At 37.9% G+C, this 60,948-nt stretch overlaps 1 protein-coding gene across 3 annotated transcripts; it reads right to left on the bottom strand.

The window, feature by feature from the left end:
• Positions 1-4,281: 4,281 nt before the first annotated feature.
• Positions 4,282-28,854, bottom strand: LOC131701680 (Krueppel-like factor 5). 3 transcript variants are annotated; one of them, XM_059001059.1, is made up of 4 exons: positions 28,513-28,854; positions 18,465-19,305; positions 17,581-17,640; positions 4,282-6,807 (listed from the first exon to the last, which is right to left on the bottom strand). In XM_059001059.1, exons 1-4 carry the CDS (start codon positions 28,720-28,722, stop codon positions 6,629-6,631), a joined length of 1,290 nt encoding a protein of 429 aa, XP_058857042.1. In that variant the 5' UTR covers positions 28,723-28,854; the 3' UTR covers positions 4,282-6,628. The 3 variants fall into 3 exon arrangements, with proteins under 3 accessions (XP_058857042.1, XP_058857043.1, XP_058857044.1); XM_059001060.1 differs by having other exon boundaries at positions 28,552-28,854; XM_059001061.1 differs by having other exon boundaries at positions 28,588-28,853.
• Between the last annotated feature and the right edge of the window lie 32,094 nt (positions 28,855-60,948).

The raw sequence follows: 60,948 nt of genomic DNA, 5'->3' as shown, positions 1-60,948 counted from the left end.
TTCAAGACTCAACTTGACAAGGTTTAGGGATCAATCAGCTACAATACTAGGAACTGGGTGAGCACTGATGAAGTGAATGGCCTCTTCTTTTTCCTAATTGGTTCCCTTTCTTATGTTCCTAAAAAAACTGATAGTGACATTCTATGAAAACAAGAGCTTTTCTACCCTGAAGGCTTGAAACCCATGTGGTTGCCTATGGTTAGATCTCATCAGGTATTCCCCCTAGTATACCTCGTCTGTTGAAATTCTTTAAGGTCAACATAAACAACTGCTGCAAACAGATCCAATAATGAGACACATAGGACTGCAATCATGAAGTATTTACATGCTGGTAAATGTATACCGTCCAGTAATAGTTTATGAATGAGCCCCCAGTGTCTGGGATTGATTAAATGGTACAAAGGATGAGATCAAAACACCACTGACCCTGACAATTGGAAATGCAGACTCCCCTGCAGCACTTGGAAGTAACTTAAAAAATGTAACTGATCCTGGACTCAATCACATACTCTGGTTAAAGATGACCAAAGGGAATCTGCCTTTAGATAAATATGTTTTTGTGTGTATGTGTTTATTTACAGATATGAAACTACATTATTAAAAACAGTATTCTCAAGTCACTACGCCAACTGGGTTTAGACCTTGAAGAGAAGGTACCAAGGAAAAACATAAATACAAAGCACTGTATGTATCAGATTGCCATAGCTATTTCATGAAAAAATACGGCAGGTTTGTACAATTTTCATTGGTAGCGGATGTTAGTTTTTCCCCTTGCAGAAGACAGAGTTCTGTATTTATTTAAATGGTTTCTTATGAGGAAAACCTACTGAGAATAAACAAAGTTTTCAAGAGTGCTGACTGAAAAATGGCAGATATATTGTTTACAAGCAATGCAAGACGCATTAAACATTTAAAGGGGTACCAAACCAAAGTTTTAAAATTGAATTTCTTTCTTGCTCACTGGTCCCTTTTCTTATGTTTGAGATCTCTTGGTTCTTTGTTTGCATTTTATACTTCCATTTGGAATATGCAGATATTTAAAAGACAATAGAACCTGCGGCTGCTTCCTGGTACAAAATCACTTCCTGTGTTGTTGTCCAATTATACTCCAGAGGTCCAGCTGCAATCATACCACCCAGAAAGTGATCAGATACCAGGAAATGACAGTTAGATCTTTTTAAATCTACAGAACTGTATTGGAACAATCTGTATATACTGAATTCAAGTAGAAAAATCCAAATATCTTCAACCCACAAGGGAGACAGACCAGTGAAACTGCTGTTCATGCTAATAAGAGGTAAGAAAATTGATTTTAAAACCTTTGTTAGTCCCCCCTTAAAGAAGTGATAATGAAGGCAGGTATTGGAGAAATAAAAAATTGCCAAAAATATTCCATTCTGTATTATTACCCTTTTCAAAATGAAATGTGGTTTTAATACATTAATATTTCTATTTGCTAAACAACTTTAGTGTTTAACCAATTCCCTTTACCTTTTGATAACTGCCGCGGCATGGACTTGGCTGTTGACAGCATGTTGCTGTGTGGGATGGAGTCTAAGGGAATGGAGCTTACGATATGGAGTCTGTTGATGCAGAAAGGCTTGAGACTGATGTCTGCGGTGTATAGATAGTGCCCTCTATAAAATGCGTGTGAGCCATGTCTGTGTTATTACTGGCGTCGTTTTATTACTCATACTGTATTTACACACCACGAAGGCGACTGAAACATGTCTCAGTCTTTATTACTCAATATCAATAAGGATTGTAAAATGATAGTGACAGACATTTTGAAGCAATTCTTTTAAGAAACAGAAATGACCAGCAAACAGGAGGTGGGTAACCTTGTCCTTTTAGCTCTCTTTCTTTTATTTTGTCACACTAGCTCACCTTTCACTCAACATCACTACAAACAGTAGGATTCCCACATCTTTTAAAGTAAAACATGGAACATTGGGGAACAGTCATGGCTACCTTGACATATTACTGGGATCCATTTGGATTCAGTAATAATATATAATATCAGCATATGCAGGTTACCAACAATAGCAACATAATGGATACATGAGATATGTTAACATGAGATAAATGACACGTGCAATTGGTATGTTATTGTGGTGCCAATCTACCATATACCATTGTCACTGCCCTGCACGTTATATAACCATTGCCATTGTAGAGCTGGTGCATTTCCATTGAAGGTGGTTTAGTAAGGGATAGCAGTCTGGAGTCCCCTGCAGCCATTGCTATGGGAGTGAGAGTGGCTTTCAGAGCTGTGTGCTTAAACCCAATGTAAACATTATAAATAGTGTATTGCAATTCCTGGGGATAAACCTTTAACTTACATAATAGTAATGATGCAGAACTCTCCCTGAGTCTTAGAAAGTGGTTTTATTTTTCTAATAGGCTCTACTTCACCTCAGCTATTTTCTCATAAGATTCCCTGTGACCCCATCATTTCTTGCCTCTGTCAATCTGACAGGAGTTATTGTGTTTTCATAACTAATGGATTGTGGCTCACAAAGGTAGGTAGTTGCACAAGGAAGCCATTGAGCTGTGTGAACGGTCAAGTTAGCCCATCACAAAAGGGTGCGGCCTGGTTGAGTTGAGATAAACAGAGCCTGGATAAAAGAGGAAAGGCCTAAAGACGCTGTTGTGGCTCAGAGGCAGCCCCTTCTGTTGATTTAGCTCTTGTTTGTTGTTTCAATCATCCTGTTGGTGATGTTGTTAGACATGATTATTGGGTAAGTACATTAGGAAACAAGGCTTTAAGAAAAACAAACAGGATCAACTGCCAGTTCTACCAACGTCCGTGTCTGCCCAGCTGATACCTTTACACACTGCAGAAATACATTACCACCAATAACTATTCATACGGGTCAGAGCATTGAATACAATATGCCTGTTTTATCAAATCATACCCGTGAAAATAAAACTGGCAGAGCTACAGAACTAGTTTTCAAACTTTCATACAAATGTTGGAAATTCCACCCTGGAGTAAACAACTTCAGTAAAACTGTGTTCATTTTTTAAAAAAAAATTTTGTGCTTGTGAATTTAGTGCTCATGAAAGGGGTTGGACAATGGTACTCATATGTGTGAAGCCAGGTCTCCATAGAGGAAAGGCAAGGCAGGCTAACCCGCAGTGCCACCTCCTCCCAAATATGTTTCCAAGCTGAATACAGTTACCGGTACGCTTCTGAAATTATTAGGAATATCCGGGTTCTGCAAATTAACAAAAATGTACTTTCTAAATACATGTTTTCACTTGCAGTGTTGTTGAATTTGAAACAAGTATAAGATGTATTAACCTAATTATAGGTTTGTATATTCACAAAAATATTCAATTTATCACTTGTCAATATATATATATATATATATATATATATATATATATATATATATATATATATATATATATATATATTTACCTCACAGCATATCTTATAAGCACCCGTTATGGATGCTATAATTATATACAGAATATATATGAAAAAAGTAACTCCCTTATGTGGGTATAGGATCTGAAGGTTAAAGATATTTTTATATAGTGGTGCAGAAGGACAAAGTAAATAGTTTTTACAACGTTGTCCTGCAATTTGCCGTCACATTTTGCTTTTATTACCTTATAATCACATTTTATAACCTTTTTGTGCGTCAAAATATGGCAGGCCTTGTGTTTGGCGGCGGAAGTTGTATATACAGGGTCAAATGAAAATTAATTGGGAAAGAGGGATGTTTGAGCAACAAATTAATCAATACATACATACCGGTACATTTACCATTTATAATGTGTAATCTGTATATTGTCTCTATATATTTATGGCAGCTTCCAAGCAGATTTATTAAAACATTTAACTTGTAATGATGTAATACATGTTGACTTTGACAAATTAATATTCTGTTCAGAATCCTGATGTATTTTAAATGAAGAGGGCTAGCAGACTATAATGTTCCTGGCTCTTGCAAGCTCTGGCCCATTCTTAGTGCAGAATTTTACTTGTAAAACCTCTTTCAGGTATGAGTGAATGTCTGTACTTACGTACGTATGTATTTATTTAAATATTATCATTTTATTTTCCTTTCGTGAAATTGATTAAATGCTTTTTATTTAGCATTTTAAAAATGCAACAAATATTAATATAATTTTTTTTATTATTATTGTATGTGCTGCAGGTATGCCACTATATCCTTTGGTTAAGAACAAATGCATTGTCTTTGTAGTACCAATTTTGCATTTCAATTCATGATAATTAGCTTGCCCCCAAAAACCAAACCACACCGATTAAACTCTATAAACATTTTATTTTGTTCTTTCTTTTTCTTTGCAAGTTTCTATTTCACAAAAAATTAAAGCAGTGTCACCTTTTTATATACAGAATTGATTTTTCTTTTAATTATAAAAAAATACTACAATATATAAAATTAACAATGAAACATTCTGAAAAAAGCTCTACCACCATTTAAAATCCCCCTTTGTTCACAATATTAAACATTAGTTCATCATTGATATTTACAAAATGTCCTTAAAACCACAAAATTTACAAAGATGTACCCACCCTTAGAGTGGCACACTTGATTAGGTGCTGGCTGAACATATACAAATACCATGATATTATAGAGATACTGGGCACTTAAATGGTGATATTCAGTAAAACAAAAGACAAAACCTAAGGTCCTCCATTTTGTAGGATACCTAAAGTGTGATACAGTATTCATGATACTGTTCCAGACTGATGAGTCCATTTTGTGTAAAAGGTGTCACTAGCATAATAACTTTCTTATCAATTGTCTGCAGCCAGTTCAGTTATTTCAGCTTTATAGTCATGTAGACTCTGGTTGTACACCACACATTAGAGCCCACCTGAAGTCTCAGGGCTCAGATGAGATCCTAATGCTTGCTTTAGAGCACAGGGAATGAATATAAAGTGTGGTGGCTTAATAGACTTTACCAACTGAAAATTAAGTCCTAGAAACCAAACAGCAAAAGGAAAAGAGACATGTGAGAAAGTTATATGCTAAAGAAAGGCCTGATTATTTTAAAGCCATGTTTTATTTCCACCCTGAAGTGTCTCTAACACCTAAAACTATGTCTTACTGAATCATTATGGAATACATCATTATCTCAGAGCCCTGGATGATTGGTCTTGCAATACCAATGGAAATGGAATATTAAAATGAGCCTTCAGAACCACAGCATAGAGTATCCATCAACCCATTGGAAATTATCCTAACTGTTTGCTAATAGTATCAGTATAATCAGAGTATTGTAGTATTACCATTTTAAAGAGCACTGAAGTGCCTTTGTCACAAAATATTGCGTGTTGTATAATGATTTTTTATATATTCTTATCATGGATATTAATATTACTGCAATCTGTACAGAATTGTGCATGTGTAGTTCCTCTTGCAGTAAGTAACCAGCCAGTATAAAAACGTGCGGGCCAGAATTTCCTCCTATCTTACTTGATCTTTATGGCAGACATTGGCAGTTGAGTTTAACAGTCATTTTTCTTTTCCCATTTTGTCTATGGTCGTTTTTGGAGCGCAGTCCAACACTGCTATACAGTAACTGTATATTGACAGGGAGCCACTTCCCAAAGTAAATTAATACAGTTAACAATAAACCCTTAATCCAGACTAAATCTGTGCACACCTTTTTTTACTGGAAGACATTTCCACACAGGTTATGACTATGTATCTGGACTAAGCAATGTAAACTATCCCTGTCCTGTTCCAACCTGTCCTGTGAAAAAGCCCCCTTGAAAGATTTCTCCAGCAGAAACCACTCTTTACATTCAAGTCTCACTACTAAACCACAGGAGATAGGTCTTGAAGACATCACCACTTCACTGCATTAAAAGTAGTAGAACATACTTTGTAAACTGCTAGGGTAATACTTGCTCCTATGAGGAGTTATTGCTCATAGTTAAATATCTAACACAACCTATGGCAGATTCAATCAAAAATATATGTCAACCAACTGTTGGTAACCAAAAGAAGACTGATGGGTCTAATGGCCTGCTCTTGTTCATCATTTTTCATATTTTCTCTTGATCCTTGTCATGCTCTTTTCTCTTTCAGTAATTTGTACAAACCAGTAAAAACAGTTCAGACTGTAAAAAAAAAAAACAGTCCTTATTTGGAAGCGCTGGGATTTAAAAAAAGACCATTATCATAACCAGTAGATTAACTGTACAAGAGACATTTAGTCTTCCTAGTGCCATAATTAGAAGGATGATATCAGCCTAGGGAATCCCCAAGGTAACAGTATGAAAAAAACTTTATAATTATATTACAGTATTTCTGAAAGGCTTACATTTGTGATGGAGGTGAGGGTGGGACGAGAACTGAAGACCAAGCATAGGAATAAATACAAAAATAATTAAAAGCTCCGGTTAGGCATGAAAACCTATAACAGTCAAGTTTCTTTTTCTTCTTATACATAAAATCTTTAATCTTTTAACCTCTCTCTCTATTTCTCACACGCACACTCACACGTACACTCGCATGTCCTGTAAATATCTTTTTGGTACTGGGTTTATTTGTGTTTCATGGCAGCTTTTTGTATATACAATTTTTTCTTTTTTTTAAATGGAGAAGATGCATCAGGCAGGGTTGTGTGGAAGCCCTTAGTTCTGGTGCCTCTTCATGTGCAGTGCCAGGTGGTCGGAGCGAGAGAAGCAGCGCCCGCAGGCAATGCATTTGAAGGGCTTGGCGCCCGTGTGTTTGCGGAAGTGCCGGGTTAACTCATCGGAGCGAGCGAAGCGCCAGTCACAGCCTTCCCAGGTACATCTGTAAGGCTTTTCACCTGGAAAAAAAAGAAAAGAAAGCATTAAACTATATGTATGTATTCCTTTAGAATAGAGCTTGCACATTAACAAATACTTCATTAAACTAAACCCTACCGTTTACACTTATTGTGCCAAGTAGTGCAATCTGGTGACCAAACCACACGATGACAAGCCAACATTCAGAAAGTGTGCAATTAAACATTACTGAAACAATGCTCCCCATTTAGTTGGCAATGCAGAATGACTTTTTAGATTCTTACATTACCTGAGTGGAAGTAACAGGGCCAGAAAAAAGACACCTTATACTATAGAGAAAAAAGACCCTGCCAATCAGAAGAATAAATATTAAGCTAATCAAGCTGGGAATCTGGCATCATATAAGTTACACTATACATTGGCCAAGCAGACTTCTAGAAGACACATGTGTGTGAAGCAATTTAATACAAGCAAAAGTGCTTTTAGCTCCCGGATCCGAGGCATTTAAAAGTATCCTGCTTTTAACGGTACGTTTTAGAAAGCCTATTTACTGTAGATGGATTATTACGTTGCTAGAGATACCGGTTAAAGTACACGAAGTTTAACAGTAAGGGGAGAAAACATTAAGAGACCGCAAAGGACGATATCAGTAAAATGATGTTTGCCAGCAACACAGAAAATAAACAACAGCATGACTGTGGGTTGCGTGGCAATTAGCTTTGTTTCATTATGCAAACAACTTACTTATTAAGCTGCAGCAATTAGCAACATCTGTGCATGGAGAGTGCATGGATGGTGCATGGAGAGTGAGCAAGACTGCTTATGCAAGTGTTCTGTTGTGTACTACGGCAGAAGAAAGCAAAGTCTAGGAAGACATTGTGACAGAGTACTTCAATCCAGTCCTCGGGTGTTCTAATATAAAGCTGACGTTGGTAACCAGTCTTATAAATCTGCATGTGAATCTTTGACTAACTACTGCTGGTCATTTTGACGAGGAATTAACTTTGACTACATTGGCGGTTGAGCCAAATAAGAGGGAAATGATTATCTACCAATGTACCCTGTCAATATTATTATACAAAAAGTGTTGAGAGTTCCTAGCATCGTTTGGAATCTATCTTGAAATCATTCAAATCCAAACGACAGAATGACCGGGCAGATTGCACTGTTACATTGCTAAGCAGATACAGTTATTATTATTATTTGTTTATTAAGCAGACACCTTTATCCAAGGCAACTTACAGAGACTAGGGTGTGTGAACTATGCATCAGCTGCAGAGTCACTTACAATTACGTCTCACCCGAAAGACGGAGCACAAGGAGGTTAAGTGACTTGCTCAGGGTCACACAATGAGTCAGTGGCGAGGTGGGATTTGAACCGGGGACCTCCTGGTTACAAGCACTTTTTTTTTTTTTAACCACTGGACCACACAGCCTCCTATCTCAGGAAAGTGATTCTCATCATTCAGCTTTTTAATTTAAGTTTAAACAATTTATTTTCCATGCATTGAGCTTTTTAAACATATTGTATATTTTTATATAAACATGAACGTTAATGGAGTTTTGTGGTTAACCTTATAAAATGGGTCTTCTAAATACTCTATACTGATTGGTGGAAACAGGTCACATGGGGGTGTGAATATTACAGCATATTCCCATGGGTTGAAACTTTTTTCAAAAAGGGGCGAACCACTTGTAGATATCCATAAAACATGTTTTTTTTAGTTAGTTGACCCATTTTAGAAGCGCAGTAAGGCACTTCAGGGTGTGGAATATACCCAGACAAAATGACTTGCTATACGATGCTTGGTGGAAGAGACTTGAGGAACAAGACAAATGCTTAACAAAAGCTTGGGAATAGCATACACCTCTTAATTACTGGGCAAATAAAATGTGGTAAAACATTAGTAATTCTCCAATGTGTATGGGGTTAGTCCAAACTCCAGTTAATAATGAAACAGTCCCTTGTGACTGCGCCAATGTTTAAATTAACACAGTGGCTTATATACTATGAATGCACACCTGAAACAACTGCTGTGCTCACATGTCGCACCTTTATTTACACGTGTACAATGACTAGCTAAACCTGGCTAAGGGTTTCAGCAATTAATCCATTCTTACATGGCACCAGTTCATGTCCATGGCTACATCAGGAAAAATGCATAACGATTTCTCTCTATGAATAAATGACAGAAAGCAAACAATGTTAAAAAAATTATAACTGGGTAAACATCACCTCAAAGATCAAAAGTTAACACTGGCAGTGGGGACATTTTTACTGAGTACAATTTATACAGTAGTTCTGCAATATTACAATGTTAGTAACAAGCATTTCCTTATAAAAAGTATCAGCATTGTAAGAGCATTTAAAAGCGTATTAAAGTATAGTGGAAGTATGGTACATTGTAACCCAGATAAGTATGATAAAGCATATAAAATACAAATATAGCAATCCATGGTAAATTACGGTAACTGGAATATAACAGTGAAAAGCATGGGGAAACTTCAAACATCCTGTGCAGATATACTGCAGTAAATTTGTATAAGGGTTGCCCTTTGTAAAGTGCAGCACAATTTTGCAAAGTTCAACTACAAAACCGCTAACAATACTCCAAAAAAGGAAAATAACAACTCTTTTTATTTAGAAAACAGGTTCCCTCTTGTTAGATATCTTCAAGAATGTTAGGTTTAAAGTCAGGGCAATTCATTGTCTCATTGTACTAAAAACAGTATAGCTCTTACAAATGTTTTATTAATGTTGTTTTTACCTTTCAGCGTGACTATGGCAGCGAAGCAGAAAAAAAAAAACAAATACTCAAACAGAACACTGATGATGGCATTTCACTTTTGTCTACTTCACTTTGTCTTCTAGAAGTTTTACCTCACAATCTCAAACAGCCTTAATGCTCTTAACTCTAGGGTGTGGCCAACAAATATTAGCACTCACTTTCACATTGATTGATGAAGAAAACAGGCAGAGACTTTTTGACTCCAGATATTTACTTGTTTACTAGCTAACAGCACCTCGCTATGCCAGGGCCCAGTAGGGAATTCAAAACTGTATTTTTTGCAGTCTTTCATATAAAGGAAGTACAGTAGTGGTTTGTCTGCTGTACTTCACAATAGTTTCTTATACCTCAGTTTGTTTATGCAGAAAAGTTTGTTTTTAAGCCAAAGACAAGTCACACTGTAATGTTTGGATCCAGCTGGCTTGGCTGGCTAGATGTTTGTGGCAAGATTTTCTACCGACACAGTACTGATTTATTGAAAATTAAACTCTAAATGGAATAGTGTTCTATTGGATAGTACTGCCAAAACCAATAAAGTTCCTGTGAGATACATACCATAAAAGATCCCACAGATACATACATACCATCTTTGGCTCTCATTATATGTGTGTGTGTATCAATGTTGAGATGTTGAACTCACGTTCATAGGAAAACACTTCAGTTGTCTGCTTCACTGATTAAATTGTGTGTTCATGAAAAACTGGTAAAACAAGGGCCCTTCTATGAACATGTAAAGCATGATACACTGGATAAGTCATCAATATGAGATTACTGGTGGACTTCATGATGATCAAACTTTTTTTGTTGAAATAGACCCATCATAGCTATGAAAACAGGCTTGCCATTAGTCTGATACCTTCAGTGATAACTTACCAGTGTAACAAACGTATCTCAACTAGACAATCACTTCTATAATGTTTGCTTCTTGACTGCAGGATGTCATGTGACCCCTCTACCTATTTCCTCTGGTGTGCTGAGGTTTTCCTAGAATTTCCACCCCTACTTCCAAACAATATAAAAACAACAATACAAGAGAATTTTATGTCCATGACAAAGTGCTATCGCTATTGTGAGTAGTTCCTCAGTAACACACGTTGCGCAAGAGACCGGAAAGATTCTCCATATAAGGCAGTTGATATCTCCGCGGATTTGCTGTTCTCTCCTGTAGTAACTGGATCCCCAGGTGACAGGAATTTCCAGTCCGACCTGCTTCTCTTTCAACTTGCAGAGTCACGTTAGTGCCGGAGTAACTAGTCCTGGGCCTAGAAACTTCATAAAGCTTACAATGGTAAATACGTTTACCAAACTTGAAATTAACATCATTTTTACCAAGCTCTGTCATACTTTGCTTTAATCAATCATGGTAAACTACAGTAACGTTTTATAATAGGCCCTGCAGCAGCATGGGAAAGCATGTTATTATAAACCAGTCGCCTCTGTCCTAGCTCTAAGGGAGGGGTGTGGGGGGGCTATTATACTTACTTTTTTTTCAGATGTGTTTGACCTTAAAACAGTGTTTTAGACTTGTTTTCAGGTGTATCCTGTAAATAGAAGCGTTTGCACCAAGCCTGTACCAAGAAGACAGGTGTGCAGAGTCGCAGTTATGAACCATCTAGCAAACAAGAGCAAATATACACAGTAGAATAGCTCTTTATTACTATTGGGAATGCAACAGGCAGTTCACGTGCTAGTGGTGAAAATACTCAACATGAACATTCAGCAGAAGGTCCTGTTTTATCAATTTCTGAAGAACTATATGGTATACTGCAACAGAAAACAGATCCAGTGCCTAACTCCATCACAAGGATTTGAGTTGGTCCTGAGATCATACATGCTTTTGAGTGTGGCTCAAAAGTATTTTAGGTTTAAATGATTCAGTTTAATGCAGTTAGTTGCAAAAAGTGTGAACTCTGTATTCGAATGCCAGTACTCAACCCATGTCTATATCCTCAGCTGAACTAAGTACAGTATTTAGGAAACACTGCAAAATCAATTTCACAACACAAATATGACTGTGATCACTTTACTCCGAGACCTCTTTTAGCCACCTTGAATTCTTTAAACAACGTTCAGCATTTTCAAGCTTTACCAGAAAAGGTCAAGTTGACAAATATTGATGTTTGTCTATGTGAGGGTGCAACCCTCACTGTAACATTGAACTACATGCTGTTGTGATTATTATTGCAACTTGTTATTCTACTAGCGATACAGCCATGGTTTATTATGTATTGTGCATGCTGTTGATCAAGTGTGATATATGACGGTGTATTGCTGTAATTAGATTAGGGCACTTCCATTAATGAAGTTACCATAGCTATACATGTGGAACAAGTGTTTTGTTATTGCCATATGTTCGGTAATCTTCCACTAGAAGGGATAATGCTCATTTTCAGTCTTTACTGGTAATAGTTAAGGACAAAACATAATAATGACAATGATAATAAACAATATAATAGCTTAATGATCATGTTTGTAAAGACGGTGTTCATGCAGGTTAAACAAATACATATAAATGAGAAGAAACATGTGTAACGTAAAATATATTAATGTTTTATTGTAAAAGTATGAATGTTAAGTACTAGTTTTATTTTTGTATAAAATGATTCCAGGTGCAAATGTTTATTAAATAATGAATCCTGTTGGGAGTAGTCGGGGCTTGAGATTATATAATGCCGTGTCTTTTTTAGGAGAGGAGAGAGGATTATTATGTCAGTCCGTGTATTTACAACATGCTGGTCGGTGAGCATCAATTGTTGTTTGTAAAATGCGTTTTTGTAGTATCCAGTGCCAAAATAAACACTTATATCTGTGAACACTACCAGTGACTGTTCTCCTGCGTTTTAAATACCTCTGTGTTCCTTTGAAAGTAATGTGATTGAGGGTGGGGGTAGGCTCGGACTTTCACCCCGTTACAGTCTACTTGAAGTAGTTTATATCTTATTTTTTTTACACCTTGTCCACAACATGTTAGCGTGTGACCTGTGGCCATGTTTTTAGTGGTTGGCTAAATGACTCAAGAAGCTGAGCTTGTTAGCTTGACAGCAGGTGTATTTGATTTAGTGCTGGTGTAGTTGAAGAGGGCAGGGGAGGGGGTTTATTGCCTAACCCTTCACAGCTTATCAGGGCCAAAGCAAATAGCCCATAGATAACACAGCACTCAACGCCAGAAAAACAAACTTGTTTTTCACAACGTGATGCACTGACAAGGGATGAAATGTCCCTGTCGTCCCTCTGTGTATGACAATTTGATTACCCGAAGCATCACTGAATTGCACTTTGAAAACAGAACAGAGACAACACAGTGATAGGGGGGCTGCATTCAGGTTTAGTATTAGACCTCATGTTAGGGCAGAGAGCATAAGAAAACAGTGCAATACTGCAATACTGTGCAATCCTAATACATTGCACGAAATGGAATACCATACTAGGCAATACAATACATAACCAGACCTATATTTCATCAGGATTGTAGTGCAGTGCAACAGAGTGGCAAACTATGCCCCTATTTGGGATAATGGTAGCACAAGGGACGTTACAATGGTACAAGCCTTTTACAATGGTATGCGCCAGTGGCAGTATTTTCATATTTTAACAGACCGATGGCAAAACAATTATTTGAGCAAAGACACACTGATAATCCTTTGCAGTATTTAAACATGCAACATAAAAAGCAAGCAAAGTTACCATGGGTGTTCATGTGACCAGTCCCTCTATAATTCTGTACTTAACAGCCTTCAAATATGTTTATTGCTGGTTTAATTGAATGTATGCAAACAGTTTAAGAGGTATAAAAGCTAGATGCATGTGCTTTCAGAGTACTCATAAACTCCACAGGGCATTCACAATGTTTAAACATTTCTTTTTTTATATTTCTCTTTATTTGGAATGGGGGGGGGGGGGTCATAAGAGATACAAGTTTCGATGTGTCCATTTTCAAACCCTTGTTTAGGGTTGAGGCCCTAGGTGGGTAGAGGGACTGAACTGCCAACTCAACTAAGGGTGGATTGCGCACATCGAGATTCAGCCTGGATCAGACTCAATCCCGGGTTTAATCCTGGATTGTTGTCAAGTTATGGCTGCCGGTTATTTTGAACTTGTTGGACAAATTCGGGACTTTAATGATTTAAGTTTTCTACAGAGATTCTGTATGAGAAAATCAGTCTGGTAAGGATATTAGAACCACAAATCGTCAGATATAGAGACAAAAAAGAGTTTCTTCCGCCTCTCATTCAAGTGCTAATAACAACGAGGTTTTATGCCACAGAGTCATTAAAAAAAGTAATAGGTGACTTGTTTCGTGTCGATGCGTCAACTGTGTGCAAAGTAATTCACAGGATCACTGAAGCTATTGCAAATTTACGAGAGCAATACATAGCTTTTCCAACAGAACAAACTATCCATCGTATACAGCAATTGTTTTTTGCTAGAGCAGGGTTTACTGCTGTGGTAGGTGCTATAGACTGCACCCATGTGCCAATAATTTCACCAGGGGGGCGATAGGGCTGAAACTTTTCGGAATCAAAAAGGTTTTTTTTTCAATCAACGTACAAATGATCAGTGATTCATAGCTAAATATTACCAACGTAATTACTCGATGGCCTGGATCTACACATGATTCTCGAATATTTGAAAATAGTTTTGTCTGCGCCAAGTTTTAAAATAGTGAAATTGAAGGTATATTGTTAGGTGACAATGGCAACCCCTGTAGGCAGTATTTAATGACCCCAATTTTAAACCCTGGAAGACGTTTCAACAAGGCTCATGCACAGACTAGAAATGTGACTGAACGGACATTCGGAGGTTTCCGTGCTTAACATTTCTTCGTGTTAAATTGGAAAGGTTGCTTGTGATCATAGTGACATGTGCAGTTTTGTATAATTTCAGTAGATGAGCGGGGCTTCGTGATTTCAAAGCAGATTATTATATTGTAGCGTGCACGGGGGAAGGCAGCAGCAGGGCTGGTAGGTGATGTGATCACACATGAAGACATTAGCATCGCTTACTACCCTCCCTTTTCAAAGCAGCTAGTTGTAATCTCAGCTTCTCCTCTTTTAATGCATAGATTCTCATTTTAATGTCATGCTCCTTACGAGCCATCTCAAGCAGGGCTAGGCCAGGGTCAGCTGTTTCTGATCTCATTTTCTTTGCAGGTGAAGTAAAAGTGGGTGGTCCTTGCTCTATGGGAGGTGACGCTACAGCTACAGCATATTATTATTATTATTATTATTATTATTATTATAGCAAGTACAAGTATGACAAAATACGATTCAATAACAGAGCAGATAACAGCGTCAGTGATAGTTACATCAGGATATAATTAAATACAAAATACTACAGATTAAATAACACTTGACAGATTACAGTACCCTAAAGTACAGGATTAAAAGCATAGCTACAATGAGAGGCATCCGCATCAGACAGGTCTTCAAACAACTCATCAGCTACCTAGAATATAACAACCAAAGAAAATGAAATCTTTATCTAATCTGTGGAATAAATGTTTTAGTTGATTCGATTCTTGGTTGGTTAATTATATAATAAAGTGTGGTGAGACAATGGTTAGCCTTGGTAATTAATGGCTTAAACAGGACTGACTGTTAATAGTTCAAGGTGTAAACATGAAAAGAAATGTTGTAAAAAGGTTCTGATTTTGGGTCGATGCTGCAATACTGTTATAGTGGGCTGAGTTTGACTGGTTTGCTTCCCTGAAGGAAGGCGAGATCGATATGATTTTAATCATTTCAAGGACCTTGACTGCAGCCACGGAAGCCTTATCACGCTTTCAGCTCACAGTATCTCATCACTGACAGCTCAGATTTGTAAGGGCATTTCAAAATGCTTCAGGTCAGAGTAACATTTATCACACCATAACCAGCATTCAGAATTATTGCTGGGTTTTGAGGAAGAAGTTTTTTTTTTTTTTTTTTAATTATTATTAAAAAACTTAAAGTGCCAGGCGTTTTGTAGCCTACAGTGCCACTGCCCATATTTCTCTGGCACTGCAGCTGCATTTTAGATGTTTCTCTTCTGCTGATTCCATTTAACAATAAATGTTCTTTGAACTGATTTTTTTTTTTACGTGGGTAAATAAACCTTCAAAGCGTATTTTTGAAAACGCGGCTCTGTTTTTATCTTATTTCTCACATCGCTTTCCCCACTGTCGATATCAAAATCAAACTCTTGCCATCTGATTCAAAGTAAATAAAATACCGGTTTTGAAAATTTCTACATTTAAAAACAAAAAAAAACACTTTATTTTAGACAAATTTTCTTTCATGACCTGGAAAAGAACTCCGTACAACAAACCATGCTACTCCCTAGGCTGGCTCTTGGACCAGTATTTCCCCAAAAGGGTCAGGGCTGGGGTTAGACCATCCCCTGCTTAACATGGCATGCAGTTTAGAAGAATAGACAACTGAGGAGTGTAATGCAGTTGCTATGGAAACAAAGCATTGAGTGCCATTAATACAGGCTGCAGCTTGCTCTTGCTGGGCTCTGCTGCCAGAGAGCTCACTGCCTCTCTCTTCCTCTCTCTCTAGGCCCTAAAACATCAGATACATGTTTGTCATGCTTTCCAGGATTGCAGAAGGACCCCATGCTAACTTGTAGGGCTTCCACATTTATAAATATTTGTAAATGTGTAGACTAACTGCAGTTTTAATGTGTGTGTGTGTGTTGTGTGTGTATGTGTAAAACGTGTTTTAAACACACAGCTATAACAGTCCCCTGCCAGAGGGCTCCACACTATACCCACTCACATTAAGGTGTTTTCTTTCTTAACCTGAGATCATGTAAGAAAGCGAGACAATGCTGGGCTCAGCTCTCCCGAATTATCCTTTAAATATCTCAGGAATACTATTTGTGTCTAGAGTGAACTCTGGGGATTTGTCTTTAACTTCCTCAATTAGACAGCTGCAGCTGCTTCAGGGAGAGAGGTTGTAGTATAGGAAGCACACTCCTGTACATTTCATCACACAGCACACTGTCCTTATTAAATAGAAGTTTGAACAGGTACTATAATGGTGTCACATTGCTATATTGCTGTCTCTTGTAAAAGTCGTTGAGGGACAGCAATACCATTGAGATACCATACAATGGGGTATGTAAAGCTTGCAGTTATAGTTCAGTTTATGACCCATGGTGGTAATCGAAGACGACTGAACGTTTTTACCGGTTAACTAAGTTTAACTGCAGGTCCGTATCCTCCAGGTAAAACGTTGTATTTCTTTAAGGAATGCGAGGTACAGCAGGGTTCTCTTGGCTCAGGGGTTGTTCTGCACTCCAAGTTCTCTAAACTTTGATGTCGAGTCTTGCTATGAACTGACAAGTTTGTATCGGGTTTGTGTAGGCATGGAGACGCATTAAAAACAAGACTGCAAATGTTAAACAGCAAATCTATATTGTTTTGAGGTGTGCCGGTTAACTAAATATATTTTATTATTATTATTTATTTCTTAGCAGACGCCCTTATCCAGGGCGACTTACAATTTATTTTTTACATACAATTACCCATTTATACAGTTGGGTTTTTACTGGAGCAATCTAGGTAAAGTACCTTGCTCAAGGGTACAGCAGCAGTGTCCCCTACCAGGGATTGAACCCACGACCCTCCGGTCAGGAGTCCAGAGCCCTAACCACTACTCTACACTGCTGCCCTTAACAAGTGAACGTTAAAAGACAGTGCAGTAGTGTTGCTATTTAACGACTAAACAGTTCTGTATGATTCTATACTAGTGGCAAAGCTGTCCACAGCTGTAGTGGTATGATCCAATGGTAACATCATGTTCAACATATTAATGATATCACAATGGCATGAAACTACGAAAATTGCAGTACCGGTGTATTAATGAATTCTTAAAACTGTTTGGTTGGGGTCTATGAAATCTGTTATTTGAGCCCTGCAAGGCTCACTTGGAGCAGTAGGAAGCTTGGCAAACACAAGATGAAGACGCCCCCTTTGACGGAGGCCTGATCAGATAGCAAACAAGAGTAATGGGTCCCAGAGGAAACAGAAACCGTCCTCACCTGTGTGTGTTCTTTGATGTGCTTTCAAGTGAGAACTCTTGGTGTAAACTTTGCTGCATCCTGGAAAAAAACAAAAACAGAATCCTTTTCTCAGGTTTTTCACATTCGCAAACAATGAGCTCATGTTTGGCCCGGCGCTGCAGATCAGACCTGATCAGATGGCAGAATGCACATGGTGGGGGCTCTGTCTGAGGCTGGAGGAAAGGTGGGGGCCGTGTAGGGAAGTGGAAACTCACTGTGCCATTGTCCGCACGGATACTCTGTCTGTAGCAGCTTCACACTCCTAACACAGTGGCAGCATTAGTATTGCAGCACTTTTCATATGTTTTACCATCAGTATATGGTCAAACTGTTATTATTTGTACTTTTCTAAGAAGTACAAAATAAACAATAATGAGAAATCACTTTTTATTTGAGTTCAGCACATTTGTCTTGCAAAGGTAAAGCATGGTAAAGCACAGATCAGTATGGCACATCACAACCAGGTGTGGAAAAAGCATGGTGAACTGCGGAATTACAGTTCAGATTTAGCTAAAGTGTTATAAGGATTTGCCTTCGTCAGTGCCTAGGTATACTGGCATTGAGTAAATAAGGGTTTGAATGTGTTCTGTAAACAACTAGTTGAACATTACTCGGCAGCTACAATAGTAAAATGCATTGGTAAATGGCACATATTTTTCTGTACCAGTTGCATCACAAGCGTAACATACAATGTTAATGATGTGGAAGGCTTTAGGCTACATCAGAACACTTTGCTCCACAGAACAAGTTATCATGGTGTAATTATGTGTTTGAAGGATGTCTACTGCTCTCCATACTGTTGTGTTGCTTACTAGATTGCATTATAGAATCCCCATCCCCCATTGTCTTAGAGTGGTACCTACCCTGGAAGTCGCAGTGATGAATCCTCCTCTTCTCAAGCTCTGGGTTGTTCCGGCGGTTGTATCGTGGCCCAGTTAGGGTTCCCTGTGTCTGGGAGTAACTGGTGACCATGCTGTGGTGGGAGTGGAGCTGGGAGGGCTCCTGGACCAGTTTCAGGCCAAGCGTGGCCTTGTAGGGAGGGGGTGGGGACATGGTGTTGAGGAGCTCTGGCTGGTTTTCAGGGCTCCCCGGCTGGGAGTTAGGAGGGGAGGGGGGAAGACTGAGAGACTGGGCCTGGTAGAACTGCCCGGGTACTACAAAGCCACCATGGGTGCTGACAGGAGTGTGGAAGGATTTGACCCTGTTGCCGGTTGTCATGGTGACGCTACTTAACGTGTGCATGGTAGTGCTGCAGTTGGATTGGCTGGTAGTCAGGGGCATTGTGACCTCGTTACTGCTGATTGGCAGCTGGTAGACCTGAGGCTGTTGGGGGCCAATCTGGAGTTCATCTGAGGGAATCTCCTGCTTGATAAACATGCTGTTGACTGTTTGTGGCATGCTGAAGACTGATGTGAAGTCCGGGAGTGTCTGGATGGAAGAGGGTGGAGAGGAGGTAGGCTGGGGGTAAGTCCCAGGCTCTGTTTTGATCTGTGAGAAGGGCTTGGTCGGTCGGTAGAGGCCGGTGCGAAGGTGGGTGGTGTGTGGAAGTATTACATTGATGTTGACGCTGTAGGGTGACGGTTTTTCCGTGGAGAAGTATTCATCCACAACTGAGGCGCTCTCCCGTCGATACTTCTTATCTGGGATGACCGCAGGAACAGGAGGGGCGTTCTGTAGAAGGTATTTATCCATCTCTAATCGGGTCTGTGGAGAGAAGAGGACAAAATTAATTCATTATGGAATGAGATTCATTTTGGTGCCAACGTAGCAGCCCAGCTTGTCGAGTTTGATTGAAAGGAATCTATTTCTGCCAGTTCCCAGGGGGTCAGGTACTGTATCTACATCACAAACCCAACCTCTAATCTGGCACTACTGCCTGACCACAGAATAGTTTTGCTCACTATCTACTATAAATTGCTGCTCAGCATCTATTCTCAGAAACGGGGAGTTGCGCATACCAGAAGTTCCTCGTATTTTCCACCGAGGTGTACGCTTGGCTGCAGATGATTTGTGAAGGACGGGTGGGGGGTGGGGGGGGCTTAACTGTTTCCCAAAAGACATACCTTGGCCTTGATTCATTTTTATTATTATTCTACCAGCGGTTGAATTCCCAGCTCATTTATTTGAAAGGAGAGCGAGGGGGAGGCTGACTGGTGGTACTAGGAGTTCCTATCTGCCTTCTCATTCCGAGCATACCTCGGGACAGGAAGAGGCGTAGCAGAGTTCGGGAATATAAACCTCAATGTCCACTAATTCATTACCCTCCAGGATGATGGATTGTAAAATTCACAAACCATCAACCTGAGCTTAAATACTATACTTTAGTACCGGCAAAATATAAAAAAGGAAATGTTTTGAAAAATGTATATGAACCTTCACAATATCAACATTGCGTTTCCAGGGTGATTATAAACATATTGCTTTTGTTGATAAAGCACTCACTGCAGTACAAAGAAAGTTGGAAGGTGGAGACACCAAATGATGTGCAACCAGATTCTGGCACCTATGGTCATAAAGGGTCCTGCAGCTGACTCCTACACAGTGTTATACATTAACTGCCTAATAAACTATTTATCATAGCCGGTATATGAACATACATTCCCAGATATTGTTTGGAGCCTGGTTTGCAGCCCTGATTGCAGTGATACGAAGGCTTATTTATTGACCACCTGTGGAGCCGTCTATGGAAGCGATCTGCACAGCACCTGTCTCAGACACCTCGTAAACACATTGCGCAGTCACGGTGACTCTCCGCTCTGCATCTGCTCTAAATCCTCTATCAGAGGCTTTTATGGGGCTCTTCTGACGCAGGAAGTGCAATCTTCTCTCCTTGACTGATATAGTAAAAAGTAAAGGCTCCAGGACAGATCCAATGAGAAGAGCTCCTACCAAATCTAGCATATTTAACAAACAACCTTCAAAACTCGTTTATAACCCCTACTTTTATTTTTATAAATGTATTTAATCTTATTTTTGTTTTAAACTGTATTAAATAAAACTGATTTACACACACCAAACAAAATATCATTATCACCAAGCAACTTAACAGATGATCCGAGGTTATGAGATACAATGACTACTAGGGCTGCAACGAAGGGTACAGTTTGACCGTCGAAGGTTCGGAACACATTACCGAAGGAAGGTTCAAAGCAGGTTATCAGTCACAGTCACATTTTACTACTACTAAAAATATTAATAATAATAATAATAATAATAATAATTGTAAAGTGACCCCAGAGACTGGATGTGCCTCCATGATACATCAACAGTCGCTTGCACAGTTTGCATTCAACTTTTTTTTTTGGTTGTCTTGGCATTTAACAAAAAAAATCCCAAACAGCAGAGGGGTTTCGAGACATTCCTTCTTTCAATACAGCTTACGCTATACAGCGCTTTGCTGTCGAGATGATGAATGAAAAAATTTACCTGGTTTTCGAAATTAAAATTATTAGTGTTAGCATACACTTTGTATGTTTCAAACATATTCTACCATGGCACTTCTCTTACACTGTCGTGTACACTAGGTATTCATATTATACTGAAGCAATACAACCGCTATAGGTATCCCCCCAGTGCTTTGGATAATATACCCTGTTCCATACACGGCAGTGGCACCATAGAGTTGCTACGTATAACGATTTATAAGTATAAAACCTTGCAAATGAATATTAACAGGTAATATAATCAACACATCCCATGTTTGGTCAGTCCAGTTCCTCTGCTAAATTGGTTTCAAATAACCTTCTATCATAGAAAGCAAGTACTTTTGTTACACTGGAGTGTACAGTCAAATCTTGGAGGCTTTCAAGGGAAACTCTTTCCTAATAAATGTAACATCAATTCAGTCCTTGATTCCTGAATACTTGCTACCTTGCTACCTGCGTTCCATAATTAAGAACCACAGGGAACACTGCAATACAAACCCCCCCACAGACCATCGGATGCCTGTTCTTTGTAAAACAGACTATTTCAGATCTGTCAACCAAGCTATGTACTCCTAATCCCATTAGCGAACCACACCCTGGATTAGCACTGCTCTCAAACCACATTTAATAAAGCACTGCTCTGAAACAAGAAACACATGTAATAAAAAGGATCTGTGGCTAATTCAACACCATGACTCCAGCACCACGCCCAGCCATTGCACAACACCACAGAATCATTTGTTCAGAACGAACTCCACTTTCTAAAAATGACCAAACAAGATAAAAAGACCCATGTATATCATATTCACAACTGTTTGCACATCAACAAAAATGGGTCGACACAGTTTGTGATATCTCTACATTCTGTACTAAAGTGAGTCAAGCAGACAGAGCTGGCAAATGCCTGTCTTCATCAGCGTTAGCCTAAACATGCACCTACTTGCCTTTTGCTTTTTTACTGTTTTTATCATTTTACCTTAGAATTGAAGTGTTTGCAGTTATAGATTATGTCCAAAGAAATGGATACTAACAATATATCTCAGACACTTATACAAGTAAGAGTAAACCATTATTCTGCACATGAAAGTTTGGGTTGATGGCTGAAAACAGAAAATGTTGAACCAAAAGATCTCTCTACTATTAGTTTGACTAGATCATTAATAATTGAGTGTTTGGATGTATGGTTTAATCGATCTATACATTGCTAAATAAATCCAAAAGAACATGTATAGCTCTAAACTGTAATTATAAATCAGACGGAGTGCTCCTTTGTAACTTTCTGACTTTCAGTTACAAAACTATAAACCAGGTGGAGTTGGCTACTGTGCTTCCTTTGATGATTCCAGTTTACATCACCTACAAGTTCACAGGATATTGTCACAGGAATGACAGAAACAAATGTAAGTTATGAACACTGTGATAACACAGAACACATGTGCTATCTTTTAATGCTGTGCATATTATGAAAATAACAGGATGTTCTGGTACCATCTGGCACAATTGTTAACTGTAGTGTAGTGAGGTGACTCTGTTCCTTCCTCTGTAACCCTGTAGAATCGCCAGTGAAGATCAGTGACATCCCACAGTTCAAGGTCATCTTTGTTACACCATAACTGCAGTTGACAGCATCACTAGCAATGTACCGAACCTGCAGACTGTGGCTGGGATTATATTTGAATTAAGGTAGTGTGATCCTTATAATAGTACAATAAAGCAAACACAAACTGCATTTCCTACTGTAGCATAATCTTTAACACATCTTTTTGTTATCCGATACTTCTTTAAACATGTTCAGTGATTTATCCCAGCCTGGTACAGTGACCGAATGCTTTACCTCCCTTTGAAATCTGAACAACTTTATTTGACTTTACTTTGCCACTGTATTAAAGTCATATTTTCTGAACTGAATATAATCAAATTACAAACTGTTGCTACTTACTCAAATACCCAGCTGCATTTTCCTGATGTTTCAAATACTCGACTAAGTCACCAGCTGACAGTTCGGTTATGTCTTAGCAATTTCAAACATGCCTAAACCCCCATTACAGTCTCATTTCCATCCTGGAGAGCACAAACAGCATGTTTCTCTGGGCTGGGGATTACAGGACATGCCCCTTCATGTGCAACTTCAATTTAATCCAGCGCCTGTCTGACAAAGCTTGCTGTACAATAAAGTAGAAAAGTGCAACCAAAAAACAACTAAAACAGTGAGTGAAAATAAACATGCTTTTGCTATGAAGCATGATCTCCTGAAATAACAGAACACTAACAATGGGGCTGATTTTCAAAGCTTTTACTTCAAAGAGTGAACTGCTATATGACAATAAGAAAACACCCTTGCAAAGTTACAAACCCAGAAATAAACACAGCAGGTATTTACTGTAGAGCAGTTTAAGTATGTTCTTTATCGGTTTGCAAAATCAAAAGTCAACCTCCAGATGATCTCTTTCACCCATTTTATTCTCTGGAAAATTTCTTCTCTGCTTGTAATTTTTGCTTTAACTTGGAATACACTGGTATTTCAAAAGATTTTGAAAACATTGAGAAAGACCTCTAGACAAAACACAGAATTTGTTAAGTTTCTCTTAGTTTTACATATACCACTATTGAGTGTTTTATAGTTATGGATGAAATACATTCAGCAAAGGAGCCAGGATTCAGAACTTTATCTAGAGTTGTATTTCTTTATCTTGTATTAACATAAAACAAAAAACAAAAAAACAAGTGAAGAACCAAAAAATAAAATAAAAAATACAAATGTTAATGAGGCTAATAAGAGCAAAGAAATGTCATTTTAACTCTTGTTAAAAATTGCTTTCAGGTATGTTCTAAGCCTGCTGACAGATTTGAAAAAAAAACTTTTTGGAAGTAAAATGAACAAGTTTGTTCCATTTAGTTTCCTGATATGTATACACGTTTAAAACATATTTAATGTTTTCTTCAGCCCTTGTAGGAATGAAGCAGAACTGTCATACAGCGGGACCCTTACTTCTGTTCAGCAACTGAAGAAGACCATTAAAGAACAAAACCTTTGAAACAAGAGTTATGTTTATGACTTCTCAGAAAGCAAGATAAGAATCCTTTCATTTGTTTCATTCGTTTCAGTTTCAACAATAAAAGCTAGAGACCATACACACATTATTAAACATCAACTCTACAAAACTGATAGCAGGAGGAAAGCCAGGGACAGAAATGATCTCCATAAATCATCTGCATTGCAGACTGTAATCTTCTGAATGGGTGAACTGTATTTTTTTTTTTGTCATTCATCTTCTAATAATCAAAATACTAAGAATCTGTTTGCGGGGGTCTGCTTAAACCCTTGGCAGAATGACAACATATGACCACCTGTTTGCACTGTGTGTAGTGCAAAAATCCTATTTCACCTTTTAAAGTGAATCCACCAGTATTGTGTTTGTATTGTATGTCTATTCAATATATATTTTGTATGTACTATCACAAGTATTTGGAAAGCTGACCTGTCAGAATCTCTCTGTCTTTATATATCTATATAAAATTATTATTATTATAATAATAATAATAATAATAATAATAATAATAATAATAATAATAATAATAATAATAATAATTATTATTATTATTTATTTCTTAGCAGACGCCCTTATCCAGGGCGACTTACAATCGTAAGCAAATACATTTCAAGTGTTACAATACAAGTAATACAATAAGAGCAAGAAATACAATAACTTTTGTTCAAGCAAAGTACAAGTGTGACAAACCACAATTCAATAATACAGCAGATAATAGTGATAGTTAAATCAGGATATAATTAAATAGTGATAGTTACATCAGGATATGATTAAATACAAAGTACTACAGGTTAAACACTTGGCAGATTACAGTATTCTGAAGTACAGGATTAAATGCAGTAAAATAGGGGGTAGATAAGAGCAAAATAAAGCACATTTACATGAAGGGTGATAGTGTCCCAGGATACAAACAGAGGAGTTCTACAGGTGCTGTTTGAAGAGGTGAGTCTTAAGGAGGTGCTGGAATGTGGTCAGGGACAGCCTATCAACTATGGTTTTGTGGCAATAAGCATAACCCCAGTTGCTGCACTTACTGCAAGTAGATGCACTTCTTGCATGTAGCTTACGGCAAAACCTTTCTTACATAAACTAATGACAGTTAAAGGAAATTAAATCTTGCTCACAGGATTTGAAAAATCCCCAGATTTCAAAATAGTACTAACTACTAATCAGTTCTAAAAATGTACTTGGCTTTCTGTTCTGGCTACTATTGCAAATAGAGAACAACCTCAGATTAACAAAGCTACTTTCCTCAGAATCTGTCCGGGACGTTCCTAACCAATCACTCATTCTTCCAAGGGAGATAAGGCCTTTCTTACTGCAACTTCAAGTTACTGCAAGATGTCTCCAACCGATAGTGAAATTACTTTTATGATACACCCCTGACCTTATCTGCAGAAATGGGAAAAACTGTGATTCTGCTGTCCAGGTCACACAATGTTGGGGGTAAAACAAACATGTGCCTAAACCAACATGTGAACATCATCAAGCTGTTCCCTAAAGTGCCTGTTAAGTCATTAAACAGCATGATCAGAATCTACAACTGCTAAAGCCGTTGGTTCCTTCACTTTGGTGTCTGAAGAAAAAAAAAAAGAGAACTAACTTATTGCAAACAGCACTGTATGCCTTGGTCTGCATAGAAGACATGTAAACTCCACTTGTGCCAAAGACACACCCTTCTCCACCAAAACAGACCCATGGTTTTTAACTGCTTCAAAGAGTCAAAGGAAATCCCACATGGCAGGTTGTGTAACTTTATCAAAGGTAACCCACTGCCCTGCACTGCCTTACTACTGAGTTTGCTGTGCATTGCCACATGTTGCATGAAGTACCAGTTGTGTTGCTGAAAGTAATCCACAGTATAAGGTGGTGCCCTGCTGTGCTGCAGCGTTGTTGCTTCAATATAACACTGCCGTTAGGTAACCTTTGATACCAGTAGAAAAATGTATTATAGTAAAAGCATAGCAAAGTGTAATAAAGCACAGTGAAAGCAATGTAAAGCCAGGGAAGCATGGTAAAGCATATTAAAAAAAAACATGGCAAACCATGGGAAAAGCAGAGGAAAACTGCAATAATGGCGTGCAGATTTAGCAGGGTAAATGTTGATACGGGTCCCAACACTTTGATGTATTAATAGGTTTGGTAGACAGTGTGGCGTTCAGATACGGCTGTTAGTCTATTTCCCAGTGGAATTTTCATTTGTCGACTATTGGTAAAAAAAATATATATATATGGAAGCATGGTTGTTCCTCTTTTGTGTGTGTGGTGGTGGGGGGGGGGGGGGGGGTGGGGGGGGTTGCATGGATTTATGTGTTAATTTTATTTTATTTATCTTACACTGTAGCAAATTAATATTCACTTATAGCATGGTAGATCTACACTGGAATCTACCTCATGCAAAGAAAAATAAATAAATAATTACTTTCCCTGTCAAATATATCCAATGTTTATTAAAATGCTTCCTTAAATATTGAAAAAGGAGAAGTGGCAGTCAACAGCAAAACGGCGCAAGTGAGGGGCAGTTTATTGCAGTCCGATAACAGTGACCTAAAATAGATATACCTGCGCGGTATTCTGCCTTTGTCTCTACCGTCTGAAACCAGAGCCAGTGTTTAAACTTCTGTGAAATTCAACCACAGTGTCAGGTAATCTGTACACTGAAGAAAAAGAAAAACATTGCAGAAAAACACGCCCGACAGCTTTGGCGATGTGTTTCCACGATTACTTTCCATTCCAAATGGGGTACAGAAAGTGAAATGGCAAGACTTTAAAATGCTAACTGAGAGATCATGCATGCAATCGTTTGCAATTTTAAGACAGTGAACCCAGTTAGATTGCAACCCTTTTACAACGTGAAAATCGGTTACGTTTATAAAGTGTGAATTATTATTATTATTATTATTATTATTATTATTATTATTATTATTATTATTATTATTATTGCCATGTGCACTAATAATAATAACAATAATAATAATAATAATAATAATACCATATTTATATATTTTTTGGAGGACCACACAATAACTAGCCTATATACACGTTTAAACTTATAACAATATAATTAAAACACAATAATAATAATAATAATAATAATAATAATAATAATAATAATAATGACAGGCAAGGTTTTATACATTCTGAAGACACGATATAGGCTATTTTGTTACAAAAGGGTCACTGGTAAACTCAACAAAGCGACGGTTCCTAGAAGTAAACCCACATGGATCAAATGATTTATTATTCGGTGGGTTGCTCCACTATGGTCCGCTTCGAATTAACTTGTCTTTTTCTTGATGCAATGTTTATTACAGTACTTCACTACACTGACTAAAGAAATCGGCATCCTCTTCACCTGGCTATCAAGTAGGAACACGAGCGCCTGGACCAATACATGCAGTTCAGTTTGAACTCGCGTGTGTCACATAGGCGTATTAAAACGTATTTTAAAATATAACAAACATGAGCATGTAAAACCACCACGAACAAAACAACAGCACCAATTTCAATTGGAATTTATTTGCATTCTAGTGTACACGCATCCCTCACACACGTATTAAAATATGTATGCATTTGAGTCCATGCACATATTACTAGTGACCAAAAACACCTGCACACGATAGTGCACTACCCGTTTAAATGGCTATGTCCATACTGTACATTAGCTGCTTGTTTATAGTCTGTGTAAAAATGCATCTCATTAAACTAGCATTTCCGTGTTAAGGCGCCAACGCGTCTCCATCATAATCCTATAGCCCGCATTCAGCTGCCTTAAAAAAAACGCCCCTTATCTGTATATTAAAGCATTAAAGTTTTGCAAATTCTTTATCTTTTATACAAACTCCTTATTAAAAGCCCATTTTTAGGCTAAGTGAAGAAACACAGTTAACCTTTCCTTGTCATATGAAGCGTGACGCGTCTTTGATAATATGCTATTTAGAATACAGATTTGTTCTTTTTTGGAATCCCGTAAAGCCCTTGGAATGTTTCACTAAAAGCTTGGTCAAGTATTAGAAGTTTAAATGTGGGTTTGGTAATACGATCCAAAATCGGACCTCCTTCATTCTCTTTGGAATAACCAGAATGTTGCTGACAGTAAACATTTCTCTTGTTGCGTTAAAATTACTAAATCATGTTGGCTCCTGTAAATAAGACAAAGATAACCATTGAGAAAGTAATAAATCCTTACTGTAAAATGACATTTTTTTTTTCGTTTAGTTTTTGCTGTATGACGAAGGAAACTACTTTTTACCCGACAGCATACAGATTTGCTTTCTAAAGATGCACAATCATTTCACCCGTCTTAAATACACATAAACAACTGAAAGATCTGTACACAACGTGTTAGTTGAGAGAAAGTAAATCAAATAGTTGCGCTTAGAAGATGAAAGATTGCAAGCATCTCAACATGTAAGTGTAAGAAAGCATTCCTTTACCAATGTGCAGGAAAGATACCGAAGCCCCGTTGCCCCTACCTGGGCCATATCATGCGAGTTTCTTACGATCCTCACCATAGGTTTGATTTCCTCAAACACAGAGGAGTCTTCGCCCCCATCTCCTCCAGACATCCTTACAGGTTTTAACTGGGTAAAAACCGCATTTTCCTCTGGGTTTGGGACATTTATAGCCAGTCCAACGCCAGCCATAACTTTTCTGTTTGTATTTTAGGTCTATAAAAAAAAAAATCGATACAAGTAAGTTTGCTAGCAATCCTTAAAAAACCAGGTGTGTCACGGCTTTAAGATACTCCTTCTGTCATTCAATGAGTCTTACCTGTCCTGAAGTAGGGGCTGAATAACTTGGAGGCCCCTAACTGACAGCGCCGACGCCCAGTTGGAATTAGGGAGTGAGACCAACAGCCTATCATTTAAGGGAGGTGTTAACAAACGTTCCAAGCTTGGTAGAGAGTCGATGGACTACCTGAACTTTCTTTAAGGTAATATTGCCTGCGGGGCGCACACTGAAGCTGGCCTTGTACTCCCTTACTTTTCAAAAGTCATATATATATATGCGATTAACCTTTAGTATTTCTGAAGCGTGACGGTACAGGTATATTGCCGTTCTACACCAATTTATTAATTTATTTTATTGCAGTATATTTTATTTTTGTCATGTGGAATTAACTGTTTAAGTATAAAACAGCAATTTGAAAGCATACTGTTTAGAAAGTGAGGTGGACACGAGTTATGGTTCACATGTATGAGCTCAACACCTCCAGCAAGTGATCTGTAATTTTCCATGAACAATTAGTTTTCATTAGGAGTTAAGAAGTGAATGTTACATCATTTGGAAGTTGTGGAACTTGGCCCCATAGCTCTTGGAAAATGATGATGGGATACAGTTTTAATTATGGCACATCTGTCTTGAAGCAAGACAAACACAAAATAAACACAAACTGTGATAAAGACCATTTCCGTTAGGTCTTTTAAGCAGTAATAGACTGATCTATCAGCAGTTATATTTACTTTCGGTACTTTTTAAATTAGCTATAATATTAGAGGTACTATTAAAATGTAACCACCTCCAACAAATCTCATTTCAATGTGGAAACTAATAAACTGAATTGTCAAGAACAAATAGGTTTAATTTATTGTATTGATTCTCCAGTTCATATTTTGCAATAGCACACAAATCATGTTAATCTGTATATTATATACTGAGCTGTCAATACAGTTTTGTAACCAAATTGCAATTGCATACTAATCTTGATTTATCTTTAATGACCTGCATGCTAATAAAAAAAGAAAGTTAATATTTATATATATATGACTGCAAACATCAGAAAGAAGAAATTGACCAGGAGCTCATAACTGTTATTCAGTGGATTCAGCCAGTGTCTATAGCAATAAAGAGTTAAAGTTCAGTGTTTCACATTGCACTTCATACCTTTTTACATGAAATGTATGTTATTACCATCAAGTTACCATATAATTTAGCACTAATCTACAGGAATGCATAGCTTTTGTTTAATTATATTGAGAATCATATTGTAGTGTGATGGGTGTGGGGGCCAATCTTAATACCACATTATACTGCTGACAAAGCAATGGAAACAAGACTAGTTTTACTGTGCATGTTCATTTTAACAGCATTTGGTTGTTTGGGCTTACAACACTCAACGGTCCAATGACTTTGAGAGTCTTTTACTGTGTTTAAATGTTTTGTTGATAAGGGTTGCTGTTGACATCAACAGCTTCTTTTGCATATACAACTGCAAAGAAAATAGAAACAGTACTGTACCAAGCCAACGGCCCTTTGATGTGACAGAGGGAATGATTTATGGATGAAATGTAGGACGGTATCCAGAAAGTTACAAATAAGGAGATTGGCATTCATTAAACCTGTCTGGATTGTTATTAAGCAAGCCAACAGCAGCCAAGATTGCACAACGTATTTAATAATCAAATCCATTTGAAAGAGCTAAAGCTTTGACAATTGGCCGTTATAATTATGCTTTTTTTTCAAAATGAAATATTCCTGATTATTATTAATATAATAGATTGTTTCATTCGCTTTGCTCCGGTGGATTATAGCAAAAAAAAAAAGCAAAAAAAAAACAACAAAGGAGAAACATTTTTTTGACTTGATTGAAAAGACCAATTTGTGAGAATGCTCATCGTGCCTGGACAGGAGTCCTTAGCCTGCGTTTCCCCTCCCCCTGTTGACTCTGATCCCTACAAACCTGCCCAGCCGGTTCTCTGCTCGCCTTTGTGATCACTTTCAAAGAGAGCCAGATTGTTTCATGTGTACTCTGCACTGTACAGTAGAGTCTTCCTGACTGGCAGAGGAAACAGACACCAACGTATATTTTAATAATCTAACGGGTGATCTAAATCCTGTCATTCTTTGAGCATAAATTTAACCTGCAGGGTTATTGTTATGCTGAGATACGTCAGGTTAAATAAAATACTGGAATAAAGGTTGCTGCTTAACACAATTACTGGTTTCAGCTGCAGACTGCAAACAGCCTGCTTTTTTTGCTCATAAAGGAGATAATAAGTAGAGGATCACTTGTGAGTAAATCTCTGTTAGTTGAGTGCATGTTTACTTGAGCAAAACCATTACCAGTACTATCTACACACAACACATCTACAATGCTTCTGTGCATAAACTAATGTTCTTTCCTCAAGATGCTCTTGGAATACCTTACGTTGAAATATTTATTTAACTTCTTAGGACTTGTTGACTGTTTTCTTAAATGTAAGGCCAATGATATAGTATTTCAAAAATTAAACAAATTAAGTATTTCAATGTCGTCAATCTTAAATGAACTTTTGCTTGAAAAGGAATTCAAATTAAAAAGCTAATTTAACCTTTTAACCATAAAAAAATTCAAAAATTCAAAAGTCCAAAACACTACCCCCTGGGCCTATCGGAAGCTTACAGCAGCAACGAAACATCATTCTAGTGTGACCCTAGATACTCCTCGAGTCATGGAGGTTCTCTTTGACATTTTCAGTGGCTGAATCGATAACCTGTTAAAACAGACATCTTCAAACCAGAAAATCCAACAATTACCATGCTAAAATATACATATATATATATATTTTCCTGAAGACTTTATTAAGTATGATTAGCTTTCATGCGCAAGAGATAAGACAAATAGTATACACATTAAATGATAAATGTGTAGAGTTGTTTTGGAGGATTAGGCCATGATAACACCACTAAAAAGATGCTTAACAATTAGCTGTCAGTTTCAATGTTTACACAGGCTTGCACAGTTTGATGGCGTATTTATTTTGTTTTGTCAGGCTCTATCCAGTGGCAACACTGGGCTTTAAGTTAGTTTATCCTCTTTAGGTATTAAGCACTTTTTGTGAGTAATTTGGGGAGACGAGTACTGCAAAGGTTCTGTCACCCAAAGTTTAAACAAGAGGTCTACACCAAGAACATTCATCCTCATGAGTGAAATAACCACAACACACAGTATATAACAAATAAGACTATATGGAAAAAAAAGTATATTTAAATCTAAATTTAAAAAAACCCCAAACAAATCCAGATAATTACTTTCCTGAGATCAAAAGTAATTTGGAAAGTCATTTTGTAGAATGTTGGATTTTAATGAATGCAAGATAGATTCTAAAATAAGATAATAAAACAGTACTAAATATGAAAAAACTCATGGTAATTCTAGTTTAAATTCCAGCTAACCCAGAATGGTACGGCACACTCAGTGCTTGCTGGGGGTGGGTCCATTCTCAGCTAGCTATTCTTCCATGTCAAACACAGTTGAATGTAATCTTCACAGGGACAGTCATACACATGTTGGTATTTTATATATTTATACTGGTGTTACGCAAGTTTGGGTGTTCCTGAGTTCTGAATGCTCCACCAATAATCACATCTTTTACTAACACTGCTTACTACCTGCTTTGGAACGTGTCTTCATTCAGGAACGATTGTCATAGCCCAACAGTAGAATTATTGGTACACATATTCATCAAGAATCAAGGGCCAGGTTTCTATGGAAATAGAAAATTAAGTCTTTAAAATATGCAAGGGTACATTTAAATGTTTCTGTCTGAGTTCCAATTTGGCCTTGCACAACTACTGATATCGTACAGCTTTCTTAAACTGGGTCTCCACAGAGATTTTAGTTTGGTGTTGAAGCATCGCAGGTGCAGTCTGCCTCATTTGGCCACCAGAAAAATGTAAAAAATCAGAGGGGAAAAAAAGCAAAAACCCAGACATAGCATTACACAAATAACACATAAAAAACAACATTCCATATGAAAGCACTGTGTACTATGCTTGGATTATTTGCTAAATATTTTTGACTGCATATCTATTTATTATAAACCTATTATACACGTACATATATAATATATGCAAGTTTTCCTACAGGACCGTAGCTTCGGCAAATCTGATCCTTATAGTCTACGAACGGAGCTGAAATACCTTTAGGTTAATGGTATAAAAATGATCCAGTCAAAATGTTTAGTACAGTGCATTTTTTAAATATTGGTAGTAGAACTGCAATAGGCTACCCTACTCACCCACATTTCCCACTACATATTATTCGTTTAATAATAATAATAATAATAATAATAATAATAATAATAATAATAATAATAAATACCTAAATCTAAATTCCGCAGTGACAGTGCAAGAATGTGGTTATATATCTTTTTTTTTTTTTTTTTTTTTGTTATTGAGGCTCCAATTATATCTAATGAAATTGAAGAAGGAATCTATGAAAAAGACCTATGAGTTTATGTTGACTCAGAAATGTCTTCCTCTAGACAATGTGTGGAAGCTGTAAAAAAGGCCAACAAGATGCTCGGATATAAAGTGAAAAGTGTTGAATTTAAATCAAGGGAAGTAATGTTAAAACTGTACAATGCATTAATAAGACCTCATCTAGAATATTGTGTTCAGTTCTGGTCATCTTGCTATAAAAAGGATATTGCTGTGCTAGAAAGAGTGCAAAGAAGAGCGACCAGAATTATCCTGGGTTTAAAAGGCATGTCATATGCAGACAGGCTAAAAAAATTGAATTTATTCAGTCTCGAACAAAGAAGACTACACGGCAATCTGATTCAAGCATTCAAAATTCTAAAAGGTATTGACAATGTCGACCCAGGGGGCTTTTTTAACCTGAAAAAAGAAACAAGGACCAGGGGTCACAAATGGAGATGAGATAAAGGGGCATTCAGAACAGAAAATAGGAGGCACTTTTTTACACAGAGAATTGTGGGAGTCTGGAACCAACTCCCCAGTAATGTTGAAGCTGACACCCTGGGATCCTTCAAGAAGCTACTTGATGAGATTCTGGGATCAATAAGCTACTAACGACCAAACGAGCAAGATGTACTTTAGAAATATTGATCACTAACTGGAAAGGGACTATGCCCAGGACAGAAAGCAGTGAGAATCAATTCGGGACAGAACATCGAACCCTACAGTGTTAAACCTTCAATGTGAAGAAACATTAGAAATGAAAAGTATGCAGTTCAACTGAAGTTAACCCCCCTACATATTACATATGCATTTTAAATAGTATTATATTGTTTTGTTTAGAGTCATCTTATTGTTCAGTCCTGCCCCAGTTCTCCCCAGTCTACAGTCCATTACATTACACCATGAGATAATGTGACCGCATCTCCAGGAAATGAATAAACAATAGTCAACAATATACTGGCCCTTTGTATGGACTTGCTTAGCTCTTTGTCTGTAGAATCCCAGCTTCACATGTGTTATGATTATGTGGGATATAGCTTAATTACTGTAGGTGTATGTCATATCATATCATTCCTTGTTGTCTGTCTTCTACATTCTTCCATAATTTAGCCTCCTGTGCTGCTGTGCAGAAAGAATACTGTGTTGACAGTCCAGTTTACTAATTGTAGCTGTTGGAATTACTATTCTATTAAGCGATATTGTCAGCCAGGCTCCTGTAACTGCTTACAGCAGTAAATCATCTCCCTCAATACATTGTTTAGTCCTTTAGTCTCACTAAAGGAATTTGATTTCAAAGCTTTAGGTTATCACTCGTTTACTCTCAAGAGTCAGGACCTCACTTTCAGAGATCTCCTGCTACAGAGAGAAGGCTCCTATCAGTCTTTTAAATCTCAATAAAGGGTCAGATACAGTATTTGGTTTAGGGTTATTGATATGTTACTTTACTGCTATACTACTTGCAAATGTTGTAACATTGAAGGACAAACTTTGTGGCATGAAAGCTAGGGCGTCTGCATTGCAAGCTGCATTAGAAGCATGTCTTGGGTTCGATTCCCACACAGGGTTTATATTGGTAACACTTTGAAATAAGTGTCTGTAATTCCAATGTAACTAACACATGATGTCCTACTGATTTCAAATGAAATTCCTATTGAATTCAAAAGTCACAAGCATGAGTTCATGACATACTTTTCATGACTTCATAACATTTCCCTTAATACTCATGAAATAATCATGAACAGACACTTATTTTAAAGTGTTACTAAAATATTAAATGCATTTTATTTATGTGTAACAAACACATTTTTAATGTGAACAAAATTTGGATGATATGAATGACACTTTCATTGAACATACATTATTTTGCACACATAACTTTGATGTGCATATATATATATATATATATATGCACATCATATGCACATATATATGGCAAGATTTGAACCCTAACTAATCATACTTTTACTCCAACTACTTAACCGCTACGCTACACAGATTCACATCTTAACCCTTTCAACAGACTAGGCTACTATTTACATTTACGCTATCCAAACAGCAATACATTGCCTCAATATAGGTTGAACAATTTTGCTATTCCTGTAATGTGTGTGTGTGTGTGTGTGTGTGTGTGTGTGTGTGTGTGTTATTATCAGTAATGTGTTAGAACAGCTAATTGCTTCTGCATTTCACATCGTTTATCAAGTCACTTCTCTCCAGCTGTGCTTGAGAGTGCCATTTTACCAGACATAACAGTTATTTGTACTGTTGTTATGTTTTGTTTTGTTGGATTTTATGTAAACACCAACTGTTGTTTGAAGAAAATACTTGTTTCATTCAGTCTATCACCAATCTGTCTATTGGATTACATTACAATGGATCACTTGGCTTGTGTTTTTCAGGCACAATAGAAGCAGATCGAACTTGCATCAAAAACACAAGCCAAGTTAGTAGAAACAATTGGGGCAACCTTGACCCCCACCGCTTTTACAGTTGTGCCTATTTGCTTGGTGCTGGCCAAGGTTACCCAAATTGTTTCTTCTAACTTAGCTTGTGCTTTTGACACAAGTTAGAAGAAACAATGGGGCAAACTTGGCCCCCATCTTTTGTGTTGCTTTGTGTTGGGCAAGGTTGTCCCAATGGTTTCTTGAAACTTGGCTTGTGTTTTTTATATCTCCGCTTTAAATGGCTGGGCACTTTTGATAACTTGACGTTTTTTTCACATTTCTGTGTGATTTTGTTTCAGATTTTCTTATGCCAGAACTTTGTGCCAACTGCTATTCCTTGTGCCAATTAAAATAAAATCCTGCTTCATGTTCCTAAATGGCAACTCTGTAAACAGGACTACAGCAGTGTTTTCCAAAATGAGCTTTGACTGACAAAAGTCAACTCTAAACAAGGAAACATACGGACCATGCAAAAAAACACAACACTCAGAGATCCGCAAACTGTGTCCCAGTCCACTGAACATGATTGTCCTGTTGCTGCCTGCTATAAGTGCGATCCTAATACAGTGACAGGATTTCAAGGAAGTGTTGACCAATACCTATTAAACAGAATGACCCTGCAGAGGAGAGACCCTGCAGTCACAGATATAGGAATATGGTTATATTAAATTGATATTTCCCTTGCAACCTGCCTTGTTCTACTTGATATAACATATTTTCTAATAATATACACGTTTTATTAGCAGAACGTTTTTAAACAAAGCATTACAAACTCTGTACAAATACAGCACTAAGAACTCATAAACAACACGTTTAAGAATAGTAATGGAAGGATTTCATGTTTTAAGAGCAAACAACAACAACAACACCAAATAAATTAACACACAAAGAAAAACCCTGATATTGGTTAACCTCACAGATGTTGTATTTGTGTTCGGTTGGTGAAACAAGCACATTTCTCCAGTCACGTGGAGAGGAATTTCTGGTTTACAACTCTGTTGTTTCTTAATGATTTGTTTTTCATGGTTTTGGACAGCTAATGCCTTGCTGCCAAAAATTAATTCAACATATACATTATTCAATATATACTGTATTTTGCCTGGGGGTCAGGCAGGGACAGGGAGGAACACTTCTGATGTATTCAAAACTGTTTTTGTTGGATATTGAATGCATTTAATTCCAGTCATTCCAGTCACTGACATTTTGTAGGTTAATGTCATCTCTTTGCAGTTTCCAAACCGTTGAAGCTACAAGGCAAAGGAGGATGCTTTAGAGCCATAGTCACTTTCTGACTGATGTAGGGCAATCTTTGCACACAGATAGTATGTCGGCAGCAACCTCTCACACCAGAGCCGCACTCTGTGGTTTCAGATGAGAAAAGAGCACACAGACACAACCCATGACTGTTTATGGGACATTTAATTAACTTCCATTATAGATTAATAATGATTCAAAGCCTTATTTGAAACTTTTATTAACTTACAGATCTCTTTGAAATCTCAGGGACAAAAAATTATACAAACTTCTTTATTATAGCAAAAAAGCAATGCTTCTCAGCTGAATCTTACACTGGGCACTGTAAAATCAGAAAAAGTGTTTTATGACATGAGTCAGTATTAACACACATTTGTAGCTTTTCATTGACAATTATATTAGAATTGAAACCATCACAACAAAAAACAGGATGTTACCTTGAGTGATTTTGTCTTGTATGCAAATGGTTTGGCATTAAACTGCAGTATCAAGTATCACAATATCCAAGCCATATTTATGGTACCGAGGGGTAGATTAAATCTAAAATGTTATTGCAGTTGTGCTATTTAGCAAGAACAATAGTCAGCTGTTTGTAGATTTTTGGCAGATTTCACATTATCAAAGAAAAACACAAATCTGCTAAAGGGTGCAAAATAAATAAAACCTGAACCAGAATGGGAAGATAGCAAAAAACATAGTATTATACAGAATGTTACTATGCATGTTTGTGTTTATAATTGTACAGTATTAATAACAACACAATGGTACAGGAATATCAAGGACGTCTGCTAAGAAATAAATAATAATAATAATAATAATACATCTCTGGCTTTTATCCATCAGCCAGGCAGGTGCCCTCAAATCAGAATTGTATTGCTTAATTAGATTTGGTACCGAGATACATATGCAAACTCTGAAGATTCCTTATATGCTATGAAAAAAAAGTTTAACCCATCCCTTGCTCAAGCAATATTCTCTTGATTTCTGCATACCACATTTTTTCTCAATTTCAAAGAGGTGGGACTTGAAGGCTGGAATTCATGATCGCTAACCCTAAACTGGCTGAGGGGAAACAAAATGTATCATTGCACTTTTAGATTGCTTCTCAGGCCAGGCACACGCAAACAAACTTCACACCAAAAATCTCTTAAAACACTCACAGAGACAGAGAATAATGCAAATGAAAGATCCACTCACTGTTAGTAACAAAGCACGTTTCAATCAAAGGCTTTCTAGAACAAGTCAGGACAGCACTCGCCTTTATGGCTCATTGCGTTGTGTCTGCAAATCAGCCTGCAGCTAACCCTATAAATCCATGTGGTCAATGTGAATCCCCTGACTAGCAAGCAGACTGCTATCATTTAATCAACGTAATTATCTAGGCTTCTAAACTCCTAAAAACACATTACCTCAGCAGCCCGCAGATTAGTAAACAATCTGTCCTCGTTTTACAGTGTTCACAAGCTAAAGGTGCACAAAATGTGCATCTCCAGAATAACAGAAACCCACCCACATAAAAACCTGCCACTGTGAGTCCATGCAGGACTTACATTGGAATTGGCTCAAGCTCAAACGTTGGTCTACTTGAGTTTCTTATAAGTTCTGTCTTTAAGGGTTCTATTGTGAGTGCTGCAGCACAGACCTTTGTGTATATGGGACGCCACTCACATGCTTGAAATATAGCTTCCCTGATATTCTGTAATAGATCAAAGCTCCCTGGTGCAAGTCGTATGTATTATAATGTCTTTAAATAACTGGCAGGTCTGTCACTTTTAATCAGTGTTGTCCTGGCAGCCCATGGTGGCCCTACTGCCCACTGACAGCTTTTATGTCAGGGATTTTACATTTGTTGTTCAGTCCATCTATGTACAGACAGCATGGTCTAGTAGCTGGAACTGTGGATTAGGAGCCAGGAGATTTCTGTGGCATATAACCATGACATCCAAACCAAGAGCTTTCATGCTGGAGTGAAAAGAACGGTGGAAATGAATCCTGGAGTTGGAGTTGGGTTGTGTAGGGATTACAACTTGGGTTCCCCAGCTGTTTAAATACAAGAGCTTGTGCAAAGTGTTTTAACACACCAGTGATGTTATTCCATGGCAATGAAATAGTGAATTGTAAGATATCTGAAAGTACTACAAAGAAAATGAAGACAGTTGTTTGTTGAAATTGTGGTCAAAGATTTTGTTTTTTACTACTTTGTTATTAGTACAAAACTTACATGTAGTGCATTCCATTGCCCTTAAATTGATTAAAACCTTTCTGACAAATCTCTGGGTTGTTGTGGATTTCCTCAATCCATCCCTTCTAGCCAACAGGCCAACGTGATTTGGTTGTAGGTGTTGCATCAATGAAACTGACTACAAAAGAAGGAAATGAACTGCCAGGGCTGGGTTCTAATCTGGCTTTAGATTCTAGAGAAACGTATCTGTCAATGGACACTACTGACACACTTGTATTCCACAAACCTGACACAGAATATTTCAGCAGTCTCAAATTCCTGCTACAATCAGGGAAACAAAATATGTAAATGAACTGGAATTAATGTTTCTGCATTCAGTTTGCTTAAAGGGAAAAAACTAAACAAGAATCTACTTCAAATAAGACCTGAGAATTGTTTTTCCACCTATCAAAAAGCTTTATTAGTGGGCACTACCTCACTGCAGAAAATGCAGCCGTTTGGCATTGCCACTGAAGATCATTGGTAAAAGTGAATGCACTTTCCCCTATTCTCTTTGTGTATGAAATTCCACTTTATTACAGTGCTCTCCTACACTGTTGTCAGATATGATTCAGTTTCAGGAAATTAATAAACTTGAATCTATTATGTTCCATGTTGCCTTGGAGACTGAGTATCACAACTGAGCTGATGGACATTCCCTAAAAATTAGGTTATCAGATTTACCTGACTGAAATGGAGTAATAAAACTCACAGATGATATCTTTTATCTCACGAATCATCACAAAAAACATGTATACTAGAACAGCCATTATCTGATTATCAAACTAATCTTGGACATTACAAACTACCCCTCCGCTCTTCAAACTGGCTTTCATCATGGATTTCCTCTTTTGTTACAAAGGTTTTTTTAATTGTAAGTTACTGAAAGCTTCACTGAGCCAAAAAATTGTTTCTTTGCGATAAACCCACATCTGAGGTAACCTCATAGTAACCCCCACAACAGCATTCCAAACTGAAAAAGAGGACTCAACTGAAGAAGCCAGCTAACTTTTTACAATGTACTGCTTGTAGGTACAGTACTAATATATATATACAGAAAAAATGAAGGCTGCCATAACAAAGATTATTCTTGGGCCTTGAGTCCCAGAGCTACTCTTTGGCTCTAGTTGCTAGCAATAGACATGTAATGTAGGCCAGATTAGTCAAAGTGTCTTTATATTAGTAAGTGCAGGCTCTGGCTCTTCAACCAATGCTTACATTACATATACACACAGGGATAAATGATCTAAAGCAATTGGACCTAAATGCTCATTATTAATCTTCACTTGTCATGATGTCTGCTGACTCAATAAGTCAATTAGGCACTCCCTTGAAATGCTTATGTTGATATAAAACCGTGCCAATAGTTTTGAGCAATGCATGGAGCTCAGAGTTTCGTCATTTCTTGGGCTAAATAAACCTGCATGCAATTTCATTTTTCTTTTCAAAGCAAGGGGCAATGTGATAGGTAGGACATTTCTTTTCCTCAGGCCTCAGTTTACTCAGTTTACTGGTTTTAAAGCTGCATTGTCTCACAATCACGTTCAGTGTTCGACTACCACAATATGATTCCTTGGTGTCTGTTTACTGTGTTTTCTCAATGGTAATGCTACCCCTTCTGTTTATGTGGCAGGCAGTGCAGCGCGATGTACTGCTGTTACAAAGACAGAGCTGACGGAATATATAAGCTTGAAAAAAAAGGGGCCAGAGCTTTTAGCTGTTTTGTACAGTAGTTACAGTAGTACAGTAGTTGTAATTTGACATATCTTTGTGGAGACCGCAAGGCAGTGACAGGTATGGAAGTTCTTTTCCCCTTTAAGAAAAGCTGTTGCACAATAGCCGGTGCTCTCAGCAATGTGACAGAGGTTCATGCCCAAATAAAGGCAAAGGAAGTGATGACATTGCTTAAGGTTTGATATGGCTGCTGCTGTCGTCATTGCTGACAGGTGTAGGGAATACAGGTAGCAATCTAGCGTTGAAGCATTTCCTGAAGAAACAACACGCAACTTTAACCCCTTTCTAGCCCTTGCACTTGCAAAGCTCCCTTGCATACCCAAGAACTCAATTTTAATTATGACACACTACCCTGATAACAGCTTTAAAAAGCAACAGATATGAAAAGCTATGTGAACTGTGCGCAACTGTTTAGTGCTGAAACTATGTACAATGTCAGAAACCACCTTGATCACTGTTGGTTGGTTGTTTAGTTGTTTGGTACTTTTTAAACTGCTATAAGGATAGCAGTGTCATAATTCAGTGACACTGTTTATCTGTATTAAATACATTATTATTTATTTCTTAGCAGACGCCCTTATCCAGGGCGACTTACAATTGTTACAAGATATCACATTACACATTATTTCACATTATACAGATATCACATTATTTTACATACAATTACCCATTTATACAGTTGGGTTTTTACTGGAGCAATCTAGGTAAAGTACCTTGCTCAAGGGTACAGCAGCAGTGTCCCCTTGCTGGGGATTGAACCCACAACCCTCCGGTCAAGAGTCCAGAGCCCTAACCACTACTCCACACTGCTGCCCATACATCCTACAGTACATCCTACAAATACATCCTACAGTAGGCTTGCTGCTGCCTGTTTGATTTTATTATAAAGAAGATTCTCTATTTCAATGTCCATTCTAGATTGTAGAAAGCACTTTTTTATGCAGCGAGTAATAAATGCATAAAAGAGTTGAAAGACAAGGGACATTAAAAAGCAATTTGATTCTCCCCTGAGGTACAAGCTACTGCAGCTGTAGTATGTTCAAGACAAACTGAACTTCTTTATTTCTGAACTCATCTTATTTCAAAACCTCTGATGTGTTCCAGAGGTGTAACAGAGGCTTTTTAGGGGACCGTCGACACCCTGCCAGCCTTTGGGCAAGAAAGTGTCGGTGTCGGTCAGAGGTCGGGGTGCAAGGGTCAGATAAGCCAATGACATTGCTGACTTAAATCCTTGTTGTGAGTTTTCTTATACTGCACAGTTGGTTCCTTTACATAACATTGGCTCATGAAGTGCTATCTTATCCAATAGTTCTTAATAACCTGTTCACACAATGAAATAGGAATTTCTGCAGTGGAGGGGTGGTGATAGTGGATGCATACGGCTACTTCAGCTTTGTATATCCCATTTCTCATTGAGTTTGACCCCTAGATCTCATTGCCTCCCCATCCCAAAGAATGCTTCATACAAACTAAACTATTTTTTGTACTGGTTTAATATCCTATTTTGGGTGTGTTTTTATTAAATAGGTAAGACAGAAAATATTATCAAAATGAAAATGGTTATTGGCTTCCATTTGATACAATAGTCATTATTAAACTATTCTTGTACTGAAGAAGCTGAGAACAGGGGTTTCATTTTGAAAACATGGCGTCAGCTACTGCAATTTGGAGTTTACTCACGACCACAGATTGGTGTAACCTCCGGTTTATATACTATAGGTAGCGTACTGTGTATAGATCAAAGAGTAGTTTATACTGTATGTGGGTTGGAGGAAACATGGGTTTAATCTCTTGTGGAGATAAGAGTCATTGCTGCTCTCTTGACTACCAGTTCAATCCTAACTGCCTCCCCCATCCCTTGACTGCAACAGTGCTACTTCTGTCAACTTTGAATGCTTCAGTCAATCAGATATTTCACATTAAGTCAAACAAATGATTGTGTATGATTGTGCTGCCCACCTCCCTCTTCAGCAATGTGATTTGTTTGTATTGTTCACCACAAATAAGGCTGATTGTTATCAGAACCTGTGACGGCACAATTGGCAGTGATTTCCATAAGGAATTAGAACCCTGCTTTTATGCAAATACAGGTTTCCTGTGCATGAAGCAACATTTTTTTGTTGCAATTTCTTTAAATATTAAATATTGGTGTTTGTAAAATATTAAGAGGATCCCAACTGCACTTTGATTTTTTTTTTTTTGTTTAAAATAGCCACATAAAGTGTACAAAGAAGGAACATGGAGACATCTCCTGGAACTCCAAAGAAAGTCGCTGCCTTTGCTCTCTGGCCTGGCCGCCACGATTCATATTTCATGTGTGAATCTGCTTTTGTCTGTCAGACCACTGGTCAACTCATCAAAGACCATAACATAATAAAGCATACAAATACACTTTTTTCCCCCTTTGGGATTAAAACATGTGGCATGGAAAATGAATCATACAGCTAGCAAGACCAACTTCAATCAGTTCCTCTAGTTAGGCGCGATTCAGAAAACATTATTCACATGAAAAAGTTATTCAGCGCTACATCTTTCAACACCTGCTGTATAGTATTATTAACACATATCATGTTAAAAGAAGAACTGAAAAGAAAAAAGGCACCCACTATCAAACATCGTTACAAAATCAGTTGATAGATGCCAATGGCTTATATCTAGAAAGAGATGGTTGGAGCATTGAAGAACTGGGTTTATAGGTCTTCCTGTCTGCCCTTGTACCCCACCATCTGCCTGGCACTGACTGCAAGGATCCGATAGGAGGGTCCTGACACTGCAACCCGTTCAGGCTGCCAGCCCTGGGGGCTGGAGGCTGACTTTACAAATGGAAGTACACATACAGGTTCCACCTTCCCTTTGGTTAACATTCCAGCACGTATGCACTTTCTAAACCACAAAGCAACCCCAATCACACACTAAACCCATCAAACAAAGACAGCCAGGACTTAAACAGATTACACTAATTACATGAGAAGATGTTCTAACTGCTCCCTTTTCAAGCCACAAGAGTGAAGTCATACCCAACTGTACCTCCTTGTCATTGTGGGACACTGGAATAATCCATTGGCAACATTTGAGGAATGTTTTTTCAAAGACTGAATAATCTTGATATCCATAACATTTATCGAATTGTTTAACAAGCCAGCAGCAGTTCATGAACATCTTCATGTATATTGATATGGATTATCAGTGCATATGAACAAATAGGCACTGGTGATCCATGTCAGATGCACTGTGCAAAATATGTTCCAAATCTACATTATTGTGCTAAAAGGTTCTAATGTTCCCAAACTATAAAGGATCAGTATCACTGAAGTACTGTTTAAAAAAGGTGTTTTGTAGACATGGCAGGAATTTGCTTGTGTTGATAGAGAGTAAGAGCAAGTAGCTTTAAATACCATTGTTTAATGTATTTAATAGCCTCTTAATAAATCGGAGGTAGCTCTTCAACACTAGATGGCTGCCATAGACACATGTAATAACAGGGCTAGATCAGCTAAAATGTCTTAATAGAAGTAAGCTCCATCTAGTGATCAGCTCTTTTGGATCATGTTTCATATTATATTTCAGGCAATACACCGCTGTAACTCGATGATGATGGTGTTTGCTAATGTAAGGATACTTTGGCTGGTCTAGCCTATGTAACATATGTCAAGGACAGGCAACCAGAAGTGAAGAGCAGCTTCTGAACATCGGCAGTCTAAACCCTCTCTGCCATAGACCAGGAAGATTAACAAAGGATTGAAAAATAATGTGCTGTAGCCAACAGATCTCTGATCAACTGCTTTGTGTTTTTTTCATATACACTTTTTACCATGGAAACAAGAAATAAGCCAAGTTAACCACAGGTATACAATGGTAGTAAAAACTGAATTACATTAAATGAGTTCAATTACAATATTATTGCTGATCCATGAGTTAGATATAAGAGGATGGCAAGTCATAATTACCAAAACAACAGATCGCCACAAAGTACAAAGCTACAAGAAACGGCACGTTACCGAAATACTAAATGAATATTATTATAAATGTGTTCCGTTTATTGCATCCAGTTATATTTGATCAAAGTGTAGCTGAAAAGACAATTGAATTCAGCCATAATTTCAATAAATGGCCTTGAAGCGGGGTTCATTCACATCCAAGGATCTGAGACAAGCATTAAAGGGAAGATTTTCTCAATTGGTTTATCAGTGGCTGTGAGGGAGCCTGTAGCTGCCCAGAACCCAGTACTAATAACACACAATGTTATAAAACAGGAGTACTGGTAACGGCACTGTAGAGGAAAACAGGGTAAACCAGGGCATGATACGAAATGCACAGCATACGCATGGGGATAGGGTACAGTATGGTAAACTGCAAACTGAAAGGTCAAACTTTTAAAAACACCACACTTCAGAAGGCTGCCTCACTGGAGTATTGGTGTCATTATACAGTGCGTCCCTATAAATATGTTTGGCTATTGTTCTATTTGATAAAATAAGCTCTTGTGTTAGTTAACATTTCAGTAACTTTCTGTGTTAATAAATAGTAGGAGCATGATAAGGAAAAATACAGTAGACCGGTCATCAGTTAGCTCTTTTTCCATTTTAAGCTCAATAAGGGATGCTTTGCTATATATACAGTACATTTAGAATGGGTATCAATTTTCCATGCTGAATGACTTGCACAATGGGCCAATACTAACTCCTGTATGTATTATTGTCTTCTTAGTAGGTTTAGAGGGGTCACAACAGGACGTTTTGATGAGTGCTGCAATCCACTTGCTTATTTTTAGTGCTGGCCTGTACGTAGCTACTGAAAATCAATGGTCTGCTGGGAAATAGCTTTTAAAAGTGTGCAGAGACTAGCCCTGACATTGGTGACCTTTCTAGAACTCTAGATTGAGATTCTGATCAGAGCTGGGAACAACTCATTCACAAACTATGCTGTAAGTCAATAGCCTGGAAGTTATGCCAAGACAGAACAGGCAGGACAAAGGGCTCCAGCTGCTATTTATATGGAAACCTGCGTCACTGATTGCGTTAATGATCATAAAAGGGGGGGGATGTGTGAAGGAATCACCCATCATGATGTATTTATTATGAACAATATATTTATTATTTCAAAATATGTCATTCCTAAATTAGAGGTTAATAGTTCCAATTTATTTTCAAGATCTAAATGCCTAGTACAATTTAAAAAACAAAAATGTGTTAAAGGATTGTAAATCACGTATAATGCATAGGTCAAGGATTCCTGTACATCCTGTGTACAAATATCATCCCGTAGGGAGTCTTTTATTGTATAAGATCATTACACAGAGTGTTTGCAGCCCAAACAGCATGAAAAGGCATACCTTATACAATAAGAGTCATGTCGCAGAGGTTTGCATCCTGGCTGTCCGAAGGGAGGGTTGCAATGGCTCTGGCGCTCCCATAGGTTAGGGAGGCAAAACTGTCAGGGACTGTTTCTCCTCATCCCACTACAGCAAACCCTGCTGGCCAGGCGCCGTGAGCTAAGAAATGGACACCTGCAGGGGTGATCTTTGCCTCCAGAGTTCGGTAGCGCGTTGACTTCTGCTCTTGAGTTCCTGGGTGTAAAAGAGGAAGCTGGCTTGTGGGATCGGATGATGCCCACTGAACCTTCAGGTCTCCTGAGCTGTGTGGGGAATCGCTGCGGTGAAGAGAACAATGATAAGGCATTCCAAATTGGGGAGAAAATCGGGGGTAAAATAATTGGGCACACTAAATAAAAAATACATAAAAAATACATAATACAAAAAAAACCAGTTAGTGATACAAATGCTAGTTACAAACCACCATAGCACACCTTGCAGTACTTGTTACTGTTTTTTAACATTGACAGGTTTTCCCGCCTAGGAAAAAAGGCTTGTTAACATGTATTCCCTGAAGTAAAAAAAAAAAAGCTTTGCCTAACTGTCATTTATATGTAAAAAAAAAAAAACGGTTAACTAGCCAGTAGGAGCAGATGATAGTTCCAATGACCATAAAGACAGATTTAACATGTATTTCACCTTGATGAATTTAAATAGGCACGTAAAACCAACTTTCATTGTACCCGTTCTGTCAGATTTAATTAGGGGTGTAAATGTCATGGCGTGCTTCTGGCTACAGTACCAATCCGGTAATATAGGGCAAAGATAATTACATGCCAGCAAGAGCTCTCTCAGGCGCGTAAATATTTGGCTTGCCTTTGATGATGCAGCATATAAAATAGTAAATTACTGGCTTTGGAAAACCAGGGCTGTGATTTATTGCTTAGTCCCCACTTGCCGTGTGAGTGCTTGTGTGAAATTAGTTTGTCAGGCTACCCAAGGTAAAGATGAGGTCCCACTAAACAAGGGTACATCTGAACCCTGCACCACAAGGTTGTTCACAGCACCTGTCTAGATCCTGTTTCCCTTTGCCATCTTACTTATCTCCTCCAATTAGGGGGTTGCTATTTTAGTATACAAGGTCTTAGATAGTGGGTAGCAGACTAGCTGGACCAACTCCAACAAAGAAATCAAAGACCAAGGTGTCATTAATATCTGAATAAAGAATGACTGAACAGTCAATGTCTGGTAGGAAGCAGTGGGTCACTAATATGAGGAAGATGACGGGTGCAGATGATTGTGTCATCTGAAAGACATCAGTCCACCTGTAACCGGGTCAATAATGCCCCTGTTACCTTTCACTTATTTATTTGTCACTTGTATGTTTTAGTTTTAGGTACTGTCTAATTTAATTATTGGCAGTTTTACGTACCTGAATATAAATGGCCACCCTGGGGGTTTGTGTCTCTCTGTCCTTTATTTGTGCAGGAGTGGGAACACAATTTTAGTGTTTCGAACAGAGAGTAATAGAGGGAAGTGAAACGAGTCTGTACATGGACTTACTTGACGATAAGTATTCGGCTGACGTACAGTATGCTGGTCTGAACAATGCGTGTGAGTGAATTAAGAGTTTTTAGCCTGTCAGTAGCTAATCGTGACCTATGGTATGGAGAGTAAAGTAAGAGATTGTTATACAGATTTTTCTCTCGCTCTGATGCTCCGGCCCCTGCACAGACAATGTGTTATATGTTTTGTGTTTTTACAATAGTCAGTGTTGGTGTTTATTATTATCCTCTATTTTATGCCTGGTTAATGAACCGTACCCTTACTACATTCACTAAGCACTTTCCAAAGTGAAATATTGCTGTTTGCACTTTTGGTGATTAAAATTACTTTCAACAAATCTTAATGATGATGACCTGTTAATGGAAAATCTGTAATTGATCACTTGCTGGTGAACTGAATAGTTGTGGTCCTATATAAAGGTATTGAACAATGCGTTGCTGCTTCTTTTAACCGTGCTGTCAAATTGAAACATTCTCATTGATTTTATATGTATCTATTGTCTTTGTTTTTCTCGGTGACACTGTTCCCTCTATTTAGCTCTATATCCGAATAAAAAGAACCTGATCAATTATTATTGAATATTGTTCTGTGCTTATCGCACTGAACTGGCGTAGTCGGACTACATATTTAAAAAATAACGCCTCTGCTTGTAGCCCCTCTGAGTGAGCGGGTGTTACAAACCCACACAACAAAAAACAAAATGCTGAATGCAGGTAGTGAGCAAGCTGTATCAATCTTAACAATTCAGACAGATTTTTATCAAGTAAACCCCCTGTCCACACCCGGAGAAATACTGTTTGTTTAACTAAAACATATCATCACTTGTGATTCCGTCTTGATTGTTTCGATAATGATTATTGAATGCCCTGGAACAAAGGTAAATATTGAAGATACGTCCTACATTTAAAAAATATAAACTGTGGTGTACTTGATGCACTTTTGACCTGCTTCTGATGACTATTTAAGCCACAGGGTTACTTTAAACGCCAAAGTTTCTAAGAGTCACAGGATGTGAAACTAAAAGTATTCAATGAATATAAAGAAGAAGAATACATTAATTAAGATAACTGGGATATTTTGGTTTGCAAAGGGTTCATTTAAAAAAAGAAATTGTGCAATTCAAGCTTTAAAAGGTGTCCTGTCATTGGACTAGCTGTGTCTGCTGCAATAAAGCCTGTCCCTATAAGCACTTCCACTTTTTACTCCGGTCCAGGATCGGGGCAGGTGGGGGTGTTGGGGGGAGTGGGGGGGGGGCTGTCATTTTCATGCCTAATCATGTTAATCTTAAGACTATGGGCTGGCTGACGTCAGAGGCAGTAACCTGGAGGGACGTTTAGAATGTTCTTGCTGTACAGTATAACGTGGGCCGTAAGATCACCTTGTTGCCATAGTGACTAGGTAACACAACAGTGCAAGATAAACACAAATGAGCAAATGGAAAAAGAAAAAAAAGAATAATAAGATAGAGTCTGGGGAGTGGCATATTTCTTTAAAAAAAATGACTTAATATTGTGTAATCTTTCCTTGGGCAACATCTTGTACATTTTCTATCTAGTTTTCGTGTTTTCTTTTAATTATTTAACATTCATTGCTATGATTGGTTAAAATTCTGCTCTATCTCTGGGTACTGTTTTATTTAGTCAACTGGTTTTGTGAAATGTCTTCAGTGCAACAATCTCACATTTTGCCTAAATTCATTTTCTGAGTATAAGTGACATTTGATAAAATCTTTCGCAATTCTATATACAGACTGCAGCCTACACCCATGTATTATTACAGTACGTGCCAGTAAATATCGTGCCACTGTTACATCAAATCAGACCAATCTCTCATGATACACTACAGTTTTTGGTGTTTGAACGTTACATAAAGGAACTAGTCTAATAAAAAAAAAACAAAAAAAAAAAACAACAACAAAAAAACAGCCCTTCACTAAAGCAACTATGGAAACAATTTTTAGCATGGTAAACCTCATAGAAGGTTTGAACAGTACCACTGGTATACCATTATAATACCAGTATAGTATCCTGAAGAAACCCCAGCACAACCATTACCAGACCACAGCATGACCAGCAACAGCAACACAGTGGAATTTGATACACTAAGTATTGCTTTATACCATTGCGATGCCAAAATATGTCACCACTGGGATACCATACTGCTGATTCTCATACCATTTCATTGTAACTCTTCTCACAAGCTGAAGGCTTGTGCCCCAGGCTGAGGTGTAGACTTCTCTTCTGCACCAGTGAACAAGGTGAGCAGGTTTTATGACATATCTTTGTGGGATAATAATTATGGAATTAAAGTCCAACCGCTACATCAGCAGGACTGTGTTTATCATGTGAACTCACACTATGGTTTCACCCAGGAGCTTGCAGCCAATACAAACATCCCTTCAAGTTCAAAAGGAAGAGCATGTTTTGATGCTCACAGTATCCTAATTCTTTACATAGACTGTGTAAACTAATATTTAAGCAGGCATTTGCGTGTTAGACATTACAGAATCATGCTTTAATTACTCAAATTATTGATATTCTTTAACAAAATTCCATAAATATGATCAAATATTGTAATTACATAATGTTCCCTTCTCTAAAGAGAAGTTTCCTATAACACGCTCTTGAATAGAATGTTATTTCCATATAACATGTCTAATATGTGCTGCATAAACAATATTGTACAAGCTAACTGGCACCGTAGTCAGTTTATCCTATGAGATGTCTTGAACCAGTTTTCCCTTGTTACAAACATTCACCTGCACACTCCCTGCAAAACTGTACTTAAAAATGATTTATAAGGTGTTATCAAATACTGCATGGCACAGTGGCTTTTCTAAAAGTTTTGGCCTCGGGTGCATTTTCAGCAAGGAGCTGCCAGAGTTTGAATCTTTGTATTTATCGATAGACTGCCAGTGATCCTCACTCTTTTTTCTTTTCTGACAAGGATCGGGTATCATCACAACTTCCAGATGATCCGGAGCAGTCAAACTGCATTCTCTTTCTACTTGTGAACATGCTGACCTAGATATTTTTGTAGTTCAGATTAAATGGCTTGGTGGCACAGGAGAATAAACTAGAGCCTTGTGTGGTTCAACTCAGGAGGCCTGAGTTTCGAACCAAATCACAAGCGCAACGAGCTTAGGAAACCAGACCCCACTTAAATGGTCATTAGACCACATCACAAAACCACCAGCACAATTGCATTGTTAAAAATATATTTGTGGTCCCAAGTGGCTTACCTGGTACTTGCAATTCCATGTGGTATTCAGGGTGAGTCATGCTGTCAGGAGAGTGAAGTTGCTGGTCTTTGCTGGCGATTTCACTGAAGGAGCTGGATTGACTGGCGCTCCATCGGAATAGGGAGGTAGACTCATCAGAAACTGTTTCTCCTCATTGTGCTACAATGGAGCTCAGGACTGGCCTTTGTCCCAGGCTAATAGTTTAGCAAAATCCACTGTAGAGCTCCTGGGTGTGAAAGAGGCGCTTGGCTTGGTCTTGGGATCAGAGGATGCCCACTGACCTTCAGTTCTTCTTAACTATAATTGGGATTGCTGCGGTGAGGGAACATAATTGCACATGCTAAAGTGGGACGAAAACAGGTGTAAAATAATTAGGCAGAACATATATTGTAGAGCCTGTCCTATGTGATCTTGTAAAATACAATACCTTCTATTAACCTAATGGACCTCTGGCACGTGTCATTTACACATGCAGCTCCCAACTGAACGGTACTGATGGAAACGGATCAATGCACATTTTATTATGGGTCTAAAACAGTACATTCAGTTCTCAGCAGGACAGAATAGATGCAGATCAAAAAAGAAAAGACAAAGTGCATTTGGGAATTCAGTTTCACTTTCTATATGCTGTCACTTCACATAACCATGTTAAATAAAAGTAAACAAGAAAGCAATGCATTAAGATAATTACGGTACTTTTAAAAAGCTGAAACAAGATGTTTCCACCGACCTCCAAAGCCAGCTTGTGTTCCTGTCTCAGGCTAGCATGCATGGTGCAAAAAAACCTTTTGGAAATAGTTTGACATAGACTGAGAAAGCCCGGTAAGAACTGTTTTTGGAATGCTATTTTGTAAATTGCCAAGTACTGCATTACAGTGCTTTGTTTTGCAATAATCTTCACTGGTTTTCTTTGTATAGTATCCATGCAGTACCGTACTTTGGTGTTTTAGACACACTGACGAAGCTGACATTACTAATTTATAATGCTCCAACGTTAATAAAGCAACTACAATGTAATATAACAACTCCCTCTGAGATGCAGTATTTGTTACACTGATCTCTGATGGATCCCTAGAATCAATTCAATCGAATATGACTACAGTGTATACAGTATCTAAGAAAAGCCACACAAGATTTTATTTTAACAGGAAGCGGTGTCTGCTTGCTCCATACGGACTGCAGGCCATGCTCTTAGACTTTTGTAATAAATAATAACTTAAGAATTGTAATAAATAATAACTTTTACATGAAAGACTGTATTAAGAGATAGTTTGGTCCAGGAATATTTAAGATACATTGGTTTAAAGTTACCCCCAAAGAACAAAATTGACTTTTTTTTTTTTTTTTTTTTTTTTACTGTTTTTTAAAATCATTTTTCTACAAAGGACATACTTACATGATGTTTGATTCAGAGCTATGTATCAAAATGTTTCAAAACACCCCTTCTTGAATGAGGAAATAGTTCAAAATTTGCAACAGTGGACTTTGATGAAGTCCCATAATTTACAAATGAACAATGTTAAACAGTGCACTTCCACTCAAATCTTAACCTTTACATCAAAGATTACAGCGCTTTGTTCTTGGACCGCTATCGTAGAATTACACAGGCTCGTGACCCTTGAGAACAGCTTCAAGTTAGTAAGCAAAACAAAGGTCTGTAATGAATCTGTGCTACCAAGATCAGCTTACTTTCTTTCATTTTTGAACATATGACACAGCTTTCAAATGACATGGATCTGAATTTGTACTCTTACAAGCAGTTCATGTTTTGTTTTTGTATAATTATTTCTTTAGATGGGTTGAAAGAAGAGGGGTGTAATGGTTTTTTCTATTGTCTACAGTGAATCAAGCCCAGTTTACAATGCCTACTTACTGTAGACTGTACAGCCAAGTACAGTAGAGGTTAGGGCCAACCCGAATCTGCATACAGAACAGTTGCTATGTCACTATTGTATGCCTCAACTTTCATGAGCACCAATTCAAAATTACTAATATTATACCGCTGTGGGAAAACTCTACCATTGTAGCTGCCCTTTTGCAACCAGTGTCCCTTAGTGCAGAACAAGTGTAGAGCCACTTTTGCATCCTCATTCTTAGAGCACTACCAGTGGTCATTTTTATACCAGCCTCATTAAAGAAAGCACACCTGTACACAGATTGCCCCAAAGGTAAAATATGCCAGTGACTTTATTAAACATGACAAATATTCATGAGTGCAGAAACAGTAAATAATGATTAAGGGTGCATTTTCCCTCGTAAGGTATTAATTTAAGTCTGTTAAGACGATTTCTGCAACTCAAGAAACGGTTAAAGGGAAAGCTACGGGTACATTTAATCAAATCTGTTCTAAACAACTGGCCTTTGGTTGATGTTTTGTCCTAATGTTTTGAATGTAACATTTTTCAAACAGCTTTACTAACATTTTATTCAAACAGCTCTGCAGACTGAAATGTGGTAGTTTTCCTCAAAGCTCAAACTGTGAATCTCCGGTCTCTCAGGTTACTGTGGGCCTCTGGCACCTCAGCTAGGACAGAGGGGAAGGTCAGGTCAGCCTCACACACTGAAGCAGCCATTCAGCCTTCAGCATTGACTTGAGACAGTGCAGTCGGTGTCTGTTACTGGAACCTGACACGTCTTGCTGACAAGCACTTGTCAGCCTGCGTGTTGGGAGAAACCTCAGTTATCAGCTTCAGGATATCCTCCTTTCTCCGGCCGCTGGTCTGCTTTCAATGCAGGATATCTTTTGTTAGCTCCTCTAAATAGACTTGCTATTGCTAGCTGTCACTCTACATTGTTTTGAAAGCTGTAGCGCCCCCTGTTGTTTTAAAGCAGGTAAATAGAGGCGATTGGCTTGACAGTGGAAACAGAGGTCACCAGTCCCAGATATATACTTGCACAATTTGAAGAAACACACACAACAAATGTACACTTGCAGTTATGTAGATGACTGACTTTATGAGCAAAGTCAATTTGTGGGAGTAATTCCTTCAGGTACTCTAAAGCCACTTTGTAATACCAGGCAGCCTTCAGGCAAGTTTTTCTGGTGAACAGCTTATTTGAAGATTCAATTTTTAAGCAATTTTCTACATTTTAATTGATCTAGAAATTAATATCAATATCAAACTATCTTGATTTGAGGTACTTGGTAAAAATTGCCCCTTAACAAGTTGCTTGAAAAGGCTGTGTGTTCTCTTACTTAACAAGAGATGAAGTTAGATAACTTCCTGTGATGTGGGTTATCATGTCACCCCATCTCCTCTGTTTATTTCAGGACACGCATCATTTATAGGCTCGGCACAACAGGGTTTAGTTTTACTTTTCATGAGACAGGACAGGTTTTAACCCTCGCCATGCTATTGTACACTGCAACCAAGTAGGGGTTTGGGCCGTGCCCGAAATTGCATTTGAATCGTAATGAATGTTGGCTTATCCGGATAGGATCAATACTGGAAAGCTCTGCATAATGAAATCCTGTTGCATTAAAACAGTAGTTCTAGGCAATTTACCAATTTGTAGAGCGTTACTGACACATTGGATATAAGCAGCAGGAGTATTATGTTAAAATCCGTAAGAAACTATAATTCAAGCAACAATACCATGAGCAACAATACTATACAATACAATCATTCAGCCCTGTCTTAAACATTATCATCCTCGTACTGTTTTTAGAACAGTAATAGAGGGTAACGAGTGTGAGTGAATGCGTAACAAAGGGTATAGCCTCGAACCCAAGTTAGAACTGCAGAAACGACTGCGTCTGTGTTATTTGGAAACACAGATTTGAATCTCTGTTTTATTTTTGGATTAAAGTTAAACTCACAAACAGGAATTTCAACTTCAGTTTCTAAAGAGAGACAGGGAGGTCATTAGTTGAAGCATGGGGCTCAATACACCAATTCAGGGTTCAATATGCACATGCAGTTCTTTGGAAATAGTTTTGCCTTTCAAGACAGTTTTGCCTCTGAGTCTATTTGATTAAAATGCAGGCATACTAATGACATCAAACAGAGGTGATCTCCACCCAAAAGCAGGTCTTCCAATCCTGAGTTGTCTTTGAAAATTACTGGTTTTATAAAAAGAAGGATTCTGCAACCTTGGTACAGTGGTAATATATTTGCTTTTCAAACCCAAAGTCAAAAACTTATAACTGGGTTTACTCAGCAGTTACGTTACCACTGTACCAAGGCTAATGTCTTTTCACAGTGCACACAATTCTACTTAGTAACAGACATGAACTCCCTGAACTCAGGCAAGCATTCTTCAGCTATATTGTATGTACAGTTACTATCAATAGATAGAGCCTTAGGAAATTCCACTGCAGTTTAAGTACAATGAGGAGCAGTCAATAAGGTCATTGAGTGTAGTTAGAATGTGGGTAAAGTAGTCAAGTAGACAATGGCCGAAATGGGATACCATTGTATACTACACAAGAAAATAAAATAAATAACATTAGTAGATTATTAAATATTCAGCAATAGCAACACAATGGATTTTGGGTAGGGAGGCAAGATCTCCAGGCTGTTTCTCCTCACTGTAGCTACAGCAGCCTCTACTGGCCAGGCACCTGGTGAGCTAAACATTGAAATCTGTGTTGAAATCTGCTGGGTAGAAAGAGGCGATTTGCTTGGTGGTGGGATTGGAGAACACCAACTGACACTCAACTGTTAATCCCTTCACCGACACCAGTTATAATTTTTCCCTATGAGGTCTAAAAGAGAATTGATTTATTTTACACCACCTTACTTGCTTTCATATGAGGGGGGGTTCAAATGTAAACCAAGCGAGGCTGGTCATAAAAAAGCAGCTCCAAACACATTTCAGAAGGCCACCACCTAGCGTGCTGAATAAAACCACATGTATTTTGACTATAATTGTTTTACTTTGTAAGATAGCAATGTCATTACTGAGTATTTTTACTTTTGATAGGCATCTCCCACTGTTTACGTCTTGGATCGGTAATCTGTCAATCAAATTTGTTATACGCACCATTGTGAACCAGCAACCAATGAAAACTGTAAATAACGAGAGAGGCGTAACAAATGGTTGAATACGAATTCACTTTCTTGCAAAATTAAAAAATGAAACATGTTTTTTTTTGTTTTTTTTTACCAGAGGGTTGCATTCTGTTACATATGATTTGAATCCATCTCATTCCCTCTCATCAATCGAAATGCCCGCCCACACGGAAGTGAACGGGGCAAAGCTAGAGTTGAACTGACAGGAGAGAATAGCCACCACTGCACTGAGTGCAGCACACAGGCAGCACACCTTTGCACAATTACCAGTCCCTTTACAAGTTCACTGAGCAATCAAGGCTAATTCAAAAGAAAGAATTATATTCTAGTGGTGAGTGGAACATCTTTTTGTATTACTCAAGCAGGTACATTCAGTGGCAGTGGTTCATTCATTTAAAGAAAACCAAACTACTATGTAATACAATTCAAGGTATCTTAAGCCCTCTTGTTGTTTGTTTTGTAGCATTAACCCTTTAGGGTCTGAGGTTTTTAGAAATAAACACTATTTATTGTTTGTAAAAAATATTTTAGCATGGCCAGTTCAAATCTGACAGTGCACAATGACACTTCAGCATATAGGGAACATGGAAAATGTGAAACAAAATATCCATTCAATTATTCATCATGTGGCACAAGATGGGACTGTTCATTGTGGCTTGAATGGCCAGCATGGTCGCGACCATGGCAACATAATCCTAAACAGCTCTGGTCTTGTGCATCTGATCCACAAAACAATAGGTCCTTGTGTCTTCCATGGCGCCATTTCTCTTATTTTGTAAAGATTTTGTGTGAAAATGTTTGTTTTACTGCACTGAGTAGGTCTGTCTTGCAGCACAGCAGTAGCATTGAAAAACACTTGCATTAGGTTATCTCCTAATATGGTCATCTACCGGAAATACACAAGTAGGACCTTGTTTTAAAGCTCTGAATCGCAAGCAGGGCTATCTCTCACAGTGCCTGAGTAAAGAGTTAAAGCGCCAGGTTGCCGGCAGACCCTAAAGAGTTAACATGGAATTTTCTTTATAATAATAGGAGTTAATTAAAGGGTGGAGAAAACACTTTGAAAATAGGCCCCATTGCATTGTTTTTACCATGGTATACACTTTCAGAAGAGAGGCAGCACACCCCCAGGGTCTGATGGTAATTGTCAGATATAGACTGTTTGTCCACAGTGAGACAGGTGTAATAGCTGTCTGCTGCCAAGGTTCCTTCAAGGCATAAGAACGGAATTCACAGAATTTACTGTCAAGTTAACTTCTTTGTCAGATAGTCCACTGAAGATGTTAAGGTCTGCTTACCTTTTATTAGCATTACCTGTATTCTCATTGGTCCCCATTTTCTTCTATGGAAGATTTGCTTGTGTTATACATCTCAATTTGGAATTATTATTATTATTATTATTTATTTCTTAGCAGACGCCCTTATCCAGGGCGACTTACAATTGTTACAAGATATCACATTATTTTTATATACAATTACCCATTTATACAGTTGGGTTTTTACTGGAGCAATTTAGGTAAAGTACCTTGCTCAGGGGTACAGCAGCAGTGTCCCCTACCAGGGATTGAACCCACGACCCTCCGGTCAAGAGTCCAGAGCCCTAACCACTACTCCACACTGCTGCCCTATTATGCAGATATTTAAAAGAAAATGCTATTTAAGTTTTGGATACTTCCTGGAATTAATTCACTTCCTGCTTGGTTTCACTCCAGGTCATGTGACCTATCACACAGGATGTATCGCCAAGTACAGCTGGTACACCTGAGTGTAGCCATTAACCTGTCCCCATGCAACACTGCCCCTAGTGGGTGTAAGAAATACATTAGTGTATACATTGTTTTAGATGACTGTCATAATTCATATCCTTTGTTGTTCTTTAGTCCACCCTCCTGCAAATCGCATGCAGAGCTGATGAAATCTGTCAGGCTGAAGCTCACTTTTGAGTCACGCCATGTAGATGTTCACCCACAAAGGCAGCCCACGCATGACGTTCAGGTTATAACACTGACACAATCCCCTTTCTTTCCTTTTCTTGCAATCAAGATTAAGTAAAGCTAAAAAAAATAAACATTAACAGCGTTCCCATGCCTACACGTTGCCCATGTCACACAATGCCTCTTACAACAGTAATAAAATATTTTTTTCCTTTTGCTTCCACTGACAGGTCTGACAACAGACAGTTAGGCACAGGTGCAGAAAGACGGGCCAATGTAAAACTGTACTACATTCTTTCAAACACATGAAAGGTTTTTTTTGAGCCGTTGGCCTATCCCTAACCCTAACCCTAACCAATTAAGATTAGGGTTTGGGTTTGGTTTAGGTTTAGGTCTTATTTAAATAATTTCTCCAGTTCTTTTAAAAGGAAAAGTTAAATTTAAGTTTTCTAAACACCACTACTGGAATTCTGTCTTGTTCATGAAACCTCTTAGTTCACAGTTTGGGGATGAGACAAAAATATGCAAACACCATCTGATGATGAATAGTAGTACATTAGTCCACATCACAAAACCACCTCACAAGTGGCACTTCTGCTTGAGAGAGGCCCAGGACTGAATGGCAGGATGTGTTCAGGTCAGGATTGAGGTGTTTGGAGAGCTGTGAAGGCTAAGCTACTGAATACTATTGGAAACAGACACTAATATATACAGTATATAAAGGTGAATGTGGAAGGGTAGATTTGCGGTCAAGTCAAGCAGCGGGAACAGCAGAGGCAAGATGCAGGAGATTGCAGTTTTCAAAAAGCGCTTTGTCATGCACTTTTATTATTTTACAAAACAAACAAACAAACAAAAGTTTTAAACAATGAAAATGAACTAAATACAAAACAAAAGAGGCACCCAAGCTAACAAGGGACAAAGACAGGGAGCACAGCCTGCTACTCCCAGTCCTTTCCCTAAACTAACCAACCCAGGACAAAGGCTCTGGCTCCTCTTTTAAACCCGTTGTTGGGCTCAATTGACCATACATTAATCAATTAAGCCACTTATGCACGTGGGTTTGGCAGGGATGGGATTTTAATAACAACAATAAAATAAAAAATAAAAACACACACACATATACTATTTACCTCAGCCCTGCCAAAGTAAGTATAATTGTAATAATACTACAACTATGATAATGTGAACATCTCACTTTGGTTAGAGTAGCTGCATATTTATAGAAGATCTTGCATCAACTGACTGCTAGTGACCCCCTAATCTCAGGATCAATGATCCCCAATGAAATCAACAGTGCATTTAGTGCAAAACCAGCAGAACTGGTTTGTTTGGGTCTAGAGTTTTGAACTTATAAAGAATTAGCTTTCAGCCCCCCCCCCCAAGAAAGCCCCAGGACATATACAGGGCCTCTTTGATCATTGTGATTATAATTCATATTTGAGCTTTAGAAATCCAGAAACATTCTGGAATGTGATATCATTGCAGGAACAAGACTGCTCCACCCAGATGTCATCAGGGATTTAACCATTATGGGGTTGTGGGTTCAGAAACCCCACAGTTAAATCCCCCCCCCCCCCCCCCCACAGTAAAAACACAATTTATAAAACATCTGTGTTAAAAGTGCTTGACGAATATTATTATGAAGGAATAGCAATCTCCATTAAAGACACCCTTCTTTGGTAAGATTTGTATTAAGCCGAACAATCTAATATTGTTTTTAGTACATGTTTTTTATCACATTTTTAGAGGCGCTATTTAATATTTATAACACATCCTTAAACTATAGAGTTCTCCAGGAAATCTAGTTAACGTTTGCACTGATGTAACCACAGATTATATTATACTTAACCATTACCTGTCAATCCATTTTACAAACTTCAGAAAAAGACAATATTACAGTTTGGTACAAAACATTGAGACAGCAACTGTTTTTGTTGGCACGAAAGGCTTAGTTTGTCTTGTGTAATTTCACATGATAGAACTTGACTGAGAAGCCTTAGGTCTTTCTCAACTGAACCAAAAAAGTCACATGACCATTAATTAGCCATCATAGGTGTTTCCTTGACACTGACAATATGATGTGTTATATTAGAGTGGGGTCAATCAAAACAAACAGCACATGCTTTTTTTTTTCTTTGACATTCAACACAGCCTGTACTGATGAGATAATCACTGAAACAGGACATTCTGCACCCTCTTGTGGAAGCACGCACTGTCAGTTCTGGAATGTGGTCTTTGTTGAGGACAGTGGCAAACAAAGCTTTTAATAGATAGTGACATTCACGAAAAACAAATCAGCCTTCATGATGAATACACACAATACTGATTCAATGTGCAGTAACAATTGGATACCACAGGGTGGCAGCAAACCACCTAACAGAAATAACATTCTGTTACTCCAGTCTTTAATTCCTGTGTTTTGGGAGGAGAAAAACACCTGTTGTTTTTTTTTTTATCTTAAACAGACATAGTGTATCACAACAATCAGCATTCTGAATATTTGTTTTCACCCTTCTCTTTCCCTTTAATGATAAGTACAATAATTCTGAAAATTGGTAACACTATACATTGTGTCTCTAATTACTCTGTATTTACATAGTAGTTACTTAGTAAATACATCTGTACTCACACATAATTACAATTTTATTATGCATAGTTACAATGTACTTAATGTGTATTTTTTTTTGCATGATCCCCATCCCTAACCCCACCCTTAACTCTAAACCTAACCCTAACCACCTTAACCCTAACCCCCTTAACCCTAACTCTGAACCTAACTCTAAACCTAACCCTAACCCCCTTAACCCTAACCCTCTTAATCCTAACTCTAAACCTAACCCTAACCTCCTTAATCCTAACTCTAAACCTAACCCTAACCCCCTTAATCCTAACTCTGAACCACACCCTCACCCTAACCCTTTTCTGATACATTTGTGTACTTGCAAAAAGACTGACATGTTAAG

The sequence above is a fragment of the Acipenser ruthenus genome, chromosome 26 (genome assembly GCF_902713425.1).
Source record: "Acipenser ruthenus chromosome 26, fAciRut3.2 maternal haplotype, whole genome shotgun sequence".
Classification (NCBI taxonomy): domain Eukaryota; kingdom Metazoa; phylum Chordata; class Actinopteri; order Acipenseriformes; family Acipenseridae; genus Acipenser; species Acipenser ruthenus.
The sequence above is the reverse complement of the archived record's forward strand: the minus strand, read 5'-3'. Positions and strand labels throughout refer to the sequence as shown.

Excerpts from the sequence above, each read along its gene's own strand:
- LOC131701680 (XM_059001059.1), bottom strand. The coding sequence starts at position 28,722 with ATGGCTGGCGTTGGACTGGCTATAAATGTCCCAAACCCAGAGGAAAAT. Across the intron at positions 17,641-18,464 it reads TCATCACTGCGACTTCCAGG|GATGCAGCAAAGTTTACACC; the intron begins GTAGGTACCACT and ends GTTTTTTTCCAG. Across the intron at positions 6,808-17,580 it reads ACATCAAAGAACACACACAG|GTGAAAAGCCTTACAGATGT; the intron begins GTGAGGACGGTT and ends TTTTTTTTCCAG.